The sequence below is a fragment of the Grampus griseus genome, assembly GCF_964374135.1.
Source record: "Grampus griseus genome assembly, chromosome: 8".
Taxonomy (NCBI): Eukaryota; Metazoa; Chordata; class Mammalia; order Artiodactyla; family Delphinidae; genus Grampus; species Grampus griseus.
In genome coordinates, this window is record NC_139002.1 from 46,797,254 (window position 1) to 46,869,342 (window position 72,089).

At 39.8% G+C, this 72,089-nt stretch overlaps 1 protein-coding gene across 1 annotated transcript; it reads right to left on the reverse strand.

Annotated features, from left to right (window-relative positions):
- Positions 1-4,088: 4,088 nt before the first annotated feature.
- Positions 4,089-41,944, reverse strand: CCDC83 (coiled-coil domain containing 83; the record flags this gene model as incomplete). Its single annotated transcript, XM_082660653.1, has 10 exons — positions 4,089-4,247; positions 8,539-8,738; positions 9,454-9,533; positions 12,989-13,110; positions 18,491-18,559; positions 21,251-21,342; positions 29,394-29,561; positions 32,747-32,909; positions 39,304-39,388; positions 41,850-41,944. The coding sequence occupies 10 exons, from the start codon at positions 41,942-41,944 to the stop codon at positions 4,089-4,091; spliced, it is 1,233 nt and encodes a 410-aa protein (XP_082516779.1).
- Positions 41,945-72,089: the final 30,145 nt, after the last annotated feature.

The following is a 72,089-nucleotide window of genomic DNA, read 5'->3' on the forward strand; positions in this document are numbered from 1 at the left end:
ATCCTTGTCAGTATTTACTATTTTCAACTTTTAAGTTTTAGCCATTCTAGTGGGTGTATAGTATATCGTGGTTTTAATTTGCTTTTCCCTCATCACTGATAGTGTTGATCTCCTTTTTAGGCTTCCTAGTCATTTGGATATATTCTTCTGTGAAGTGCCTCCTCAAATCTTTCTTTCTACTGATTTGTACAAGTTCTTTATATATTTTGGATATGATTTTTTGGTTAGATATAGGTATAGTAAATAAATTCTCCCAATATGTGGTTTGCCTTTTGACTCTCTTAATGGTGTCTTTTAATGAAAAGAGATATTAATTTTAATAAAATGCAGTTTATCAGTCTTTTTATGATTGGTTATTTTTATGACTTTTATTTTTCCCAGGGAGGTGGTTGATACAGGGAGCAGTAGGCTTGATGGAGCCATGTGGAACACTACCAAATCCACATTTACCCATGTACCAGATGTAGTTTAAAATTTCAGGCATAGGCTTTGAGGATCTATTGGATGTGCACAGGGGAGCATGAAAATATTCTTACATTTTCTACTAAACGCTTTATTGTTTTACGTTCCATATTTAGGTCTCAGATTCACTTTGAGTTGATTTTTGTGTATGGTATGAGGTAAGAGTCAATGTTCATTTTTTTCCCAGCTACACAATTGCCTCATCATCATTTATTATTAAAAAAGACCATGCCCCCCCCCCCCCCAGTGAATTATAGGGGCATCTTTGCAGAAGTCAAGAGACTGTAAATGTGTGGCTTTGTTTCTGGACTCTCTATTCTGTTCCACCGGACTGATTCTTCATCTTTGGGCCTGTAGTGCACTGTCTTAATTACTGAAATGTTATGTTAAGTCTTGCAGTTTGGTAGTGTTAAGGTCTCCAATTTGTTGTTTTACTTCAAGATTGTTTTGGCTATCCTAGGTCTTCTGCCTAGGTTATAAATTTCCATAATAATGTTACAAAAAACTTGTTAACGTCTACAAGAAAATGCTAGCATTTTGATTTGGATTGCACTGAATCTATAGATCAAGTTGGGAAGAACAGACATCTTAACTCTTTTGAATCTTCCACTTCATGATAATGGTGTACCTCTCTGTTTATTCCATTTATTTAAGTTTTCTTTAATTTCTCTCAACAATGTTTTGAAGTCTTCAGCATAGAAATTTTGCTTATATTTCATTGCATGAATTCCTTGATATTTGACGTTATTGATTCTATTTTATTTTTCCCAATTGTTTGTTGCTAGTATAAAGAAATACATTGGATCTTTATTGACCTTGTACTCTGTGACCTTGCTAAATTCACTTGTAAATTCTAGTAGTTTGTAGATTACTTTGGATTATCTACATACAAAACCTTGACATCTCTAAGACAATTTGCTTCTTTCTTCTAATCTCTATGCTTTTAATTCCTTTTTCTTGCCTGGTTAGAACACTCCAGTTCTAGTCAACACTGTTGAATAGAAGTGTGATGGTGAATATATGTCTTGTTCCTGACCTCAATGGGAAAATGTTTAATATTTCACTATTAAATACAATTTTAGCTACAGGGCTTTTTTTTTTTTTTTTAAAAAAAAGATATTCCTTCTTTGCTGAGAGCTTTATCATATTATTATGAATTTTTATCACACTGTTAAACTTTATCAAATGCTGTATCTAGTGAGATGATCATATGAGTTACCACCTATGTTCTGTTCATTTTACCCTTGATTTTTTTATTTTGAGATAACTTTAGAATCACATGCAGTTGTACAAAAATAATACAGACAGATCACATGTACTCTTTATCCAGTTTCCCTAAAAATAAGCATTTTTTCCAAAATTATAGTACAATGTCACAACCAGGGTATTGATATTGATATAATCCATTGATCTCATTCATGTTTCCACTCTGATTACTGAATATTAAACCAACCTTGCATTCTTTATTCATGAAATATTATATATTATAATATTGCTAGATTCAATAAGCTAATATTTTGTGAATGATTTTGCATCTATCTTCATGAGAAATACTGGCCTTTAATTTTCTTTTCCTGTAATGATGTTGCCAGGTTTGGGTATTAGAATAATATTGACCTCATAGAATAATTTGGAAGTGTTTCTTTTTTCTCTGTTCTCTGAAAGAGTTTGTGTATATTTGGTATTGTATCTTTTTGAAATGTTTGGAAAAATTCACCAGTGAAGCAAGCCAGCTGGCTTCTTAAATTTTTTAAATGCAGATTGGATTTTTAAAAACATATCTAGGCCTAAATCAGAATTTTTGTTTCCTCCTGTTTTGTAGAAATATTTTTCAAGAAATGTGTCCATTTCATCTAAATTGTCCAATTTATGGGGAAAGTTTTTTTCTGCTTACTTTCCTTTTATCCTTTTAATAATGTTTGTAATTCTGTAGTGATGTCTCTTTTTCATTTATTTCCTCTCTTTTTTGATTAGTCTTACTATGGGTTATCAATTTTAATTAACCCTTCAAGGAACCAGCTTTTGACTTTGTTGATTTTCTCTTTTATATGTCAACTTTCTATTTAATTAATTTCTGCTCTTTATTTCCTTTCTTCTACTTTCTTTGGGTTTATTTTTGCTGCTTTTTTTAGATTCCTGAGATGAAAGCTTAGATGATTGAATTTTCAAACTTTCTTCTTTTTAATACATGAAAGGTTATAAATTTCCCTTTAAACATCACTTTAACTGGTCCCCACAAGTTTTGATGTCATATTTTTCATTATAATTCAGAGTATTTTTTCCTTGTGATTTCTCCTTTCACACATAGGCTTTTCCGAAGTATCTTGCTTACCTGAAAATTACAGCTTTGTTTTTGTTGTTTTTAGTTATTTCCTACTGTGGTCAGAGAACCGTTCCATGCATTTCAACTTTTTGAATATTTGTTGTCACTTACTTTATGGCCCAGGATATAGTCTATTTTTGTAAATATTTTATGTACACTTGAAAAGTATGTGTAATCTACAGTTGTTTAACTTTTTATATCCTTAATGATTGGGGTTTTGTTTTGTTTTTTAATCAGTTATTGAGAGAGGTGTGGTAAGACCTTCAAGTCTAATGGTGAATTTGTTTCTGCCTGTTTTCTTTTTTCTTTTTTTATTGTGGTAAAATATACATAAGGTTTACCATATTGCTTTTTAGTTTGGTAAATTTTGTCTTATATATTTTGAGATTATATTATTATTTAGAATTGTTATATCATCCTGATGAATTAATCTGCTTATTATTGTGACATATATTTCTTCATTTTCTTAACACTTCTTACCTTAAAGTCTACTTTGTCGAATAGTTTGGTCACACCAGCTTCCTTCTGGTTATTGTTTGCATGGTGTATTTACTTTCAATCTATCTGTGGCCTTATATTTAAAACGTGTTTCAAAAGAAAGAAAAAAAAGGCATTTCTTGTAAAAAGCTTTATAAGTAGAACTAGCTTTAAAATGGAAAGCTGATGCCAAATTCAGGCACAGTCAGAGTGTCCTTGGCTTGTGGTACCAATAAGAGGGAAGGAGTGATGACCTTGGATAGAGACTCAGCAGTTTAGACTTGATATAGCTGATGGGAGATGGACCTCCCTGTTGATGGAATATTTTTGTAAAAGAAATTACCACCCTCAAATTTGTTTCTAAAATGTTTGATTTTCATTATAGTGTTAGGTTAAAGAAGAGTAGACTTGAATTGTGGACTGGCTATCTATCATTCAGCACCCTCAGAGGGAAAGATGTGTAGTCAGTGCTATGCAGACCTCTAAATTTTCTCAGAAAATTCCTAATTGAACTATTTCATATTGGCATCCTAGATTGATCAGTAAATTTTTAAGTGGTAAGCAACCTCAGAGACCATCTTGGCCCACTGTCATGCTCCTCTGTACTTGAATATGGAAATATAAAGTGTACTTTCATTTTTGTCACTCAGGCCATGCAAGTAAATGAATAGCTGGATACTCAGATCTTTGATTTTAAATGTAATTATGACCTTTAGAAATAACTGCTTTGAAAATGGACCAAAGAGTAAATAAAATGGGTGACTGATATACCTCAGTTCCCAAAGGAACTGTATAAGAAGCTGTTTTTACTTTGCAGATTTCAGTCTTAGAGAAAAGACTTCATCATTTTATATGTGATGTGGCTTTCCGGGCTCCTGACATCGTCATAGAATTTGACTGGAGTCTCCTCTTGGGAATGGATGGGCATTTTCTTGCTCTCCACAGTCATGAGCTTCACTTCCAGGGGGCCCAAGTTTACATAATCCTATGGTGAACAGACACAGAGGAGAATAGGAGAGGTTATTCAGCAAGTTACCAGCCTTCATAGATCAGGTTTTATTTACTATAGTTGGCCTCTATATGACAGATTTCATTGCCCTCCTGATTATCTGAATGCTGTATGACATGTGAAATATGAGAGCTACTGTAAATAAAAACCACTCAGTAAAGTTATATACCCAGTGGGGGCATGGTAGGCAAACCTCCCAAAGAGCAGGCAGCAAGGCTTGCAGGCTTGTCTTCTGGGGGCTTGAGCCGGGGAGGGAACATCAACTACAGCAGGGAGATATATTCTCTGCAAGCTCTTTAATTGGTAAAAGGAAGTAGGAAGTATTGGCTGCATTTATATAGCCCTCTGCTGGCCAGGATATAACCACAGCAGAGTTTTTTATATTAATCAAGAACAAAATGAGTGATCTGCAAACATCTTTGACGATAAATATCTTTTTTTAAAATAAATTTATCTATTTATTTATTTATTTTTATTTTTGGCTGTGTTGGGTCTTCGTTTCTGTGCAAGGGCTTTCTCTAGTTGCGGCGAGCGAGGGCCACTCTTCATTGCGGTGCGCGGGCCTCTCACTGTTGCGGCCTCTCTTGTTGTGGAGCACAGGCTCCAGACGCGCAGGCTCAGTAGTTGTGGCTCACGGGCCCAGTTGCTCCGCGACATGTGGGATCTTCCCAGACCAGGGCTCGAACCCGTGTCCCCTGCATTGGCAGGCAGATTCTCAACCATTGCACCACCAGGGAAGCCCGACGATAAATGTCTTAATATTGAGCAAATCTACATGGGTTTTGCACATTTCACAGGATCTACTGTAGATATAAAACTTACCACATTCTGTCAAACTGAATATAGTTTCAGATATCAACAAACAGAATTAGAAGTCTAATTTATATGAAATCCCACAGCTAACCCCAAACTGACTTGAAACAGCTCCAGCCCTACCCAATGGGCCTTCCTCTTGGAAGCCTCTCCAAGCTGTAACTCCTTCTTTTGGATTCCTTCAACACTTCAACATGAGTGCCCACTATGTGCCAGGCTGTGCACCAAGTGCTGGGGCAAAAGACTGGTCAGGGAGACAGATACAGGTAGGACATTCCTCCTGTACAGTAATCAATGATTTTATCAGTTTTCTACTAGCATGTACACTATTTAGGGTAGGGCCTGCCACATAGGCGTCTTTGAGACTTCATTTCTTCCTGTTCTTTCCCTTAAATTCTCAAGCATCTAACAAGTACCTGGCATGTTGTGAGGGTCTCAATAAACATTTATTAGAATTTAGGAGAGTCAAAGAATGAAAAAGGAAGGCAATGTTTTATTAATATTTCTCAAAAATTCATATAACTGTATGTAGCTTTTAAAATACATAATTGCAGAGCTACAATAAATGCGAGATAGGAGAAAAGTAAATTGATGGAAGTCTACCATATATTTCAGAACCATCTGGAGCAGGATTCTGAAGTAATAGACTCTCTTAGTCTGCTTGAACTGCCATAGCAAATACCACAGGCTGAGTGGCTGAAACGACAGAACTTTATTTCTCACAGTTCTGGAGGCTGGGAAGTCCAACATTAGGATGCCAGCATGGTTGGGTTCTGGTGAGAGCCTCTTCCTGGCTGGCAGATGGCTGCCTTCTCACAGCGTTCTCACAAGGCAAAGCCTCTTCTTATAAGGCCACAGTCCTATCAGGTGAGGGCCCATCTTCATGACCTCATATAACTTTAATTAACTCCTAAAGCCTGTATCTCCAGATACAGTCATATTGTGTGTTAGGGCTTCAACATGTGAATTTGGGGGAGGGGTGGGGACAAAATTCAGTCTGTACCACATACAGTACCATTTCCACCACATCAAAAACTTCCGTGGAAAGTAAGGTCTTAGAAGAGAATGTAGGCGAAACATTCTCTGACATAAATCATACCAGTGTTTCCTTAGGTCAGTCTCCTACAGCAATAGAAATCAAAGTGAAAATAAACAAATGGGACTTAAACTTACAAGCTTCTGCACAGCAAAGGAAACCATAAACAAAAGGAAAGGATAACCTACGGAATGGGAGAAAATATTTGCAAACGACACAACCAACAAGGGCTTAATTTCCAAAATGTACAAACAGCTCATACAAGTCGACAACAAAAAAACAAACAACCCAATCAAAACATGGGCCTAAAGAGACATTTCTTCAAAGAAGAAATACAGATGGCCAATAGGCACGTGAAAAGACGCTCAACATCGCTAATTATTAGAGAAATGCAAGTCAAAACTACAATGGGTTACCACCTCATGCTGGTCAGAATGGCCATCATTAAAATGTCTACAAATAACAAATGCTGGGGAGGGTGCAAACCTCCTGCATGGTTTGTGGGAATGTAAGTTGGTGCAGCCACTATGGAAAACAGTATGGAGGTTCCTCAGAAAACTAAAAATAGAATTACCATATGATCCAGCAATCCCACTCCTGGGCATATATCCAGACGAAACTATAATTCAAAAAGATACATGCATCCCTATGTTCATAGCAGCACTACTCACAATAGCCAAGACATAGAAAAAGCCTAAATGTCCATCAACAGATGAATGGTTAAAGAAGATGTGGTACATATATACAATGGAATACTACTCAGCCATAAAAAAAGAATGAAATAATGCCATTTGCAGCAACATGGATGCAACTACAGATTATCGCACTAAGTAAAGTAAGTCAGACAGAGAAAGACAAATACCATATGATATCACGTGTAGAATCTAAAATATGACACAAATGAACCTATTTATGAAACAGAAAATCAGGGACATAGAGAATAGACTGGTGGTTTGCCAAGGGGGAGAGGGGGTGGGAGAAGGGAGGAGTGGGAGTTTGGGGTTAGCAGATGCACACTGGTATACATAGAATGGATAAACAACAAGGTCCTACTGTATAGCAAAGGGAACTATATTCAATGTCCTGTGGTAAACCATAATGGAAAAGAATATGAAGAAGAAGAATGTATATATACATATACATGTATAACTGAGTCACTTTGCTGTACAGCAGTAATTAACACAACATTGTAAGTCAAATAGAAAAGAAATTTAAATAAATTCAACGGATAAAAACATAAAAAGTAAGAAGGTTTTTCATTCAACCAAATGGTATGCAAGTTTGGAATTTTATAGACAGTTGTCCACTAGCGTGAGGTTATTGTAACATACAAGGCGTCATGATTCCAATATACTCATGGGGGTGTTTGAGTGTTATAGAGACTAGAGCTTTAGTCTTTAAATTATCACTTGATGGTAGCAGGACTGAGTTGTACTTAGTTAAAATGGTTTTTGTTGATTTATTCAGTTTCTTTTGCTTTCTTAATTACTCTTTCTCCTACCAGACTTTAAGTTCTAGGAGAACTTTCAAGGTTATTGGTAGTACCAAGAGGGAAAACAGCAAGGGGTGGATGTGAAAGTGACTGGAATGTACCAAAAGGTTTTAAAATTAAAAGGCTTGATAATCTAGGTTTCACCTACTGGTATATGTGACTGTTTGTACTTTCCAAAGATGGTCATGCTATCATATACATCCTATCCCACGTGCTTTTCTTACAATATGATGCTGACCTTCCTCTTTCAAGATGCAGGACCTGCACTGTTTCTCTTTGGGTGGAACTTTGTAGCTACATCGACAAATAGAATATGATGGAAGTGTTGATGTCCGATTTCCAAGGCTAAGTCATATGAAACATTTGGTCTCTGGGACGGATTGCTTTGGAAGAAGCCAGATACTGTAACAAAGGGACAATAAAGGTGCCCTGTAAGGAGGCCCATGTGAAGAAGAACTGAAGCCCCCAGCTTAGCCAGCATCAACTTGCCAGCCATGTGAGTGAACCACCTTGGAAGTGGATCTTCCTGCCCAAATCAAGGCTTCAGCTAAATATAACTGCACCTTCTAGAGAACCCAAGTGAGGACTGTCCACTGGAGACCTTCCCAAATTTCTAACCAACAGAAGCCCTGAAAGAGAATAAATGAGTTATTGTTATAAGCACTAATTCTTGAGGTAATTTGTTATGTAGCACTAGATAACTTACATGGTATACTAGTAATGGATGTCTATAAATGAATATATGTAGTAAGTTGGGCAAAGGTAGGAGTGAAAATAGTATCTAGTGACAGACGTGAATGGTTGGCAAATTTTACTAATAATTGCAAATAGAATTTTTCAGCATCCATACTTCAGGTTAATTTTCTCCACTAACTAATAAAGCAACATTTTCTCTAGTAGTCAAGATGTTTTCTCATGAATCTTACCTTGAAATCCCGCTCATCCTCATACAGTAAGTATTTCATATCAGAGGCTCCAAACTCTATGCTTGAACTCTCTTCATCTATCTTCAGCTGCTGGCTGTATCTGCTGCTATCCTCATGACTAAGATGTAAAGCACTGCTCCCAAGTGCTAAGCTCAACAAGTCTCTACTTTTTACTTCTGCAGGTTGCAATTGTGACTTTTCTGGGATGAGTGCAAAGAAATTAATTATGTACAATTTTTGAACAGATTAAAAATACAATACATACTTTGTCACTTATTTTTTCAGTTTTAGTTTTTTTTGAATTGAAATATGGTTGCTTTACAATGTTGTGTTAGTTTCTGGTGTAGTGACTCAGATATATATATATATATATATATATATATATATATATATATATATATATATATATATATATATATATATATATATACGCTCCTTTGTCACATTTTAAATTTGAAAGACCTTTGAGAATCTCCTGGAGGAGAAAAATTTGAGAATTAGAAATGTAGAATCTAGGTATTAAAGTGAGAGTGAGTCCTATTATTCGAAACCACATCTAGGTTGTATTTCCTTCTGTTAGCTAATAAGTTATAATAATCACATGGGGACCTGTGAGTGTGTTGGTATTTTGGTTGGTTGGCTAAATTGGAGCACAAACCATGCCAGTGTAGACATCATTCCATCCCTCTCTACTAGTGTCTATTTAATTCATTGTGACACATGGTGACTTTGATTTGAAAAGTCACTAGAGAAGGGAGATGGGTTAGGTAAGCTCTGCAAGCACAGAGAAATATGGAGGAGCTGGCAGGCATTATTCCCTGAATAGCTCTCTGATATAAGGTTCCTGTCCATAACAAGAAGCGCAATTAAGTGTTTGTCAACTTTTTAAAAATCACCATTACAATAAAATAATACCTATATATGTTTCTGGCAACTCCAAAGGCATTTCTTCCTGTGCCACTTCCTGTCCAACAGCTTGAGCAAGATATAGTCGCCTAAAAACAAATAAGAAAAGTAGTCTGTCAGTCAGCAAATATTGTACCACCTGCTCAGTAGTGTCTTATCTCTCTGCTGGGTGCTGGAGACACAGATGAGAAAGGGGCATCAGGCCCAGTGGGGTGGCAGACAGGCTTACAGTGTTTGATGGTGATGGTTTGTACCATGGTGGGTAATTATGTGAGGAGCACAGTGTCAGGAGTGCCACGGGGCAAAGAGAAGCAGCACCGGATTTAGCCTTAGGAGGTAAGGAAAGGTTTCCAGGAGAAGATGAAACCTGCGTTGAGTCTTGAAACACCAGGGGCTGTTTGCCAGGGAAGAGCTTGGGGTGAGGGGAGGGCATCCCATGATTAGGAAATAACAGGCTTAAAGTCCCAGAAATGAGAGTGATCATGACACCAGTTACGTCACTGTTGCAGGGAATCCAGATGAGGAATGGGATGGGATTTGAAATAAAGAGAAAAAGAGACAGCAGTAGGAATCCAAGATGACACCTAGGTTCTGGCTCTCGCTGAGCGGCGTGTTCCAGTTACAAGCCTGGTGAGTTTGCGTCTGCTGTTGCAACTCTCTGCATTGCAGAGGCCAGTGGAATTTTCAGTCAGAAGACATGATACCTTGAAAGCTCCATACAGCATTGCCATGAAGTTTGCCTGAAGCTATAGCATGAAGCAAGTGCCCCTGGCAGATGCACCAGCCATACTTCATGCTTAGCAACCAGAGTGAATCCCCTGGATTACAGGCTGTCAATTACTTAAAGACCACGAAGGAAGTGTTATCTGAGATGCTTAAAGCTTAAAGCAAATAATGTAACTACATACAATATTTATATCTTAAAACCTTCTTAAGAGTTAACTTAGTGAAGCTCTGGTCTGCAGGTGGACAAGTCTGAGGCCACAGAGTTCTCTTCTTTCCTGGTTTTACTCTTTTGAATAACTAAGATCTTAGTAAACGCCGTAACCTTCTGAAGTCTGGCTTCTCTCTTAATCATTAGTTTATTGTCACTTTTGTACCACCACAGGGCGGCAACACTTGTTATAGAAAATATTTTACAGAACGTTATCATATGAAACTAGCGTTAGATTTGAGGTACTGGTCCACCTAGCCTCAGCTCTGCGGCATGGGAGTCCCTGGGCAGTCACCTCTAGCTTATTCAGCTCATCTAATGTATCAGACAAATACTATGATGTTCTATGGGAGTCAGGAAGGAAAGAAGTTTGGGGAGCTCTGGATGGGAAATACAGTAACTCTATTAGGTAGAATACCCCATTCTTCATCCAAATAGGGAAGTTTTTATATGTTTACTGGGTACTGTTCATGTCTATTTCTCACCCTACCAGAATATACAGGACTAAATTCTCAACAAAGAGGTGGAAAGAGCAGTTACCATAAATTACACAGTATGTGTTAACATTTCTTTGACTTGAAAATGGATACAGGAAAAGCTCCTGAACTTTTTCTTCTAGATAAGCATTGTAACAGATAATTGAGGGTTTACACATTTCTGTTTCTTTATTCGGGTCTTTCTAAGATGTCCTAAACACTTGTCTCAAGGACAATCTAGCAAGGAAGCAGATGTTTAAAAAGTAGTCCCTACTGTGATAAATGCTAGTTACAAAGGAAAAGTTCAGTGTGCCATGGAGGCAAATACCGGGCCCCTAACCCAGTTCTTATAAACGTCGCCCATGCTGTTTCTTTTCCCTCGGACAGATTTTGAATTCATCTCTCCCAACTCTGAAGCAAAACTAAGCACTCAGGTCTCTCACTAAAGAAAACCAACCCACAAAGCATTGATGAACAGTGTGGATTTTACTGAAGATTTCTGTGGGGAAGCTAGAGGATAGGTTTAAATTGCATACAATACAGCAAACAACTTAATGAAAATCGCCATTAAAAGTTTCCCATCTCCCTTTCCTGTCCTTGCCAAGCTCTCTCTGGCCGATGAAAGATTTCCCCTTTATTATAATGAGCACTTCACATCCACATCGGCAGCAAATCAGGTGCACTAGACTGAGCTGACCAAAGCAGGAAGTGGGGTTGGCAGTTTACAGGGTAGCTCTTTTCCTAAGGGTTGGCTGGTTCGGAAGAGAGAAAAAGAACACAGCGGACAGCAGGTGGAGCAGTGGTTGGAAGGCACAGCTGGCAGAGATTCAGCGTGATCACAAAGTGGTGGCAGTAGCAGGTGCTTCGGGGTAGAGGCGGGACGGGAGTGTGGAGCTGGAGACCTGATCATAGGGAGGGAGGCTGGCAAAAGAGAGCATTGCCTGCTGGGGTGACAGTGAGGCCCGCCACCCCCTAGGGACCCTCAAGGGCATCAGCTCAAGAGACTGGAAGTACAGGAGTCCAGTAATCAGCCAATTCATTCAGCCTGACTGCCTGCCTCACTTACACTGGTATCCGTGGCTCCAGGGCGGCATACATAGACTGTGAAAGGGAGGCAGGTGGCCTCTTTCTCTGTCCTGCCCCACCCAGTGTTCAGCCTATAAAGTAATTGCACCATCTCCTGTTTCTCCAATCTTGTATCCCGACACCCATCACTTAGCTCAGCAAATAAAAACCCCACAACTTGTATCTACCCTTCTTGAAGCACATGAGGAAGTTTGCCAACAATAAATACTTTATTATGTCTCTAATAGTATTTTTTCCATGCCACACAAGCAAGACCTACTCAGGTGGAAGTGTTTTCCTGACCCTTCCACCATGTTGAACTTCTCTCCCATCTTGCACATGTACACCTTACATTTGTGTGATTTAATTCCTCGATCTTCCTAAGCATGTTACTATTTAGGTTATTTCTTGTTTCTGACTACTTGTCCAAATTATGAATGCCACTTTGGGTTTTAATACCACATTCCAGGGCTCTAATTTTTCATCAAGATTGGTATATTAAGACTTTTTTTTGTCAGGTAAGAAAAAGAGATAACCTAAACTACAAAGCCATATACGTATTTGATTTCTCTCATGCAGGAATAAATGTGACTTGGAATGCCAGGCTATTTTCTCTGCCTAGAAAGTAGTTTGCCTCTTTCATTAACTGTCAAAGGAAACCATTCTATAATCCACAAGGTAACCAGTTGCTCAGAACACTCCAGGAGCTCCCATCAAGTTGATCACTCCCTCCTGTGTGCTGGCTTCGAACCCCGTACCTCTTCCGCTGTACTGTTATGCGTTTATTTTTATGCCCAGTTCCCCTGCTGGCCCAGAGGCTTCTGAAGGACAGCAGTTGTGACATTCATGTTAAGTGTTTACTACTATGACCACAGTGCATTGTTAGAAAAAGCAAGTCAAAGTCTGCACTGGACCAGTGGTCGGTTGTAATGATCTTATACCTTCCCCATGGCCATTTTGTGAGCTCCTTTCTTTTCAACTATTAAAGAATTGTCATCTTAAAAAAAATAACTTTTTACAGATACAAATGTTAAAAAAAAATACTTTCTAGATATGTAATGACTCTCACCTGGGTATTTTGAGATCCACAAGTCTGCAGTTGAACAGCTGATCAATAAGCACCAAATTTTCTCCTTCCAGCTCATGAATAGCATGTTCCAGTTCTTCCACTTCCTTCCTGTGATTTGCGATCTATTCTCAGGAAAAGAGAGTGGGTGTTAGTACTTATGGACTTAGTTCTATCTAGTCCTCTATAAAAAACTCAACTTTTAAAAGTGCATTTGTGGTACTTCCCTGGTGGTGCAGTGGTTAAGAATCCACCTGCCAATGCAGGAGACACGGGTTTGAGCCCTGGTCCAGGAATATCATCCCACATGCCGTGGAGCAACTAAGCCCGTGTGCCACAACTACTGAGCCCGCGTGCCACAACTACTGAAGCCTGCGCGCCTAGAGCCCGTGCTCTGCAACAAGAGAAGCCACCGCAATGAGAAGCCCATGCACCACAACGAAGAGTAGCCCCCACTTGCCGCAACTAGAGAAAGCCCGTGCAACAACGAAGACCCAACAGCAGCCAAAAATGAATAAATTAGTTAATTTTTTTAAAAAAAGTGCATTTGCCTGAGGGGAAGATCTATCCTGTATTATTTATTACTGGGTTTGCTCTAAGAAGGAACAGGTGGGACTTTTTTCCTGGTCATTTGCAGAACTTGGTTGCATGATTAGGCAATTATTACTGAATGGCAGGAGCAGTCCTTTCCTACTCTTCAGAAACATCACTGGATTTATCTGAGCTGGAGGCAGAGATAAATAAGAAAATAAGACTAATTTATCACTCTGGTGTTAGTAGCTAAATGAGGCTCTATCTAAGGTTAATTATAAACAACATAATGAAAACTAATAACACTGGGAAAAAATCTTTATTATGGCATTTAAAAAAGAGAAGTACAGGCCTAGGAGCCCTTTCTATCAGCCTCTATAGGACAATTATATTCTCTCTTGAGTGTGCTGGAGTCATTCCGAGAAACATCAGAGAGATGAAATGTTGTTCATTCACTCATGTAATTGTACTGTATGCCTACTATGCGTCAAAAACTATAGTACACTTTGGGAACAAAGGATCAATAAGATACAATAACCTTCAAGGATCTGTTAGTTTAATGGTCAAGAGTGATAGCAACAGAAAATAGTGTGATAAAATCATAATGGAAGCCATCCAGGGACTGTGGGAGAGAGAGAGGTTCACCCTATGTCCGCCAGGTGTGAGGGGGTAAGGGGGAGTTAATGGAAGAGATGACCTCTCTTCTGGATCTTGAAGGCCAAGTAGAGATTCTCTAGCAGACAAGAGAGGATATATTCTAGGCTGAAGGAGTCACATGGATAAAGGCACATGTGCCTTCTATCCACATTTTGGTGTGGATAGAAATAAAATGGGAATGGGGAGAAGTAGAAGAACTGGACAAGTAGGGGAGCCAAGTAATGCTAAAGAGTCTTATTTCTATCTCGCAGGTGATGGAAGGTCCTTCGTGGACATAGCAGGCTTAACGTTTACCGAAGAAATGTGGCTAACTCAAACAGGAGCAAAATTTGCTGGTTCTGTTGATAGAGTTCCCATCAATCTTTAAGAAATGTATTTTGATAACTTTTGTCTAAAGAAGGCTTGATTGTGGGAAGAATATATAGAAGAATGTGACTAGATAGAATCCCCACCTTCCCTCTCTGCCCCCCAAAACAGCATGAGCTGGATTGAGAGGTGCTCGTGTGGAGAAGTCAGGACAATAGAAGAATTAGAAATAAGACAATAAAATAGAAAGTGATCGGCTGGTGAGAATAAACTGGAAAAAGTAACGTGTCTCCAGGGAATATGATGAAATAAAGGCACAGGGTAGGGGTTTCGATTCAGTATCTCTTGTTAGGAGTTGCCAAGAGCATAACTGAGATGAGTACTTAGAAAAAGATGACTAACATTTTTGATTTGTAGTTGAAATTATTGTATTTTGGAATCTGGAAGCACTCAGTATATTACCAGATGGATATCCCTTTCACATAAGTCATTTATTAAATGCTTGAATTCTTACCATGGGTAAGGCTCTGTCCTAGAGGTAGACGGATACAAAATCCAATAAAGTGTGGCTCCTTCCCTCAAAAGAGGGAACAAGTATACAAACCAGTGAACAAATATACAAATAATTATAATATAAAACAGTACCAGTGTCATAGAAAAGGCTCAAATATTGCTGCTGGCTTAGAGATGGAAAGAAAAGCATATATTATTTACCAGCCTTAAACAATTTCACAAAACCATTTAAGTCCATGATTCTACATTACAGAGCTAGGTGTTGGTGCTTTAGGATCTCATGTTTTTAAGATATGATCAGCTTGATTACAAGCCTGAATGCCTTAAGGAAAAGTTTATAATTTTCAGATGTCAAAGGATGAGAAAAAATCATAGTTAGAGGTTGTAAAAGAAGGAATTAATAGAATGTGTGACTAAGGGTTTGGCATACTTGGGAGGCAGCACACACAATTCTTGGTCTCCTGCCAAAGCTGGGAATGAGGGCCCATTTGGGGAGTTAAGTCCAATCTTTCAAGCTATGGATATCCTGTGACATCACCTATCCCTGTAGAGTGCTAAGTAAGGTTCTCATCAATTGCTGTCTCCCTCCCAGTCTTTTGAAATGTTAGGGAAATGAAAACTAGTTCCTTTTTATAGCCGTATAAATACCTTTAGTTTCTGGGGTAAGAAAGTATAAAGAAGGAAGTAGAAGACCTCTTTTCCTTCCCCGCCCCTGCTTTTCCCCAGATACCCAAGAAATGTACTTAAGAAATTGGGCTAGATAATTTAGTTAAAACTATTATAAGTCAGGGACCTAGGATCCTGAATAAAATGCATGCTCTTGAAATTTTCCCCTGCAAGATCCAAGTTAGCTTTATGCCTCCTCACGTTTGAAACTCTGATTGCTAACCTCTTTGAATCCCTTTGCCTAGTTTTTCCAGCTTTCCATTTGTTGTTAGTCCAGGTTATTTGGAAATTTGAATTTTCTTCATGTTCCTAATAAGCATGCTAAATAAAACCAGATAATAAAAGTCATGCAGTGGGACATCTCATTCTTCCCAGAGATGTCAGGTTTTGATTATTGTTGAAAGACAGTTAAATGGAGAAATATTTGGGGGAGTTCCACTGTTAAATATCCCTTGTTACTCATTCTAAGCCTTCCTCAAAGAAATTAATTGACATACATTGTTCTATCTCCAGGCAATTTTCAATTACTGTGATAGTACTTATAACCAAAACTGGTTTTAATTAATTTTGTGAGTAAATTTAATGACAGCAAAAATGAATATTTATTGAAACAAAGAGAAATTAAATATATTGAATTATATGATTTGTTCTTTATTAGTGAGCTCTTTTTGCTCATGATTCAGTTAAACTTGACATTTTTTCCTGTCTTTTGTTTCCACTGAATTATGAGAATTAAAAAATAAAACAAAATGTAATTTGTGGCTTTAGTAGGAAGGACCAAGGCACAAAATGGCCTTTCTTTTCAGTCAAATATAAACTTTTGTAGTTGTTTTCTCTGAACTTAACATCTATGATATCTTATAAAATTTAAGGTTTGAATTGTTAAATTATTATCACTAGGATCATACTGTTATATTTAATAAAAGTATAAGAACCAAGTTTCTCCCTAATATTCTTTAACTATTGAGCTCACCTTGAGTTTTTAAAATTAATACTTATTTTTTAAAATTGAGGATTCATCTTGATTAGTTTTGGAAATAGTATGGATTCCTACTCACCATGACTTTATAAAGGCAATTTCAAGATAATTGTCAATATCATAGAAAGCATATTGATTTTTAAATTCTTTTGTTTCCTAGACTAACCAACTCTTTTCAGTCAAATGGGAGCAAGGAAAATGGAAAAGAAGCTGATGGTAACATTTTTACCTCGGGTGTCTGAGCAGATGGCAAAAAAAGAAATGAAGGAAAAGAATATCTAAGAAGAAATTTAATAAATTATGCTTCAGGTATGTTGAGTTTGAAGTGCCTTTGCGACATCTATGTGGAAATATTTAGTTATTGAATTGTATGAGCTGTTTGTATATTTTGGAAATTAAGCCCTTATTGGTCACATCTTTTGCAAATATTTTCTCCCAGTCTGTAGGTTGTCTTTTCTTTTTGTTTGTGGTTTCCCTTGCTGTGCGAAAGCTTATACACTTGATTAGATCTCATTTGTTCATTTTGTTTTTATTTCTTGTACCTTGGGAAACTGACATAAGAAAACATTGCTATGATTTATGTCAGAGAATGTTTTGCCTGTGTTCTCTTCTAGTTTTATGGTGTCTTGTCTTAATATTTAAGTCTTTAAGCCATTTCGAGTTTTGTGTGTGTATGGTGTGAGGGTGTGTTCTAACTTCATTGATTTACATGCAGCTGTCCAGCTTTCCCAACACCACTTGCTGAAGAGACTGTCTTTTCCCCATTGTACATTCTTGCCTCCTTTGTTGAAGACTAATTGTCCATAGATGTGTAGGTTTATTTCTGGACTCTCTTTTCTGTTCCATTGATCCACAGGTCTGTTTTTGTGCCAATACCACACTGTTTTGATTACTGTAGATTTGTAGTATTTTCTGAGGTCTGGGAGGGTTATGCCTTCTGCTATGTTCTTTTTCCTCAGGATTGCTTTGGCAATTCTGGGTCTTTTATGTTTCCATATAAACTTTAGGATTATTTGTTCTGGTTCTGTGAAAAATGTCGTGGGTAATTCAATAAGGATTGCATTAAGTCTGTAGATTGCTTTGGGTGGTATGGCCATTTTAACAATATTAATTCTTCCAATCTAAGAGCATGAGGTATCTTTCCATTTCTTTGAATCATCTTCAGTTTCCTGTATTAATGTTTTATAGTTCTCAGCATATGTCTTTCACCTCCTTGATGAGGTTTATTCCTAAGTATTTTATTTCTATTTTTTGGTGCAATTTTAAAAGGGATTGTTTGTTTGCATTCCCTTTCTGATATTTCATTGTTAGTGTAAAGAAATATAACCCGTTTCTGTATGTTGATCTTGTATCCTGCTACCTTGCTGAATTCATTTGTCAGTTCTAGTAGTTTTTGTGTGGAGTCTTTAGGGTTTTCTATATATAGTATCATGTCATCTGCATATAATGACAACTTTACCTCTTCCCTACCAATTTGAATACCTAAAGAGGCAATTTAAAACAGCAGAGAATGAGGTTAAAATGATCCTTAAACCTTGCTCCCATCACCCATGAGGAAGTAGGGTCCAGAGGAAGGCCAGATCAGTTTTAGGACATAAAGAAGCTTTGCACACTTGAGTATGTTGTATGAATTGTAACACCAAAAAATGATTTCTGTTTATTATTGAGATTATTTATGGTGTTCATTGAGTAACAACTTGTAATAAGATTAGGACTCCACTTGAATTTCATTTTACCTCAGTCAGTCATGGTTCCATGCTTTTCCCATGACTTCAGCTCATAAATAAAGGTCATTTCCAGTTCAAAAAAATGAGAAAGAAGAAATTGGCTTTGCTTCTAAAAATTCCACTTACCTCTTTTTTGAGCCAGTCATTCTCCCAGATCTCTCGATAGCTGCCCTTGTCAATGAACCTTATAGCATTCTAAAAAAAAAAAAAAAAACTTTTCTGTATTAAAGAAGAGCTGCCACATAACATTTAAGAGTTTTAGCAATGGGGATACACAATCAACTTATCTGATCATTTAAAATAATGTTTTGCAATTACTTTGGAAATATACCTAAAAACTTTTGGTGCAGTTGTTCTTTCTTTATTATCCTATTGTATTGTTTTTGCTGATTTACGTTGCCTAATACAGGTGATTGAGAGAACTGGACAATGGTTGTCCATTCAATTTGGCCTCTATTGTGACTGAATCTGACTGCTTTGGTGAAATCAGTCATTAATTGATCTGCTCCACAATTAAGATGGTTAAACTGCAGTGATCAAACTTCCTTCAAGTTTATGGTCACAGACATAATTCAATATATAGCAAAGGCATGAATAGATTATATAACTACCTTTTTAATTTGAAAGATTTCTGCATGTCAATAATAACAATATACGTACTTACAAACCTAACAGCCAATAGTTTCAGGATAGCAGGCTGTAGCTAGATAGTCTCCTGGAGAAAGGCATTTTAGACAAAGCAAACAGGAAAATCCTTATTTTATCAGTAGGATCTTAAAATGTAAATTCATATTCAGTTACTAGGATATTTACAGTTTCACCCAAAGGAACTTTATAATGGATGACAGATTCTAGTTATATGTGAGGTACTTTTATATGGATACCGTGCTACAAACGCAGGAACTGAAGGACATAACCACAAGAAGAAAAATTAAGAAAAATATTCTGGTTCATAAACATGGATTGAAATAATTTAAAACTATGTTAAGGGTAAATTTGTGTAAGTCTTTAAAGTAGGAAGATGTGCAATAAATTTCTTTTCTTTAAATCATGGTAATTGACCTAAGAGTGAACCCCCATTTCCTAGGAACCAGGAATTTTTATACTTCAGCTCCAACTGATAAGTCTAAAGTTTATTTGAACATAGAATTTTGTTTGAACAAAAGTAGGAAGTCACTCATTATTGAATTTAGTTGACTAATGGCTTAATTCACTAACAATAGAGTAGTGTTTTCAGCTTTGGCTACACATTAGAATCTCCCAGATATTTTGAAAAATCCAAAAGCCCAGGCAACATCCCAGGCCAATTACATGAGCATCTCTGTGGGTGGGACCCAGGACCCACCTGGGTTAAACAAATTTCTCAGGTGACTCCAATAAGCAGCCAAGGTTGCACAAAAGTAGTAGATTTTAGAAGTTAACACATAAGATGGCCAGAGAAAATGAGGAAAATTCGTTCACGTGTGTGGGTGTTTGGCAGTATGTGGGGAAAAGAAAATGTACAATGTAATGATTAAGAGTAATGATCTGAAGAAGCTGTCTTAACTCTCTATTCTGCCACATGCTCTGGGCAAGTTACAAAGTTTCTCTGTGCCTCTGTCTTTTTATTAGCAAGTCTTCCCCTTAACAGGATTGTTGAGAGACTTTAATGTAGAATGTTAGGAACAGTATTGGGAACAGTCTTCATTATATATTGAATGTACATACTGAGGGCATATTTGATCTACATATGCATTTTTAATCATCTTAACTATGATCAGATTACTTAATTGTTGATTTCACCATTTAATCATATTCAGTAACAAAGGGTCTGAATGGCATGGGCAGACAAAACCGTTGGTCAGTTCTCCACATCCTCTGTATTTGTGTTAATCAGTAAAATCATGCAGTAGAATAGTAACACTGAAAGAACAATTGAACCAACAGAGAAGCAACAAACAAGAGCAACTGAAATTCAGTGAAGAAAAGACCAGATGTTTACCACTCTGAAGAAAGGATGTTCCAGATAAAGAGACAATCCCAGCAGGGACCTCACTGATTTAGGAGATAGTCTGGAGACAGGGGAAGGGCAGTGAAAAGGAAAGAAAGTCAGGCATTTGGGGCAAAACAAAGATTAGAAAACATGAATTGGAAATTACATCTCAAACATTTTTTTTTTTATATCCCCAATTTTTAAAGCTCCAGCAATGTAAAGTGTACTCTCTTAGGTTTGCATATGTAAGAAAGTACTTTTTAGACAAATTATATTTCATCCTATAATTCATCCAAAATCTAATTTAATAATTTGTTGTAGCCATTATTATTATACTTAAAAATAACTGAATATTAATTTACTGAGCTCTTGCTCTTATGAGGCGCTGTCAATCCTCATACTATTCGTTAAAGTTAAATATTATTATTGTCCCCTTTTTATAGATTAGGAAACCGAAGCCCAGAAAAGTCAAGTATAAATTCAGTTGATACACCCCGTAAGTGGTAGAACTGTGATTTAAACTAAACTGCCTAATTTCAAAACACAAGTTTCTGACCGTTATAATACACCATGAGAAAGAAATGGGTGGGGGGAGCTTTGTTTTCTAAGGAAATTGAAATACAGACAGGAGAGGGTGAAATAGGTGAAGGGGATTAAGAGGTACAAACCTCCAATTATAAAATAAATAAGCCATGGGATGTAATGTACAGCATAAGGAATATGGTCAATAATAACTTTGTATGGAGACAGTTGGTTACGAGACTTATCATGGTGATCATTTCATAACGTATGCAAATGTCAAATCCCTCGGTAGTACACCTGAAACTAACATTTCAGTTAAAATTTTGAAATTCTGTGTGAGAAGAATAAAAATCTACTATCAGAAAAAAGAAAGAAAGAAAATGGAGATATACCTCTGTGGCCCATTCCTTCTTTTGGTTCAGTTGCAACAAAGTTTCTCTGATTATTCTCTTTTTGTCATCTTCCAGGGTGATTTTATACTGTTCTTTAAAAAGAAAATTAGAAACCTTAAGATCCTAGGTAAAACTATGAAGTTATAAATTTTATTTTCCATGATCCCCACCTCTCCTTTCTATGTACTTTTTCTTTTCTGAATTTTCAAGGTACGTTCTTACTGAAGCATCTAGTACCTCCAATTAGAAGAAATGCTCCAATAATTTACTAACACCTTAATGTGAATTCGTTTACGATGATATCTGTCTCATGAATAGTCATAGTTTTAAAGGATTGTCTCTCCAAAGGGAGAATTTCTAACACTTTAGTACCTATGCAGCCGTCTACTTTTCATATCACACAACTTCTGATTCTACCACATAAATATGAAGAGATTTGATTACACACTTGAGTGGCATCCTGTACATCTAACTCCTTCTAACTAATTTTCCAATATTCTTGGCATGCATTTCCTGGGGCAGGAAACACAGAATAAGGAGAGAGAGTAGGAGAGGGGCTGTGAAAGTCAGTAGACCCGTTCTGAGTTGGGTTCAGAGCAAGAAGGGAGAACAGAGATGAAGAAGTGCAGGATTCTCTATCCTCTCCAGATTTTCTTACATCATAAATGTCAGAATTGAGAGAGCAAAGGATCGTAAAATTGGGGGCCTTGAAAGATGCTGAGAGGTCATATAATCAACACTTCTGTTTAAGGAAAGCAAGATGTAGTGACATGAAGGCTGCTTTAGAGAGTGGAGAGAAATAAAGCTGGATAAATGAGACCAGTTTGTTCATTCTTTTATTCAACGAATCATCATCAAGTTCTTTTGATGTGCATGACACTATTTAAGGCACTGGGAATATTGCCAAATAAGAGACAAAACTCCTGCCCTTATGACATGTACATCCTAATGGGGAAGCGAATGAATAATATTTCAGGTGGTGAGGTGTGTGATGAAGAAAAACTAAAATTCTCTGTTTTAGATAGGGTGATCAGAGAAAGCTCTTTTGAGGAGGTAACATCCGAGCAAAGACTGAATACAGTGAGGTAGTCAGTCGTGTGCAACAGGAGGGCAGTGTACCCTCCAAATCTAAGAATCGCCAAAGTTAGTTGTGCTTTATGATAACATCTATGTTATGTGTCCCCATTAGATGAGTTTTATTTATAACATTTGAAGCATAATTACTTGGAAGTCAGAAAGTATCTTCCCATACAAATGATGTTGACAATTACGGTTGCTAGATTTCCGGACTGGTCCCCAGAGACCCATTTAACTTATTCTATAATGAAACAATAGTATTGTACTGAGAGTGTTGTGGAACATAGCTGCCATTTAGGACATTGTTTCAAAGGGAAAAATTTCTTCACAGACCAAGTCAACCAAAGCCAACTCTAAGAACTCTTGAGGATCTTAGGCTACAGGGAAGGAGATCTGCTGGTCTGATCTTTCCACAGTTTAGAGCCAATCTAAGGCTCTGGAAAGCGGGGCAGGGAGCTAGGCAGGAGTTATTCAGCCCTCCTTGTATTTTGTACTGGCATAACTGCTTCCCCTATTCAAGGAAAACTCTAAGCAGAGTGTAAAAACTTCTCTTCCATATCTTTCTATTACCGCAGTCCCTGGAACACAACAGATACTGAAAAATATTTTGAAGAAAATGAACTTTGGCCAGCTGCACGTCTTTGGTGGGCAGTGATCTGAGCCTTCAGTGCCAGGATAGAAGCAGCAAACAATGGCAACTTTGGTGAGGGAAAGGGAGAGTCGAAGGAGGGAAGGGGCGAGCTCTCCCAGGCTGTGGAGTGGCCAGAAAGGAGGCTGGGAACCATCAGTTTCTACCTCTAACAGAGCTGGAACAAGAGTGGCTGAGGTTTATAAACAAGAGTTCATTGGGTTTTGGGTCTAGTCTAACTTGACATCTGGAGAATAAGAAAATGGACATCTTCATTATTCCAACCTACACATATATATGGATATATATATGGATATGTATATATATGGATATGTGTAGGTATGTATGTGTGTGTATATCAATCTATCTGTATAAAACCTGTATTTTTCTTAATCCCATTCAAAGTAATTGCTTGAATGTTTTAATCATTCCAATCTCATTTCTGATGGATTGTTTTTTTCAGTTCAATATCTAGTCCACTAGACTAATGCTAGACATTTATTTAAAATTTCTACCACACAAAATACAACAATCAATCTAAAAGTTGCAGTGCATCAGGAGTTGAGCTATAATGGATTTTACATTCTTAGCATCTGAAAGAAAACATAAAAACTGGAGCTTGATAACATTATATATTAATTATTTGCTATAAATCATAAAAAATAGATTACCAAATATGCTCTGGGTAAAGTTGTAGCTCTCCCTCATGTTAATACTGAAAAAGCAATAATAACATCCAACTCTGTTCCAAATTCCATATACAACTCTATGGACTGTTTTTCTTCTCAAAAGCAGAGCAGCTAGCACAAGGGAGGATGTGAAAATCTCCCTGTTATCCTTTGAAGTTCAGAGGATACTTCAGGTAGCAACTATTAACCACACATTTGTGAATACGGCCATAGAAACTGGGAGTATGTAAAAGTCTCCTTCCCAGAAAAGTTTGGAACACTGCAAATGGGAGCTTGGGAGATCATGACTTTGTGCCTTTAGACTCCTGGCTGCTCAGATGCCCGGTCTAATATGGTCACTTCTCAGAAGCTGACCACACTTCTCAGAGGCTGAAGCTTGCTTTGCGTTGTTCTCTTTTCCTTGTTGTGTGTGGCTCTGCTTTGGCTCTGCTCCACGGCTTTTTAGGAGTCTGTTCACTCTTCACACACTTCTGGGTGTCACCCAGCTTCACTGTGCCAGTGACTTCCTTTGAGCCCCCTCTGGAGAAAACCAAGCAAGGGCAGGTGGCAACACTGGCCATGTAGCGGTTTCTTCAGGCAGAGTGCATGTTAGAGAGCCCTCCCTACCTCGCTGCATCACAGAGCTGGGAGGACTTATTTGAAGCATAAGGGTTTGGGTCTGACACACACCTGTGTTCAAATCCCATTTCCACTGCTTACTAAATCTGTGAGTTTAGTTAAGGCAATTAACTTCTCCGGGCCTCTGTTTCCTCATCTTTAAACTGGGCACAATGGTATCCAACTCAAAGGAACTTGTACGAGTTGGATGAGATAAGGTATAGAAAAGCAGGTGCTGGGACTGTGAGTTCTATTGGAGATCTCTGAGGTACTCTCACTTTACAGGCGAGGAAACTAGCATTCAAAGAGGTGGACATGAACCCAAGTGTTTTAACTCACTGTTAGTGTACAAAGAAACTTTTCAGGATCCCTGTCCCATGCACCTGGTCAAGGACAAAAGTAAAAACTCTCTGTGACTCTAATATCTGATGATTTGTAATAACCCATACTTTCTCTGTTCCTGAGCCTAATCTAAGGTTCCCTTTCCTTTTATTGAGAGAAAGAGCCTTGTCCTGGTTTTATCAGTGACTGTGTTTTCTACACCCTATATCCCGACATCTCCTTCTAGCTGAAGTTCAGGGAAGCAGCTCCAGGTTCTTCCTCCCCATGCCCCTAGGGCTCAGGGTGGCTACTGAATAAGATAGGTTGGACAGCTGACCAAAGAATGGTTTGTGCTGGGGCCAACCGATGACCCATGAGGAGGCATGGACGAAGGTCTTTGGTCACCTTTGACTAGATAGGTGATCACACTGGCTCTTTTCAGAATCTGGGTTGTAGAATACTGCAAGAATTGGTCTGTGGGAAGCAAGAAGAGAATGGGGACAGGCACAAAGAGCAAAGCAGAGGTGCCACAAGAGGGACAGTCACAGACCATGAGTGACAAATGTAGGGAGGAGCATCCCTAGAGCCACCACTGATCTGATGGCCTTCTGTTTCCATCTTCAGTCCTCCCATTCTTCAGTACACGTGTTACATCCAACAAACATGATCATGGGACATCAAGAAACCTTATTTTTCTCTCTTGCCTTTAAAATTCATACTGTGAGGCTAGAAGCTCTCTCTCAGTAAGATACATGGCAATCCTATGACTTTTCTGGTTCCTTTGTGATAACAAAATATCTTCCAATCAGAAATTAATATGTCTAGTCTTTATAATAATTGAAATTTTAAGCTTCATTTAAAGTTATGGCTGTTCCCTTCCTAGCTTAAACCTACTACCATTTCCTCTGACTTGAACTTCTATGCCTTCTTCCTCAGGGCTGAAGGGGAGCCTGGAAAGGGACAGGAAAGCACTCACTTGACTGATACTATCTCAAGCTGATGTCCCATTTTCTGGGTCTAGTTAGCATTTAAGATTGATTCTCCTCTCTTGGGGGTGGTTTTTGTAGGTTCTCTGGAGGACCGCCTCCCCCATTGCTAGTTATATTTTACCTGCATGCCCTTGATACAGGGGAAATACTGCCCTTGGAGGTTGGCTAATGACTCTTCCTTTGGCCTCTGGGTCTCAGTTTCCTCCTCCCTCCCACATAGACAGGCTCCTGTTTCTCTTTGGGGGCACCATGGCCCCTCTCATCAGCCCTCAGGCAAGATTTAACAGGACTGCATACCAGCTCTCTTTCACAACCGGTCCACAGGAAACACTCCTTCTCGCTTTGCCACAACAAACTCTGGAAGTGCAGGCTGCTACAGGCTGAAAGTCTCTGACCCCCCACCCGCGCCCGCCCCAGATTCTTAGGTTGAAACCTAATCCCCAATGTACTGGTATTTGGGTGGTCGTTAGGTCAGGAGGGTGGAACCCTTATGCATGGAATTAGTGCCCTTATGATAGAGACCCCAGAGAGTTGCCTCGCCCTTTCACTACGTGAGGTTACAGCAAATAGAAGGCATCGATGAACCAGGAAGCAAGCTCTCACTGGGCACCGAATCTGTCAGTGACTTGATCTTGACTTCCCAGCCTCCAGAACTGTGGGAAACAAACTTCTGTCATTTGTAAGACACCCAGTCTATGGTACTTTGTTATAGAGGCCTGAATGGACTAAGACACAGGCCCAGCCCAGGGCAGCAGCTGCCAACCTCTTCTTTGCTCTGATGTTAGAACAGTTACCTAGTCAGCCACTTATCCCATAGATTTTTTTCAGGGATGAGTCATAAACTAGATCTCAATGTCCCCCCACCTCCGCCCCAAACTGCAGGGAACACATGTTGAAGAATCTGAAGAATTTCCTTTAAAGACCTTCCGACTTGATTTGAGATGAAGGAGGAATTACCCTTCGCCTGCCCCTTTGGGGGACTGTGTACAACTTACAGCACACCAAGAGCTCTTTCCAAAACCTGTCTCCTTATTTCCAACAGTCTTTTCATGGCTTCCTCAACCTCTTTTATAGACTGGAATTCAGTGGTTGAAGGTGTGAAACCAGTTTTCTGCCTCATCATATTGGCAGTCTGCCTGGCGATATCTCACTTTACTTTGAAATGTGGTATCCATTATATAGACAACCAGGTTTAAACCGAGACTAAAAAAGTTTCATTTTAATATCATGTTTCACTTACAATAAAGCCCCTTTCGACTAAAGTACTTGTTCCTTGCAATTAAAGCAGTCTAGCTAACACAAACTCCATGATCATGGGTGTGGGAGGAGAATTCTAGAAAAGTCATGGAAGAAGGAGAGAGGTGAGAGGAAAAGAAGAGATGGTGGTAGTAAGACTTCAGATAAATTTAATTTAGGAGTTCTACTCATATTCATTGTGCCCAGTTAGTGGCCCCCAAGGTGCTTTAATCATCCCCAGGCAGAATTGCTGCTGTATGGTTAGGAGAAGTGCCTAAAACTAATGGCAAATAAGATAAGCCCATAACAGCCATTATCCCATGACACTTAAAACAGGCTATACGCCAAGGCTCAACCAGCAGCATATAAATGTTATTACCCCCACCACAAAGTTGGATACAATAGCATGAAATTTTCAGCTCAAAGAAATCATCCAAATTTCTAATCAGGATAACGGGTTAAGTTTATAAGAGAAGATCACTCTTCCTACTTAAAAACCATAAAATAAAGGAATGCTGGAAAAATTATTTAAAAAATTTTAAGCATACTAGAACAGTAACAATTTTTAAAGTGTGGTATTGTTGCACAAATACATAGATCCATGGAACAGAATAGAAAAGACAGAAAGAGATCCAAATAACACATGGGAAATGAAAGTATGATAAAGTTAGCATTTTGGATCATAGGGTAAAAATGGCTTATTTAATAGGTGATGTTGGGACAATTGGAAAGCCATCTGGCAAAAAATAAGGTTGGTTTCCTATCTCACACAAACAAGTCAGAGATTAAATATAAAAATGAAGCCATAAAAATTCTAGAAGAAAAATATTAGAGAATATATTTGTAATATCAGAAATCATAAAATCAAAGTGATAGGCACGATAAAACTATAAAATTTCCTCATACAAACACTGCATAAACAAAAAACTAATGACAAATGGGAAAAATATTTGCATCTTATATCACAGTTAAAGAGCTAATTTCCTTGAAATGTAAAGAGCTCCACAGCACGATAGAAAAATGGGCAAAGATGTGAACAGAAAGGAAATTCATATGGTTCTTGAGCTTATAAAAAGATATTCACTGTTGCTTATAGTAAGAGAAATGGAAATTAAAGCTACAATGAGATACCATTTTCTACCTATAAGACTGGCAAAGAACAAAGAGGTGGATCACAACCCCTGTTGTTGAAGAAGTGGGAAAACAGACATCTTCACCACCACCAGCCGGAGTACATTTGGTACAACCTCTACGCAGGGCCATGCCTATCAGTGTAAAAATGAATAGGCTGTTTGGGCCAGCCATTTCCCTTTAGAGATGCACATAACTGAAATTACATACATACGAGGGTATTCATCGTAGTAAAATGAGATTGTGTAAGGATAGTCACTGCAGTATTATTTGTAATAGTAAAAGATGGGAAACAACCTAAATGCTTATGAGTAGGGGACTTTAAAAAATTATGGTACAACAAAACAAAGTAGCCATTGGGAGGATGAGGAAGTATTAATATGTACTCATCTATAAGGATGTCCATATTGTTACCTGAAAGAGCAAGTGAAAAATTGCATCTGTGGCATGCTGCTTGTGACATATATGTACATACTGAAACATGCATGGACTCTTTCTGAAAGGTTACATAAGGAACTGGTAATAGTGTTTTTATCTAGAGGAAGGATCTCAGAGGCTGGGGGATTGACAGGGGTAGGAGGGTGTCACTCTTACTTTCTTCTTTTGGGGAGGAGAAGCTTTTGAAAAATTGTAACTGATTTGGGGCCAAATTTACACTACCACTGTGGTACAGAGGCGCTGAGCTGAGAAACTTACATAAAAATTGGTCTAGAAGCAGACTGACTGTACAGAGCCTCAGAGGGGATAGTGGGAACGACCCCGAATGAACGCTTCTTCCACAAAACAGGGTACCATTACCAGCTGGGCTCAGAACTGCCATCCAACCACAGTGTTCTTTCAGGCCAGATTTCTCCTGAGTGTCTGGTGTTCTTTTAAGCCACTATGCCTCAGTGACAGACAGCTGGCCTGCCTCATGGTTCCCAGCTCTGATCCTGGTAAGATTCATTATGCCCGAGGCCGCCCTGCTCTATACCCTCTTCACTTCCTGTCTTACGTTTGTTCTCCAGTTTTTTTCCCCCCCCCGACTGCAACTTAGCATTTACTTGGCCATTTTTCTATAACGATTCTGGTTGTCCAGCCTGGGTGGCTTGCCTCAGCTTGCCTCAGGTGAATTCCTTCTCTAATATAACCCCTTCCCAGGACTCCCCAACCTTGGTGGAATTGGCCCAGACCCATGTGTGAGAGCAGGCAGACACCCACTCACTGAATGAAGCTTCTTTCTCAAAGTCGGTTGCAGTGTTTCTATACACACAGAGGCACACACTCCCATCCCTTTACTTCCCCTTCTCAGTTCCATAGGTGGTCCTGGGATAGTTTCTTTACTTCCTCCCTTCACCTAATCCTTAGGCGCATAGTGCTTGTGCTGACAGCTGAGAGTAACGGATGATTCGGGGGTACCCGTTTCTTTCTTCCACCAAATGTCTGCCCCTGAAAGATTTTTTTATTGAATCTGAACCAGCTTTCTTGCAACTGACCTGACATTTTCTCAGCATTCTCTTTAACTCTGTTGATGTCATTCTGTAAGGAGGTAATGAGTTTAGCATGTTGTTCACTCCCTACATTCTTGTACTCCTCCCAATATTCTTTCTCACTGAGTTTCTCAAGAAACAGTTTCTCAGCATTATTTATTTGGATGCGCATATCTGTTGAAAGAAAATCGAGACTTTCTGTCATTTCTATTGTCCTTGCAACCATTATATGTTGCAATCTGTTTTTGTGAAGTTAAGGTCTGATGTGAAAATATCAACTCTTAAATACTATTTTATATCTATAATTTAGGGAAATCTAAACTATTCAAACTATTGTTTATCCCTCATGATTCAAAATCTAAGTAAAATTAGACTTCCAATTATAAAGTAGTTGTGTGGTTTGGGGCTGTGATTGAGAGCTGTAACATGCAATCAACCTATACGCCTAGGGACCCACAAGCTTAAATTATGCCTGTGATAGCTTGATAAGTGTCCTGTTTTGTACAATATATTATGTCGCATATACTTTTTATTAGTAAATTGTCGTTTTTCTGGTCATTATGTGTCTGGGCAAAGTGATTTCAACTTAACATCCTTCCACAGTACTTGGCGACCATTTTTGTAGGTAAGTTGTTTGATTCCATCATTTAAATTTCAATTGTTTGAGCTTCCCTTGTGTGAAGTGATAGCATATGATAGTCATAATAACCTGCCTTCCCCTAAGCCCACACAGTGAGACTTCAGAGTGAAAGGTAAGTTCCCCAGTTACGTGTGTACAAATATGGAGCCTTCTCAATCGTATAAACTTCCAGCTTGCCCTGGTGTACTTCCTACACATGGTATTCTACTCAGTCTTTAGGCTGAGTATCATGCTGCTGAATATTCTGGAAAAGGCAGCATTACAAAAAGCCAGGTCCGATGAACTGAATGGCTATTTGGCGCACTACCACGCACCATCTTGTTTGAGAGCCCCTGAGGGCAAGACCACGTCTTATTCATCTCTGTCCACCCAGCACTTGGCACAGAGTCTGGCATTTAGTTGGTGCTCAATCGATGTTTATGACTGAAGCATCCCATTCAGGCCAGAGAGGTGTTCTTCAGTCCAAAGGTCCAGGAGTTCTCCAGACATGTCTTTTTCCAAGACGTGATAATATATTTTTAATATATATATTTTAATATATACTTAATATATTAAGAATATAAGATAATATATTTTAAACTCCCTTAGCAAATGGTACTAGTTATTATCATTAAACAATTAAGAACACTGCACCCCAGTGATCAGCTGTCCTCCGATGTGGGCAGACTGTTGCTGTCTCAGCCCTGCACCATGTTCAGTCTTTGTGGGGAGGGTTGATTGATGTCACTGAAGCTTTTGAAAGAGAAGGGGGTGTAGTGACTGTTGCTCTACTTTCTCAGAACCCCTCTCTCTCTTCCCTTCTAGTAACACATGTCTCCTGTCCCTTGTCATATAAGTAGACCGATTACAGTCGCCCCTTCTCCCGGCTTTAGGGATTGGTCCAGGGCTGAGCAGGTGCCCCAAGGTGGGCAAATGCTCGGAGTCCTCCCCTAGAAATATTTTCACTGGTGGAAAACATGTCTCTTTTGTCTCCACTTTGAGGTTATAAGGATGTAAGTTCAGAGGTGTCTCTGGTCAGAATTCCAGCCTCACGGGGAGAACATTCTCAGAAAAAGGAGCCAACTTTCAGGGGGAAGGCAGAGAGAGAAGGTGTGTAAGAGGAGCAGCGGGTGGAGGGAGAGGAGGTGGGAAAAAGAGGGAGGGTGATGCAGGGGGAGAGAGGAGGACAAGACACGGAAATTAACAAAAAGACGCTGAGATCTGACAGCATGTGAGGCTCTGGGTCCAGGTCAGTAGCACCCTGCCTTTTCTGTCTGGTTACAAGAAAAAATTAACATCTTCTTTATGCTTGGACTAGTTTGGATTGGATTTTTATCCTTGCAACTGAAAGAGTCCTAACTAAACATTGGAAGAAGGGAGTTTTGTCAGCACTTCTCAAACTTTACTGTGTGCAGGACTCCCCTAGGATCCCGTCCAAATGCAGATTCTGATTCAGCAGGTCCGGATGGGGGTCTGAGGTTCTGTACTATCACAAGCTGCCAGGTGAAGCTCCAGCTGCTGTTCCACGGACCAAACTGAGTTGAAAGTGACTGACTACCTGGTACAACATGTCACTGCCTCAGGGATCCTTTGTAGACACATCTGTTCTCTCTTTCCTTCTCTTCCTCAGCATCTGTGGGCTTCTTTCTTCCTTGGACCGCTGCACATGCCCAGCCCTCCTGTTCTTAGTCACCCAGCACGTCCCCAGTCTTGTATGACACACATACCCCAGCACTCAGCCCAAACCACAGACAGGCACACCTTAACTAACCGGGCCCATTCCCTTTGAAGGCAGTTTAGGGAGCACATCTAAGTATCTGCTTTGGTCTCACACCCATCTCAAGGGTGTGACTTCTTAAAGCATTCCTTCCGAACATAAGCAGAACTCTCCTAGACAGGAGCCCGACCAGGAAATGTGTCTACCACCTCATGACATCACTGTTGTTCACACAGGGACTTGGCAGGAGGAGGCTTATGGGAAAGTTTTAGAGACCCCCCCCCCCCAAAAAATGAAATTTGCTGATTGACCTTTGGCGTTGGTAACTATTTCTTTCAAAATAACAAATATCTACAAAGGGAATGCCTGCTCTGCGCCAAGCGCTTGGGTAAGGAGGCTCTCTAAAATGCTTGGGGAAACTCAAGAAAATCTAGTCCATTTTTTCACCTCTCAGATTCTAATACTGCTTCCTGAGAGCACTCAAGTCTCTCCCTTGTTTTCCAGCTTCCTAGCTGAGATGGTATTTATAGAGGTTCTGGCAAAAGTTTTAGAAATCTGAACAGCAAGTTTATGATGAAGGGATAGGATTTTTTTTTTTTTTTTTGCGGTACGCGGGCCTCTCACTGCCGTGGCCTCTCCCGTTGTGGTGCACAGGCTCCGGACACGCAGGCTCAGTGGCCATGGCTCACAGGCCCAGCCGTGGCATGTGGGATCTTCCCGGACTGGGGCACGAACCCGTGTCCCCTGAATTGGTAGGTGGACTCTCAACCACTGCGCCACCAGGGAAGCCCTGTCTTTGTTTTTCATCACTGCCCTTACTCCTCCTCCTCGCTTGGCTTCAGTATCTCCGCCCACTTTATTTCCCTCTCTCGTCCACTTACTTATATGTGTTTGTGGTTGTGGTGATGATGTCATTTGAAATGTGTTCACAGCCTTTTGAACATATTAGGAGATAAAAGCATTAATACATTCAAGAAATAACTCGATACAGCTTTATGATAATTTTCTAAGTTTCTAAATCACCTTTCAAGTTTTGTTCCTGGTCTCTTTCAAACTTCCATTTTTCCTTCATTGCTTCTTCAACTTCCTCTCTTATTACAACTGCTAATCCCTTTGACTTCTCCTCACTCAGTTCCTTTAGTAGGTTCCTTATATGCCAAATCTGTTCATCCTTTAAGCGTTTATTCTGTCATGAATATCAACAGTTGTTAATTACATCTGCTGAAGTACTTGCATTGATTTCCCTCAAATAGAGTTACACATTGAGGTTTGCAAAATGACAGATATTTAATGAAATAAGTTATTCAATAACATGTCTAAAGAACATATGGAATATGGAAGACTCAAAATTAAACCCATCAATACAGTAATCACTGAAGAGAAAGTTACATATTAAAACCTGTGTTATTAATCTGCCAGTCTATCACCCTATCATAGGATTGGTGAACATTAAAATTAGATTTCAGAGGTCAGTTTCTTCAACTCCCACAAACACCTTGCTTTTCTAGGAAACATCATTCATTTAGTCAATATTTATGGGGCATCTACCATATGCCAGGTAGTCTTCTAGACACTAGGAATATATCAGTGAACAAAACAGACAAAAGTACTGCTCTTGTGGAATTTACATTATTCTTTGTTTTTCTCACAAATGACCCTAATTCTCTTGTTCTGGGGTGATGGTTACTATTTCAATACTCCACACCTGAAGTATGGACTGTGTTCCTTTTGTGAATATCCCACCTATGTTTCCAAGTTTCTTACTTAATCAACTTAGAGTTTATTCTTGCCCTTCCTAACTTATTATGTATATGTAGAGATATTTTACTGTGTGTGAACTTAATACCTTTTCCTCGTAATTTTCTTAGCCTCCCTTTAAGTTTTAATTCTCACTTTCCTGGTGCCTCTCCTTCAATTTCTTAAACCTAATAAAATGCACAAACTTAAAATATTCTAATACTTCTTTTAAAAATTATTTTTCCTATAATTTAACATTCTCTTTACTATAGCTTTTTCAACATTATATTTTATTTCTGATATTCACATCTTTTATCCTCTTAACCTACATGGATACTCTACTGTAAGAGTATTTTCTTTCCCAAAATTTATTCTCTGGGCCAGTGCTTTGCAGACTTCAATGTGTATACCCAACACTTGGGGACCTTTTTAAAATGCAGATTCTGGTTCAGTAAGTTTGGTATGAAGCCTGCAATTCTGCACTTCTGATAAGCTCCAGGTGATGCCAAGCCTGCTGGCCCGCAACCCACAGTTTGGGCAGCAAACTTCTTTCAGGTAATCCAAATATCTGTGATTTATTGATAGTGCTACGGCCTACTAAAACTCAATTCTTTAACACTTAATCCAACAAACTTTAAAGTTGAGGGCTGAAAAATTTGATTTCTAGTTTAATAAACTCCCTGGACAGGATTATGTAACCTTAGTGCTCTTTAAGTTATTCCACAGGCTGTGTGACATTATTGCCATTTCAGTGCATTAGAATTTTAATTTAAAACTTTGATAACCTGAAAGAAAGCAACAGACAATTAACTTTATGATGATGCTCAGTATTGAGAAATACAGGCCAAAAAAAAAAAAAAAAAGACTGGGACTGGACAGGCTTTGAGTGATTTAAAAAAAATGGAAATAAAGATTAAAAAGATATGGTCTTCCCAGGTGGCGTGGTGGTTGAGAGTCCGCCTGCCGATGCAGGGGACATGGGCTTGTGCCCCGGTCCGGGAGGATCCCACGTGCCGCGGGGCGGCTGGGCCCGTGAGCCATGGCCGCTGAGCCTGCGCGTCCAGAGCCTGTGCTCCGCAACGGAAGAGGCCACAACAGTGAGAGGCCCGCGTACCGCAAAAAAAAAAAAAAAAAAAAAAAGATTAAAAAATATGATATTCAAAATTTGGTCGTTTAACTTCTCTGATCTTTTGTTTGTAATATTCTAAAGTATCATAATTCTGTCTCTGAAGAATTTTTAGTACCGAAGCGTTCATAATATATCTGAAAACTGAATCTCTTTCCTTCTGTGTAAAATCTTATTGGGCATGATGTAAGCAGGAATGGTGGAATAAGACTTCTGAAAATCCTCTCCTTCATAAAAGCAATGAGAAAAAGTTGGCAAAAATTGTCAAAATCAACTTTTCAGAACTCTTGAAATTAAAGGCTTTGCAGTAACTTCCAGGGAGTGTTTATTCAAGAAAAATGGTTGAATCTTGGTAAGGACAAGTGAGCTTTGTGGCATTTTAACGTGCTCTAAAAACCAAAAGCCCAAGGTTACGGTAAAAACCAGCAACTTAGCAGCCTGGGGTTGAGGGTCATGGAGAGAAGTGAGGGGAACAGAACTCTTCCAAAGCTCAATTCCCAAATAACAGTCATTATTTGACCTACCTGGTAATTCCCTGGAAAAATCCCACTGGGAAACCTTGTCTTTATTTGACCTGAGTCAGAGCTTACCCAATGTGTGACCAGCCTTTTCCCAGATTGATGTTGGTCAAAAACAATCAGAGGCAGATGTTTGTCAAAAACAATCAACAATTGTTGAACATTACAGCTCCCTGAGGCGGTAATAAAAGTTGAGGTAAACAACAAGCTGACCAAAAAACTTTAAAAGAAAGCTGCAGATGAGATGTCCATAGAGAGCTTTGAAAGCTCTGACATATTCCTGGGAATCTAAAAGGCCACATGCATGTATAGGGCATATATATAAATTTAATAACATCTATATTAAACTTCCCAAATCCTGTATGAATTTCAGATAGAAAGGAAATGTGTCTGACAATGTTATAAAATTCGCTATGTCTGAAAAATTATTTTGAGCTACATACCAAAATAAAATTTATTTAAATATATCCACCAATATGCTAAAAAATATTTATCTTATGAAGTGAAGTACATTTATTATTTGAGGTAAGAATAATTATCACATTATAAAATAGAAGAAAGGAAATTTAGTAATTAAGCTACAAAGAAAGGATTAATTTTGTTTTGTTATAAGGCCATCTCATGGTCTTTTTTTTTAACTTTTTAAGACTCACAAGAACAAGAATAGAAGTTGCCAAAATAGGACACACAGTTCCCATCTACTATTCACCCAGCTTTCCCCAATGATAACATCTTATCTAATGATAGTACAGTATCAAAACCAGGAAATTGACATTGGTACAATGTTATTAACTGAACTAGAGACTTTATTTGGATTTCACCAGTTTTTACATTTTTTTTAGTGTATAGTTGTGATATTGTAATCTATAAAAATATATTTATTTGGTCATTCAGATGACTAAAACATATTTCTTATCTATATTTGGTTTTCACCCATAGTTCCTGGTCCACAGTGCCCAAAACCCTTGGAATTTCTGCCATCACAATTGGGTTTATGATAATGAAAGTGACTTTTGAATCCCACAGGTGGGGAGAGAGGGAAGGGGCCTGGTTGCCAGGAGAACCAACCAAATTATTAGAGGGTTGGAACTTTCATTCCCTCCCCCTGATTTCCAGGGAAGGGAGAGGGACTTGAGGTTGAATCAGCCGCTATTGGCCAATGATTTAGTCAATCATGATTATGTAATGAAGCCTCCATTAAAACCGGAACAAGGAGCGTCTTTTGGTCCTTTTTGAGAGAGCTTCCATGTGACACTGTGTTAGGCCCCAAGCTTCATAAGGACAGAAGCTCCTTTGTTCAGGACTTTGCTCTATGTATCTCTTCATCTGGCTGTTGATTTTGATTCATATCCTTTAATATCCTTTTTATGATAAATCAGTAATCTAGTGAGTAAATGGGTTTTCCTGAGTTCTGGGAGCCATTCTAGCAAATTAATTGAACCTGAGGAAGGGGTTGTGCGAGCCTCTGATTTATAGCCAGTCGGTCAGAAGCACAAATAACAACCTGGGCTTGCAGCTGGCGTCTGAAGTGGAGGGTGGTCTTGTGGGACTGAGCCCTTTACCTGTGGAATCTGATTCTGTCTCCTGGTAGGTAGTGTCAGAGTTGAGCTGAACTCTCAGACACCCCGTTTGTGTCTGAGATTCTCTTGCTGGTGAGAGGAAGCCTCCACACATACAAGTTGAAACTGGGTCGGGAACCCTTTCAATAGGATTATGAATTCTGTCACATATACATATGAGAAGTATCACCATGAAGATGGCATTTGAAGCCATGATGTTAAATAAGATGATCCAGAGAGAGTTTAGAGTGAAAGAGAAGGATGGAGATCAGAACCTTGATAAATACCCTAATTAAAGGGTGGTTCTAGGAAAAAAACAATGAAAACCAAGAAGAAATGATCAGAGAAGTAGAAGGAAATTTAAGAGTGATATCCTGGAACCCAAAGGAAAAAGAGTTTCAAGATGACAGGAGTGACTGCTGAAGGAGTAAGGAGTAAAGAAAGGACTACAAAGAGTCCATTGAACCTGGCTAACTGGTCATTAACAACTTTTGCTAGAGCGGCTGTAGGGGAATAGCAGGAGTGAAAGTATGTGTCGGGAAGTAAGGATGTGGACACACTGAACTATGAAATATCTAATGATGTAGTGGAGCAATGAATGCAAACAGAGAAAGAAAGATAATAAACATCTAAACAGAACTAGGAAGAACTAGATAATAAACATCTAAACACATAGGAAGAGATGATGGGTAGGAAGGGAGAGGGGCATTTCCGATTTCCACATAACTGAAGAGAAAAATATATCTTGCTAATGAGTCATGTTTAACTTAGCAATTTAAATATCTGTGACCTCAAATTTTTTTCCTCCCACTGGTGTTTGTGTGAATCAACTCAACATATATTTATTGAACATCTACTCATGCTGGGCCTTTCTGGAGAAACAAAGGTAAGATTTGATTGCTGCTGCCTAAAGGGCTTTCAAGTGAATAATGGAGAAATATTTTTACATGACATCCTAGCTCAGATGGGGGGAATGAACAGGGGCTAGCCAAGAGAAGAGCATTTCAGGAAGAGGAAACAGCCTTTTTGTTGTAAAGGTACCATAGTAAGAAAAAGATTGGGTTTTCTAATATTTAAAAGAAGCAGGGGTAAGCAAAGGGTGGGGCGGCTGGAGACAAGATTGGAGAGGTGAGCAGAGGTCAGCTTTTGCAGGGCCTTGAAGACTTTAGGAAGGACTATGGATTTTACTTTCTGTGCAGTAGGAAGCCACTGCAGGGTTTTAAGCACTGAAAAGTTTACCGTATTCCAAGGATAATTCTGGTTGCACTGTGGAAAATGTACTGGTTAGAGGAAGGATGGGTAAGAGAAGATGGTGGCTTAAACTGTGGCAATAGCAGCATAAATGGAAAGAAATAGATACATACGGTTGAGCTAGAGTCTGCATTACCATGCTCCTCACTGCTGGGTCCACTAATGACTCCAAGACCTATCGCATTTTGAGCTAATCCTCATGGAAACAAGAACTTTGTTTCTGGCTCCAATTGATGGGTTATGGGAAAGTGATTCCTCAGTCCTGATCTGTTGTCCTTTCCACAACCAAATGGAAATCCCAAAGCTGGCCTGGAAGTTCCCATGCTGACCACTAGGGGATGTGCATTGGCCCCTTGATGGCAGCTCACACTCATGTGCTCTGGAATCACATCATGCGGAACCTGCCTCCAAGTGCCTAAGCCAGACTTCCCCTTTCCACTCTCATCTACAGACTTCAGTTTCTTAGATCCTATTGCAAGTATTTGATTCTTCAGAATCATGACAATGTCAGGGTCACAGTTATATCACCACCAGGGCTTGTCTTGCCCAATACATACTTGCTGAACAAATGAACAAATTCACCCTATAAGGAAGACAGGAATCCTCATTTTACAAGGGGGAAATTGAGGCTTACACCAGTTTGGCCAAAATGACATCAGCAGGAAGTTGTACAGTCAGGATGTCTCTGACCCAAATTCTGTTAAAATTTGTAGTCTTTTTAGACAAAAGCCAAATAAAACAGGTGTGGAAATTTCAGGGTACATATAAAATAAATGTTTTAATAGCAGACACCCTCAGTATTTCCTCACTCATGAGACCCCTTAAGGGCTAAGTTGTATGCGCCATCATTTACTGCTTCCTAACTTTATTTCTGTTGGTCCTGAGAGTCATATACAGCACCCCTTTGATAGTCATTTTATTCTAATTTCATAAAAATAAATCACTTAAACAATAAATTAGTCATTTTAACAACTGAGATTGTACTTTTCAGATAATATTTACATATGCACACACTCTGAAAATCTAAAGGAAAACAGATACAGAAATTTAAAATAGAGAACCAATGTTTTATAGTGTGGTTAAATAAGAATTTAAAAGATAAATGTGGTTGCAGAGCTTTAAAATTTTCAACATAAGATTCAGTGTCCGCATGATCTAAATAACACAATTCAAGCTGACTTCCTTTGACATTATAATTAATATAATAAGAACAGCAGTATCCTCTTGTCTCCCATGTACAAAAATGTATTTAAATATAGTGTAAATTTATCAACTCGAAGAGCTAAAGAAGATAATTTCCTAGAGTTCATTTCATCATAACTCACAATTTTTTAAAGCATTTGTGTAAATGTTTAATGACTAGATATTGGCTTTAAATTTTATACTTACTCTTTCTTGATACTTTTGGTTCTTTTCTCTCATTTTCTTTATTTGAGCCATGTATCGTTCTACTGCATTTTCCTTTATTTGACAGCTGATAACAAAGACAAGATGTATTTTACAATTGTTTGCCTTAGGAAAAACTAATGAGATAAAATTTAAAAATTAATCTAAATTAATTTGAATTGAAATAAAGTATTAAACCTATTATAAAGACCCATTTAAGGATAAGAATCTTAAGTGATTTTGTGTTTCTGAGTATATTTTACTCACTAAAATATGTATTAGAGAGATAACTTCAAGTTTTTAAAACTTGTCGTTGTGGATGTGGTTTCATATACATTCCTGCATCACTGACAACCTGAATTTTCTGAACTGTATCAAACTCAAAGACACCACCAGACGTTTTCAAAATAATATCTGCCAGCAGCTGCCAGCCGCAACCTTATGGTCTCAAGGTCTCCCCTTATAACTGTGTGATGATTTTGGACCCCAACCAATCCTTGCTTAACAAGCACCCTTACTTCTTGCCAGCTCCAATCCTAATTCTTGACAAACAACGTGTAACTGTGGTTTTTTGCCTATATAAGCCCCCCCATTTCATAGTCAGTGGAACACAATTCAAGTGCTTCTTGAATCTGTGTCTCCTGGGCTATAGTCCTCAGTTTGGCTTGTATAAAACTCTTTTCTATTTTTATTACAGGTTGTTTGTTGAGTATTTGCCTCAACATAGTAATGTGTCAACTTCCTTCTTCCATGCAATTTCATTGAAAATTCTGAGAAAGAAAACAAAGTTGGATTCCAAAAAAGAATCTACAATTTTATCTTTTTAAACCCACAACTATATCCATACCTATTTCTATCTCTATATACATACTCATTATAGAAAAGTGGGTTTGGGGGAATAAGTATAAAGGAAAAAATAAAAACCACCATTACCTAGAGATGATCACTTTATAGATTTAGCATTATGTAATAAGATATTTTGAGAGAGGGAGAGAAAGACCACATTCACATAACTTTTAATACAGTATATTGTTATAATTGTTCTATTGTATTATTACTTATTATTGTTAATCTCTTACTGTGCCTAATTAATAAATTAAACTTTATCATAGGTATACATGTATAGGAAAAAACATAGTATATAAAGGGTTCGGTACTATCTGTGATTTCAGGCATCCACTGGGAGTCTAGGAGCGTAATCCCTGAGGATACAGGGTGGGGGAGAGACTAAGAGATGATCACTTTATAGGTTCAACACTGGCACTTTCAGCTTTTCACAAACAACCATATAGGTTCATGACTTTATTTTCTTGAGATAGATTTTGTTTTAAGTTAACTGTTTGGAATTGACTACCTACTGTGTGCCCTCGGCTCTTTGTCAGGAGCTGAGATTGTATAAGAGAAATATAAGATGCTGCCAGGGGACCCTTGGATAATCCTTCCTCAGATGGTGGAGGGAGGTGTCCTGGCTATTTGTCATGTGACAAAAGTCCTGTTACCTCGGAACACATGGAATGAGTAAAGCGTCACCGGAAGAGCACAGTGAGGCCTAGGCTGTTCAGTCCATGAGATTATTTATTTAGTTTTAACAAAGGAAAGAGAACAAAAGCATGGGAATGTTCAACTTGCGTCTCTCACTAGATCATGAGAACTTTTAAACGTGTGCCTCTTTGTAAACCTCTGTTAAAGAGGAGAAAGACTGCCCTCTGGTTGACCCAGAAGAGAGAGAAGGAGCTGTAAGTGGATGTCATCACTGTGAGCCGTGGAAGCAGATTAGAGACCAGAGTGTAATCACAGAGCTGGACTTTTTGTCCACCTCTGCTAAGACAAGATGAGCGAAGTTTTCAGTTATGCTGAGAAATGAGTGCAGGTACAATCTGGTCATCACTTAATTGTTATCTAGAAAATAAAGGGAACTTCGTTAAAAGTCCCTTCCCATGGATGTTTCTCTCTCAGTGTTCTGACCCTTTTACTCACTATCTTCTAAAAAGAATATATGAATAGATCTGGAGTCTTGCAGGGAGATGGATTTTCCCTGAATGTTGTTAAAAACAATTCTCTTAAACAAAGGCCTAGTCACCAGCAGTGTGGACTCCTGACTTTCAACCTTGTTGCCCTCCAATAAATGGCTTCCCATTTCCAAAGCCCAAGTGTTCCACAGGGGTCTGCTTATCTGACCCTTGCCTAAACCCCTAGAGTCTGCTCTGCCCTCTCTCCCTCAATCTGCCATTTCTCACTTCCTAGACTGTGATAAGCTCTTCCTCACCCCAGCCTTTTTTCCATAAGCCTTCTGTCCATCACTCTCTGTCTCCTTAACACCTGTTCCTCTTTCAGAGGTTAGCTCAGCATCGCTTCCTCAAACAAGCTTTTCCTGATCTATTTCAAGTCCTTCAGTTACAACTAAGCCCGTGAGCCACAACTACTGAGCCCGCGAGCCACAACTACTGAAGTGCTTTAGAGCACTTCATTTTCCATTGGAGTCATATGAGTCTTAGCAGCAATGATTGCCACTTATGTATGGGAACTTTGGGATTTCATAAACAGCTTACTGATAGTCGAGAAGTGCTTCACTGATAGGCAATTTGACCTCTTTTGGCGGTTCATCTTGAATATCCTTTTTATTTGTTTTTGACGTGTTTTCCATTGTGTTGCTTAGCTAGAAAGAAGAATACCTGTTTTAAAAAGAGACATAGGAAGAATAAATAAATTCTCTGTCCCTCTACTTGTATTTACGAGATAAAGCACTGCTGGGACTTAATTTAAAACTGGCTCTTCCATCCAGATTGCTTCCACGTCCCGAGAGCTAACATCCACCACAATGCTGGGACCTCATGAATCAACTGGATTCTTGAGTCTGGTGAGTTCCATGCTTAGCCCAGGTGCAGCATTCCCCCACCCAAAACTGTCTGAGACTCACTCTCTTACATTATCCATCAACAACTGTTGCCCCTGTCAAGCTTCTTTAAGAGCAAGGGCTAAACTTTTTCAATCATTTAATGTCTCCACAGTGTTTGGCAGAGTGCACCACATGTAACAGCAGCTCGATATATGTCTTTTAGTTTTTAAAAAGTAAGACAAAACAAAAGCACAACTTTCTATGAGCACCAAGAGACTAGGCTCCAAAAGAATTAGAACTGGGATCCAAAAGAATTAGGTTTGGCCAGGATTGTTATAAAGAACAAATAAAAGGACACATTAAAGTGTTTTTTAAATGGTTAAGAGGTTTACAAATGCAAAATAATAAGAAGAATGATAATAATAATGTGTTATCATTAACAGTAACTGTTCGTCAGCTATTAATTGCTTTTGTAACTAATAATAAAAACTATCAAAACTAATATTTTTTAAACGAGAAAATCAGGCCCAAGTTTCTTAGATTTTTATGGGAAGCAGAAATACCTTGTGGATTTGGTATGGATACTAATGCACATCTTTTAAGATCATAGTCTTCCTTGACAGATTTTTATCTTTTGATTTTTATTAATCTCAAGAAAATAAGTGCCTAACCTTCAATCAGTGTGTTAGTAGTTGGGTGTGGTAGAAAGAACATAACCTTTGTAATTATTTGTTAAAATGGCTGGAAACTCCATGAGAGTGGGGATGATGTAATTCTTGTGCATTACTGTATTTCCCCACCTAGCACAGTAGATGCAGTCCTTGTCAAATGAATGAATGGACAGGTGGATGAATCAGGCAGACATATTTCAATCCTAGATCCACCATCTTTTACCTGTGTGACCTTGAGTAGGTTACTGAATCTTTTTGAGCTTCAGTTCCATCATTTCCTAAAGTGAGAACAAAAATCTTATTCTAGGGCTTCCCTGGTGGCGCAGTGGTTGAGAGTCCGCCTGCCAATGCAGAGGACACGGGTTCATGCCCCGGTCCGGGAAGATCCCACATGCCGCGGAGCGGCTGGGCCTGTGAGCCATGGCCGCTGAGCCTGCGCGTCCAGAGCCTGTGCTCCGCAACGGGAGAGGCCACAACAGTGAGAGGCCCGCGTACCACAAAAAAACAAAAACAAAAAATCTTATTCTAAACGCTGTAGTAAGGATTAAATAAGTTAATATTTAAAGCACCTAGCATAGTGTCTGACATATAGAAAGAGCTTAATAAGCATTCTGCCCCTTTAGTTATGGCTCCAGATTATGCTTCTTTAAATTTCAGGTAACTAAAGCAGAGGATGTCTGCCTGCTGCCAAGTATGATGAGAGGTGTAAAGACTAATCCAAGTGGTTTGCTGCTGTCAGCCTTCATCGCTGATTTGGATCACTGAATAGGCAATCTACACAGGTCATTCAGATCCAAAGTGGAGAAACTCTGAAATGAAAACATACTTTTCCCCCGCAGACATGCTGCTTACATAACCAGACCTCCAGCAAGGCTCAGTCTTTGTGGCTGAGACTTTTCTTTTCTAGCCAAGCATGTTCATCTCTGCATCCTAATAGATTCTAGTATTCATGCATGCAAATATACTACAATACTTTTTAACTGAAAATCACAAAGGTGACACATCAAAAAGATTTAATATATTAAGACACGGTAATATATTAAGGGATATCTTCTCAGATATGAAAGTATTGAGAATAATTCTATAAGCTACACACCAAAATGTTTCATTATACCATCACAGGTCACAGAAACTTATCAGCTAGGAAAAAAATTTGCTTTCTTTTGTTTCAGATGTAGAATTGAATTTTTATATTATTTTCTATTTTAGAATTTGAATGTTTAAATTGACTGTTGCACAAAAACATAGCATGTTGTCAAATATTTCATTTTATAATAACAGTATTTAACAAAAACTTTTACTATAAAATATTTTATTTAAAAGGTAAAACAACATTAATTTCTAATTTCTTTTCTGAGTCATATAGAAGAGATCAAGAGTTATGGTTCCCACCTATGGTACCCATCTGGTGCTGGAGGAAAAATGACCTCATCTTGCCAAATTACTTCAGTTACCTGGCTCTAATGTTTTCAACTCTCTGACCAATGTACAATTAGTTACCTAACTAACTGCAGCTCACGGCAAAGGATTTTAATAAAATATGAGTGAAAATGTAGATCCATTAAGCACAAATGATTTGTGCATAAACTATATTAAGATTCATTGTTTCACACACTTTACAGAAAATTAGTGAGCCAATTGGATTGCCTGCTTAATAGCTGCCTTTTTGCAATGAGCTAACGACATTGCCTCAAAATGTACTTTTGCATTAATGTACTACAAACAACGGGGATTTTAATAAACATTTACAAGGATTTACAGTTCCTGACCACCTAGAGGATTTCTATCTCAGCATATCTTTTTTTTTTTTTTGATGTGGACCATTTTTTTAAAGTCTTTATTGAATTTGTTACAATATTGCTTCTGTTTTATGTTTTGGTTTTCTGGCCCTGAGGCATGTGGGATCTTAGCTCCCCAACCAGGGATTGAATCCTCACCCTCTGCACTGGAAGGTGAAGTCTTAACCACTGGATTTCCAGGGAAGTCCCAGACTTCTATCTCAGTAACAGGTGAGAATTTTAGAAAAATTGTCACAAAGTAACGTAATTATCTTCCAGGAAGATTTCACTTAAAATAATTCCTGACAGACACCTAATCGGCTTTGTCAGTAATTTCAAACATCTATTTAGTGCCTGTTCTCTGTGTGGCAATTTTCCTGGCCCTTGGTTATAAAATGTAGAAGAGGTGAGAACTCTACTCAGACTGATAGGAAGAAAGTAGCATACTCCAGCAGAACCTAAAAAAAAAAAAAAGAGCAACTTTAAAAGGCTTGAGAAAACCATACAAGTAATGAATGCTAGAGAGATCTTCACCCAGGGCATGACCTCTTGTGCGTGTCTGTTTTTCCTCTCCCAACTCTGTTTGGGCATCAATAACACACACTATATATAGTGAGGGCATGTGAGGAGGGTGGGTTTGAAGGACTCAGGTATCCAGCCTTTTCAGAGACTATTTCATAATCATTTTCTGTCAGGAAATGTTTCAAAAAATATTCCCCAAATGCTTCTCAGTGAAAAGTAAGAAGTCTATTTAGTAAAAAGGGACATATAGTAGCCAACTTCTTCAAATGAGCTGTTATCCCATAATGCTTTACTTAACTGCAAAAGTACCCAAAAAACAAGGAGTGCGTCCCTTCCTGCACAGTCTCAGGATCCTGGCTCAATACCTAGAAAGCTCCTAATGACTTTTCTCATGACTTTGTGGAGCCGTGAATATCCAGAAGCCTCCTAACGACTCCTTTCAAATCTTGTGGAGGCTGGGAGGGGTGGCAATTCTGCCTTAATACCTTCCCAGACGTTTGAAATGGATCCTGTTTTTTAGCTAATGTTTTATATAAATGTAGATTAAAATGGAAGATGTTTACTTAATAGCATTAGTAATGACAAAAGTTCTGAAAAAGATTCCATCAGGGGTTGACAGCACAATTTAGTTAAAAGGTCTCTATATGGGTGCCGGAAGTCTTAAAGTTCATTCATGGCTTTACCATTAACAAGCTATAACATTATGTAAATCTAACAACAACAACAATAATAATGAAGTACTTCCAAGAGCCTTTGTTAAAGAGCAAACTTAAAAGGCACACGTCTAACTATCAAGGCACTCATCTTCAGCAAAACATAACTCCTTAAATACTGAATAGTAACTACTTCAGCAACTCATATCTTTGGGAATTCAAACACAGATGTTGGCACATAGGTCAGCATCTCCCATGGGCACAAACTAGATGTTCAATAAATGTCTGATGTAAATGACTGACTGGCAAATAAATAATGCATGCTCACTTTCTTTCCTAGTGGCCCTATTTATTTGCTCATAACGTTGTATATACCCTGAATTTGGAAAGTAAAATAACTTTTAAACTCAAATTCTCAATTTGGCTAGAACACATTTTCAATACAATTGAAAACATTTTAGAAATGCTCTCCAGCACGTGTTAAAAAAAAAACAAAAACAAAAAACAAAAAACCTGAATGCATTTAAAGCCTCTTAGTAGTGATATCACCTAACAGTTAGTTTTACAAAATTTCAGACCCATCTCTTTTTGTATAGATTATGTATATATAGCCCCAAACAGCTTTAAAATGTAAGATAGAGCCAGTTTTGAGATATGATAAATAACTATACATTCAAATCAAGGTATTTAAAAATATCTAGATGGATGACATTTTCAACTTTCACTTGCACGACTGACAATGTGCATTACGTTAGCATGTATTTTCTTTACCAATACAAATCCTTTGGTTAGTGGCACATTTTTGAACTACAGATCTCAAATTATATTGGATTCTTAGCTTAAAAATTGGTGTCTTTTGATCCGGAATTGCTAATAACAAATAGTTGGAAACGCTGTATATTATACTAACTTTTCTAGCAACCGGAACTACATTTTTTTCAACTCCTACTGTCCTTCAATTTTAGAAGTGTCAAAAAACAAAAGAAACATAACTCTGAAGAGAATATTGTAAGGATAATGGAAATACATGCAGTACCTTTACACTCTGATGGTGGAGGAGAACAAAAAGCCTTCTCTCCTTCAAAGAGCAGCGGTGAATAAAGATGACCAACTGGGGCTGGGTCTTGGGGCTGGTGGAAAGGAAATCCATGAGCAATTATTACACACACTGATAAACACCCAGTCTTATTATTTTCCTTCTCTGCCTTCACAGAAACCTTTTCTTCCCTCTCAGATGGGACATCTCCTCCCACCTCCCAACGGTTTCCTCAAGTCTCTCCGCCCAGCAGAGCATTATGGGGTAAGAAGGGGAATGAGGAAACAAATAGGCCGCTATACAAATCTAACAAGTTAATAAAAGAAAGAAACCAAGTGTTCTGTTTAGAAGGATGCTGCCAGCAGCCAGGGCAAAAAGCCGAAACCAGCCTATGGATTGGGTGGGTGAGGGTGAAACGCCATCAAGCCCACACGGAGCACTTATAAGGTACCTGCAGTGGGAGGGGTTCTGTGCTGGTACGGAGAAGGGTTCCAGGGTTTGCGGGGTACTCATTCTAAAGGCATTCACCAGACTGGGAATTCAGTGAGAAGAGACTAAGAAGATGAGTCTAGACCTAGCTCCTCCACCAGGGAGTTTTATAACCTCGGACAGGTCTCTAACCCGCTCTGACCCTCAGTTTCTCTTCCATCTTTCCTACTTCCTGTCGGAGTTATTAATGAGGCTCTAATGCTTTGGAAAATTGTCAAGTGATAAAGCCCCATACAAATGGAAGGCATTAGTTTACTGAGCACCTACTGTGTGCTAGAGACTGTGAGGGCAAACCTGAATCAAATTCAGATCTGAAAATCCAGAAAGGCAAATAAGCAATGTATCCAGGGGTTCTATTGCAAGGCGGAAAAAGAGATGGGTTAATATTCCGATCAGATCAAAAGTTCTTCCTCCCTCTGTGTCTCCTGGGTGAAAAGGAGGGGTCGGCCTATGAGAATCCTTCTCAGCGGCTCCTAACCGCCCAGAATTTCGCCCGGCGCGGGACCCCAGAAGGTTGGGACCCCAGGACCATTTTGCGGCAGAGTAAGCAGCAGGGCCGTTGGGGTGGGGCGGAGATGCTCGTAAAGTCTTAAGTGTCAGACTGGAAGGACTCGGGGCCGAGCGAGGAGGCTAGGCAGCCTTCTGACCTCCTCCCCTCGACGGCTTCCAGGTGCGGATACAGTAACGGGTCCGGAAGTAGTACTCGCGTCAGGCCGGCGGACCAGGCCCACTCACTCCACAGCCGTCGCCGCGGCGCCCTCCGTTTCCAAGGCGACCGGCGAGCTAGGGCCTCCCCCGCCCACCACTAAACAGCCGCGAGCTGCGGGCCAGGCGCGCCACCTGGTGGCAGCAAGGGGAACAATCAGGCCGAGGTCTCGCGCTGCCTCCCTGAGGGTACCGCGCCCTCCCACCTTCTTCCCGCGGGGTTGTCACCGCCGCAAGCCACCCAGCTTACTCCATAAGACGCGCTCGCCCACCTTGCCTCCCTCTAGTGGCAAACCGGGAAGTGGTGAGAAGTGTAGAGACTTGACGTCCGGGCTCTGTGTTGTGACCGTAAGCCGCTCACTTGTTTCTTCCCCTGTAAAATGAGACGTCAGGACTGGTCTGTGGTTTTCAAGCAGCGCGTAGCATCCTACGATGTTGGGATGTGTGCGCGTGACGGGGATTCAGCGCGCCCCCGCCACCCCTACCAGCCCCTTCCACCTGGGCAGCTTTTCTCCTGTCTACTTTTGTTTTGTGTAAGAGTTCTTTTAACTCCAAACAGAAGTGCAAACCCCTGGACTAAATGCTTATAAGGTAACTTACAGCTTTAAAAGTCCTTGATCCGGCTTGTTTTCTTTCTCGTTTTACTTTTTTGCTTCTAAACCTTAAGAAAACCAGTATAGATTTTGTCTTTCCCTCTCTTTCCACTTTTGGCAGCTCTTTCCTAATTCAGGGGGAAAAAATATCACACACCTACAACCGCTAACGTTCCTCTTTTCCTCATCTGCGTTCGTTCTCATTCTCTGCCTCAAGACAATTTCTTACATCCTGAGAGCACTTAGTTAGAGTCAATTATTCATCCTTTTGTCCCCAGAAGACAAAAATGAGGCGCTCTCTTGGGCCTCCACTCTCTGCATAAGTCTCCTGTTTGGCATTCTTGAATTTGATTTAAAAAATACATTTTCATGTTTTATGATTAATGCTGTTACATTAATACATATTAAGAACTTAAGGAAGGGAACTGAAGCAGTGAATAAAAATATTAATTACCTTTGGTTAAGGTAGTTTTTCTCATCAGTAAAAAGTCATCCAAAACCTAGCCAGTTTGAGATCATTTATGTCTCCTATCTCATTCGAACCGCCCTTTATTCTATTAGTGTTATATATTTCTTTAGGGCCAATTATAATAATAACAACAGGTGGGGATATGGGGTAAAATTACTGAATAGAGTTCGATGCAAGAGGGACAAAAAAAGCTACCACACAAATTTTTTAAAGCATGGGGATTTTTTTGTTGCTGTTCAATGGAAAAACAATTTTGTGATTCTTCAGTCCTTTGAATTCATTCCTAAATCACTTTCTATAAATCTTAGGCCAGTTTCTTTTGCTAGAGCCTGGGCCCATGGTCAAAAATGTACTTTTACCCTATCATTTATCTCCTGTGCAGTTTTTCTTATGGTGTTTGCCAGTTTGTGGTCAAACAGTGAAGCCAGATAAAAACCATTTACAGAGTTTCCTCATTTGACCTTGATTTTCTGTTAGCCTTGCCATGTGGAATGAGGCAGAAATAGAGGCAGGAGAGTTTCTGTGGTAGAAAAAGCCAAATATGTTGTCTGATTTTGGCAAAAACACAAAGAACTTGTTTGGTATGTTCTGTTGCTAAGCATTTTATACTTTAAAATCTATTTTCATTACCTCTGCAAATAGACCGTAAGACAATCAACTAAATGTATTAATATTAAATCTCACAATAATTTTTAGGAACACAAGCTAGTGATTAACCCATTAACCAGTTCAAACTTCTAGTAAATCAGAGCTTTTACTGACAACAAGTTACTTTTTTTTTTTTTTTTTTTGCGGTAGGCGGACCTTTCACTGTTGTGGCCTCTCCCGCTGCGGAGCACAGGCTCCGGACAAGGAGGCTCAGCGGCCATGCCTCACGGGCCCAGCCGCTCCGCGGCATGTGGAATCTTCCCGGACCGGGGCACAAACCTGCGTCCCCTGCATCGGCAGGAGGACTCTCAACCACTGCGCCACCAGGGAAGCCCCAAAGTTATTTTTGAGAAATATCAAATTCCTGCTATAACTTCTTATCCAAAACCTTTGTTCCTGACAAATTTGAAACAGTTAAATTGGTGTTTTGCCAAAAAAAAAAAAAAGTCATCAAGTAAAATATTCTCTTGAGGGGAAAAGTTTACATCACCTTTAAGCAGGCATGGTGACAAACTCATAGAGGAGATTATGTTTTGACCCATCATCAACAGCATGATGAGTCTCAAAAGAACTTAGCTAAGTGAAAAAGCCGAGTGTGAGAAATTATATACTACATCACATGAACTTCTAGAAAATCCTGAAAGCAGATCACTGGTTGCCTAGTGCTGATGGGGGGAATGAGGGGATTGACTACAAGGGGGCAGGAGGGAACTTTTTAGGATGAAGGAAATGTTCTATGACTTGATTGCAGTGGTGGTTACAGGGTATATGTATTTGTTAAAACTCATCAAATTATCTTTAAATGGGTGTGTTGTATATAAATTATATGTTTAAAAGTTAATTTAAAAAATAGCTAAAGTTATTTGACAACTCCTCTCATCAAGAGATGGGGTCTCTGTTTCCTCTTCTTGAATCTGGTGGTCTTTATGACTGCTTCAACCAAGAGAATATGGCAGAAATGACTGTACGTCACTTCCAAGGCTAGGTCATAAAAACTCATGCAGCTTCTTCCAGGTTCTTTTTGGATTCTTGCTCTGAGGGAGGCCAGCTGCCACGTAAAAAGTCTACTTTGAGACGACCATGCTAGAGAGAGCACGTGTAGGCTCTGTGGTTAACCAACTGAGTCCTGCCTTCCAGCCCACAAAGTGCCAGGCCTGTGAGTGAAACCACCTTGGATCCTCCCAACCAGCCCATGCATCAGCTGAGTATTGCTGAGTTGATCTCATTGATGCCACAAGGAGCAAGAGATCACCAATTACTAACCTACAGAATCTGAGATTCGGTTGTTTTAAGCCACTGAGCTTTGATAGTGCATTAGTTGTCCATCGCTATATGACAAAGTACCCCAACGTTTAGTGATTCAAGACAACAATAATCACTTATTATCTCACGGTTTCTATGCATCAGGAATTTAGGAGCAAGTTGACTGGGCAGTTCTAACTTGGAGTATCTCATGAGGGCAGATGTTGGACAGATTCTGTCTCTGCCTAAAGGAGCTTTCAGTCTAGGAAGAGGGAGGGGCAGACAAATTAATAGGCAACTGCAACAGGGCTAGATAACCCCTGGAACAGGGGTAGAAGCAGAGTGCTAAGGGAAAACCGAGCCCAGCCTTGAGGGTCAAGGAAAAATTCCTAGAGGAAGTGAGGTCTAAACTGAGTCTTGACAGTGGGCAAGAATGAGTCAGTTTGGAGGGTGTGAGAGGGGCTGGGACAGAGGCCTGGGCATGTACAAAGGCCTAGAGGTGAAAATGAACATGACGAGTTTCTCATGGAGCTGAAAGAAATTTACTAATGGTTAGATCATAGGGTCCCAGAGAGAAGAAAGGAGCAAGAGGGGAGGCTGGAGAAGCAAGCAGGGGCAGATCCTGATGGGTCCTCTGAACCACGCTCTTTTATAATAACAAATGTTCACTCTGGCCCCAGTGTGGAGGAGGATGGGAGAAGTCAGGATGGGGACAGTTTCCAGGATGAACTCCACTGACCACAGTTCCAATCTTTTTCTGCCTAAGAGCCTCTCCCTTAGGTCTAGTTTCTGGTCCAAGAAACATGTCTCAGGATCTGCCTTTTGCCAGATTGCAGCGACTGGCAAAAAGAATGACCTCATCTTCCTGGCTCAAGTTATCAGCTTGCCTAATCTCTGGAGCCTTCTATGACTCAGGTGAGATGCCTACCTCCACACCAGGAAGTAGTCTATGAAGCTCCACCTCCAGCAAACATATGAAAGGAATTATTATTTTTTTAACATCTTTATTGGAGTATAATTGCTTTACAATGTTGTGTTAGTTTCTGCTGTATAACAAAGTGAACAGCTATACGTATACATATATCCCCATATCTCCTCCCTCTTGCGTCTGCCTCCCACCCTCCCTATCCCACCCCTCCCTCTTACATCTCCCTCCCACACTCCCTATCCCACCCCTCTAGGGGGAGCTGATCTCCCTGTGCTATGCGGCTACTTCCCACTCGCGATCTATTTTACACTTGGTAGTGTATAGATGTCCGTGCCACTCTCTCATGGAGTAACACTACCTCATATCTGGAGAATAGGGCAGTATAGATAATAATTTCCACCTTTTAAGGACTGTATTCATATAATTTTTCCCCCTTGATTTTTTTATTATTGTGGTAAGAACATATGAGATCTGCCCTCTTAACAAAATCTTAAGTGTATAATACAATATTGTTAGCTATAGGCACTATATTTAATAGCAGATCTCTAAAATTTATGCAACTGGCATAAATGAAACTTTGTTGAATAGCAGCTCCCCCTTTCCCCCTCCTATGAGCTTGATTATTTTAGATATTCCGTATAAGTGGAATCATGTAGTATTTGTCCTTCTGTGACTGGCTTTATCCATGTTTATCCATGTTGTTGCAAATGGTAGTATTTTCTTCTTCCCTTAGAGATACATAATATTCCATTATATGAATGTACCATGTTTTGTTTATCCATTCATTTTTCAATGGACATTGACGTTGTTTCCATATTTTGGTTATTGTGACTAATACTGCAGTGAACACAGGAGTGCAGATATCTCTTTGAGATCCTGATTTCAATTCTTTTGGATAAATACCCAGAAATAGGATTGCTGGATCCTATGGTAGTTCTATTTTAAGTTTTTTGAAGAACCTCCATACGTTTTTTCCCATATTTTAAATTCACAATTCAGTAGCTTTCCTGTCTATCAGAAACACTGATTTAGAATAGACTATGGGAAAATGTGTCATTTAAAAATATCACAAAAAGAACAAAGTGTTTAACTACATACTGCTAGCATATGTTCAAAACCTAAATAATAATTTTTTTAAAGTTCTCAAAACTTTTGACTTAGCATATTGCATTGGAAAGGAAATGCGTGCCTGAAGAGAAAATATATAACATTGAAGAATGTCAATTCTTTCCAAAGAAATGTATAAGTTTAATGCAGATCTACAAAAAAGTATTTGTTTGCAGAAGGGAAAATAATTGGGACATTTTCAGGACTATAAATCAATATTAGCACATCCAAGGTAGTGTGCTGTATTTTTAAATGAAAAGAAATAATGAGGTTTTGGGTTACTCCCTACATTTCATATGGTGTTGAAAAATACTAAATATTTTACCTTTTATACAGCACACTAGCTAAGAAAACCACTGCAAAAGACCACATTATGTGATTCCTTTTAGAAGATATTTCCAGAAAAAGAAAAGATTTCCAGAGACAAAAATTGAGAGAGGGGGCTTCCCTGGTGGCGCAGTGGTTGAGAGTCCGCCTGCCGATGCAGGGGACACGGGTTCGTGCCCCGGTCGGGGAAGATCCCACATGCCGCGGAGCGGCTGGGCCCGTGAGCCATGTCTGCTGAGCCTGCGCGTCCGGAGCCTGTGCTCCGCAACGGGAGAGGCCACAACAGTGAGAGGCCCACGTACTGCAAAAAAAAAAGAATTGAGAGACTTCAGTTAGGGCTGTACACAGTAGGGTCACCAGCAGGGGGACCACTTGGAGAGAGAACTGTCCAAATGAGGGATGTGTAGCTCAACAGGGCGCTGCGGAGAGAAGTCTTTGGGTGCTGAAATTGAAAGATCCTTCTAGTGAATGCACTTGACTTTGCGAATTGCTCATTGTGGTGTCTAGAGAGACTGAGAGACATAGGATACAGAACCACACTTTGTTGATCTTATTTTCTTTAAGAACATGAAATTTGGACTAAGTCCAGAGTTTTTCTGAAGCTGCTTGCCAGCTGTGTGACCTTGGATAAGTTACTTCTCTTTTCTGCACCACAATTCCTCATCTGTAAATAGAGATAATATTGCATACCTCTCTGGGCTGTTTGGAAGATTAAATAAATGCCTGGTACAATTCCTGGCACGTAGTAGGTTCCCAATAAATATTAATTCTCCATCATACTCCTTCTAAAATATTATTTTAGAGGGAATGCCAGAAAGTAGGAAAAGTGGAGCTCTTCTGGGTCATATTTCCCATGTGGCTGGTCTGGTGGGACCCAAATATGCATCTCTGACCCAGCTGCAAACCTGTACACCCAGCTGCCTACTCAACATCAGTTAGATGTATCACAGGCACATCATGCCCCAAACTCATTATCTCCTACCCCCTCTAACCTGCCCCTTCTCCTCGAGGCTGTGTCCATATTCAGTCAATAGCACCAGCATCTACTTAGCTGTTCAAGCCTGAAGATGGGAGTTATTCTCAACTCTTTCCTTTCCCCAGACCCTAGACCTAATCAACCTTCGAGTTCTGTCAGTCTACCTAGAAATTCGGTAGATTGAACCCATTCATTAATTTTAATCAAAAATATTTGTTGAGCAGCTCGCTTTGAACTAAGCACCATGTCAGGTTCTGTCTTCACTGCCTTCTCCCTAATCCGGGTCACAGTTTTCTCCTATTGACTGAAGAAATAGGTTCCCAACTAGTTGCCCTGAATCTACTTTTTATTTCCTCTAATCCTTTCTCCACGTTCTTCCAGAGATTCATTCCTTTGCTTAAGACCTTAAGTGGCTTCCCACAGAGCCCTCAGGAAAGAATTACTGACACAACTGGTAAGGCTTTCTAAAATCCAGGCCCCCCAGGTCTAGGGCAGGTTCCCTGCTATGTGCTCCAGTCACTGGTTGGGTTCCCCCAGAAACACACCCTGAGACTGAGATTTGAGTGCAAGTTGTTAATTTAGGAGGTAGTCTCAGGGAGCTCTGGTAGGAGGATGGGGAAATGAGGAGGGAAGGAAAAGAAGCCAATTCAGCATGCATTGATGAACAAGTTACTGGGAGATGGGTAACTGGGGCTCAGCCTCAGTGGAGAACTCTGGGAGACAGTGTATGCTATGGACTGAACTGTGTCCCCCCAGAACGTGTATGTTGAAGCTCTAACCCCAAATGTGACTGTGTCTGGAGATAGGGCCTATAGGGAGGTAATTAAACATCAAGGAGACCCTACAGTGAGATGGTCAGGGTGGGGCCTTGATGCAATAGGATTAGTGTCTTCAAAAAGAGGCACTGGAGAGTTCTCTCTCTATCTCTCTGTCTCTCTGTCTCTTCTCTCTGTCTCTCTCTGTCTCTGTCTCTCTGTCTCTCTGTCTCTGTCTCTCTGTCTCTGTCTCTCTGTCTCTCTGTCTGTCTCTCTGTCTCTGTCTCTCTCTCTGTCTCTGTCTCTCTCTGTCTCTCTCTCTGTCTCTCTCTGTCTCTCTGTCTCTCTCTCTCTCTCTCTCTCTCTCTCTCTCTCTCTCTCTCTCTCGCCACACAAGAGGTCACGTGAGCCCACAAACCAGGAAGAGATGCTTCACCGGAAACCAAGCATGCTGGCACCTTAATCTCAGCCGTCCAGCCTCTAAGAACTGTGAGAAAAAAATTTCCTGTTGTTTAAGCCACTCAGTCTATGGCATTTTGTTAACGGCAGCTCAAGCTAAGACAGCATGGAACAACCTCAGAGTTGCCAGGGTGCTCTGGGTGGAAGCTGGGTAGTTAACTCTCAATCCTCATTTGCCATTGGTTTAGGGCTGCACCTGAAGGCACTGATTCCCCAGCAATCACGGCCTGCACCATGCAAGGGCTGAGCTCCTGTTTCCCTGAGCCAGAAAAGTTCTCACTCAGCCTGAGAGTCCCTGGTGGGAAGAAGCCTCTGGCTTGCCTGGTGAGCGCTAAGGGATATGGTCAGGGCAATAGTGTCTACCATAGCTCCCAGAAAGCATTTTATCTCTGCTTTGTGGTTCTCTTTACCCTGTAGTGACCCATCAGCTAATCTGTTAGTTCTATAAGGGTGCAGATGATACCTCTCTGCTTCACCAATATACCACCAGGGCTAAGCACAGAGCCTGATATGTAATAGGTGCTCAAGAGATATTTAGTGAATGTGTGGATAAATGAAATATGGTGATCCTTTCAGAAAGTAACCCAGTCACGGCATGCTTTGTATTTGACAGAGAAATTACACATGCAGCAAAAAACCCTCTAAGTTATTGTTACATCTGAATCCCTATATTCACATAAATCACTGAAATTTCTTAACAATGCCAATTAAGGGCCTTACTAGGCTTTCTAAATAAAGCTTAGGATGTTCATTTTTATCCCTTTGCAGCAAATACAGTCCCGATATCTTTTTTCTAGACCCAGATCCCCTCCACACGTTGTGCTGGGTCCAGGGAAGATGCAAACACTCCACACGTTTTGCTGGGGCCGGGCAGCAGCTTGGCTCAGCCCCGGGAGCTGGCTCCCAGCTGCTCATCAGCATGAGTGCAAACAGGTGGAGCGTACAAAGGTGGCCTTATAGAGCTTGGACTTAATCCTGTGAGCACTGTAGAGCCTCGGAATGTTTCCCAGCATGCCAAAAGCAAGACTTTAGAAAAATGAATGGAACAGTGATATTTAGGCAGGGATGGAATGGGAAGAGACTGGAGGCTGGGGAACAAAAAGAGAGGAAAGAAGCCTGAGACAGCGTGGCTGACAGAAACTTTTGAGCTGTGTGAAACTTTCCACTGTGGGTCACTAGGCTGATTGGGGACAGAGAAATCACTGTGGTGAATGAATCAAAGTATACCCCTTCCTGTTATGTGCTCTTTGAAGTTATTTCCTAAAGCGCCAAAGGGGTGTTTGTAAGAAGAGCAATAGGCAATCATAAAAGTTCCCTGTAAACAATCAAGAATGCAAGTTCCCATAGCTGTGTAGGTTTAAAAAGGAGGCAAAATGGCATTGATTTTGGTGTGTTCCTGGGATAATGCACGAATGTTCCATGTGTACCGCACTTGACTTTCTCTGAAACTAATAAACTCTGTGCTTTTAAGGGTAAAACTTTGTCTAAACTTAAAATATTCCTCGTCAAATGCTCTGTATCTTGATTGTAGTGGTGATTACTTGCTGATATTCATGTGTCAAAACTCATCAAATTCTACATTTAAAATTGGTGAGTTTGTAAGTTATGCCTCAGTAAAGCTGATTTTTAAAAATTGAATACAGTTCAAATATACCCAGAGATTAATCCAGGCAAATAATATATATGTATGATTCCATCTACGTTAAACCCCAGAAAATGCAAGCTAATGTATAGGGTGAGAAAGCAGATCAATGGTTGCTTTGTCGTGGGCAGGGTAGGGTCAGGAGGCAGGAATTACACAGGATCATAAGACTCTTATGGTAGTAATGGGTATGTTCATAATCTTCAGTGTGCTGTCAGTTTCGAAGGTGTATACATATGTCAGAACATATTTCAATGAAGTGGCATATCTCTTTACCCCTGCCTGTAAAGTTTATGATGTTGGGAACCATGACCTTCACTACTATATCTCCAACATCTAACCTAGAGCCTGGCGTATACTTGTTGAATAAATTAACAGTTTGGGAAATATTAGCATAGTGGGATGAATCTAGTTCCTAGTTCCGTCATGTTCTAACTATGTAAATGTCTCTAAATCACTGAATGTCTCTAATCTCAATTTGCTCACTGGTGAAATAGAGTTAATAATATTGATCTCATAGGATTGTTGTGAGGGTTACAAATGATGTATGTAAAAAGTTACAAAATAGACCTTGGCAACGATAGATGCTAAATAAGTGGTAGCTTTTATTACTATTTGTAAGACATGCCTCATAATTTCTGGGGATTAGAATGTATTTATTATTTTACACGTATGCACTTTGGAATATACTCATATAGCCATTTCAAATAGGGAGTAATGTAAAGAGCTTTAGCCCATAATGGATCACTGCATAAGTGTGATAATTAATGGATTATTCCAGAAAGTGGACTTTAAAATGATATAGACTTAAAACTAGGTAGAATTGCTTTCAAAAATAAGCCAGCACAGTGGTTTCATGGGTGCATACATATGTCAAAATTTGTGCAGTTTATTATATGTCAGTTATATTGCAATCAGGCTGTTTTCTTTAAAAAATTAAGCCACCAACGAGTGGAATTAAATACATGAAATAGCTCTATTATTTAGGATGAAGTTTGATTAATATAATTATTTTTTTAACCAAAGGGATCTGTCTCCATTATTTGGCTTCTATTTGAGGACAATTTAATTGTTTCTCAGACAGTTCTTTTTTTAATTGAGATTTGAACTGCAGTTTGACAAATGTCAATGACATCACTGCTGAAACTGCACTCCTTAAATGTAAATATTTGCTGAAAGTTCATCTTGCTTTGACAGTACAAAAGGAAACTTATCCCCATTTCAGAATTGATGGTTGCTTTTTATAGTGATGCCTGGAAAATATGCATAATGCCAGTTTTTTTTTTTTTTTGCAGTACGTGGGCCTCTCACTGTTGTGGCCTCTCCCGTTGCGGAGCACAGGCTCCGGACGCTCAGGTTCAATGGCCATGGCTCACGGGCCCAGCCTCTCTGCGGCATGTGGGATCTTCCCGGACCAGGGCACGAACCCGTGTCCCCTGCATCGGCAGGCGGACTCTCAACCCCTGCGCCACCAGGGAAGCCCTGTGTATCTTTTTGAATTAAGAGTTTTTTCTGGGTGTATGTTCAGGATTGGGATTTCTGGATCATATGGTAACTCCATTTTTAGTTTTTTAAGGAACCTCCATACTGTTCTCCATAGGGGCTTCACCAATTTCCATTACCATCAACAGTGTAGGAGGGTTCCCTTTTCTCTAAACCCTCTCCAGCATTTATTATTTGTAGACTTTTTGATGATATGGCCATTCTGACTGATGTGAAGTGATTCCTCAATCGTAGTTTTGATTTGCATTTCTCTAATAATTAGCGATATTGAGCATCTTTTCATGTGTCTACTGGACATCTGTAGGTCTTCTTTGGAGAATGTCTATTTAGGTCTTCTGCCCATTTTTTGATTTGGTTGTTTGTTATTGAGTTGTATAAGCTGTTTATATATTTTGGAAATTAAGCCCTTGTTGGTCACATCATTTGCAAATATTTTCTCCCAGTGTATAGGTAGTCTTTTCATTTTGTTTATGGTTTCCCTTGCTGTACAAAAGCTTATAAGTTTGATTAGGTCCCATTTGTTTATTTTGCTTTTATTTCTATTGCCTTGGGAGACTGACATAAGAAAACATTGCTATGATTTATGTCAGAGAATGTTTTGCCTGTGGTCTCTTCTAGGAGTTTTATGGTGTCTTGCTTATATTTAAGTCTTTAAGCCATTTTGAGTTTATTTTTGGGTATGGTATGAGGGAGTGTTCTAACTTCATTGATTTACATGTGACTGTCCAGTTTTCCCAACACCATTTCCTGAAGAGACTGGCTTTTTTTCCATTGTATATTCTTGCCTCCTTTGTCAAAGATTAATTGACCATAGGAGTGTGGGTTTATTTCTGGGCTCTCTATTCTGTTCCATTGATCCATATGTCTCTTTTGGTGCCAATACCACACTCTTTTGATTACTATAGCTTTGTAGTATTATCTGAAGTCTGGGAGGGTTATGCCTCTAGCTTTGTTCTTTTTCCTCAGGATTGCTTTTGCAATTCTGGGTCTTTTATGGTTCCATATAAATTTGGATTATTTGCTCTAGTTCTGTTAAAAATGTCATGGATAATATGATAGGGATCCCATTAAATCTGTAGATTGCTTTGGGTAATATGGCCATTTTAACAATATTAATTCTTCCAATCCAAGAGCATAGGGAATCTTTCCATTTCTTTGAATCATCTTCAGTTTCCTTTATCATATAAACCTCATCAAGGAGGTGAAAGACATATGCTAAGAACTACAAACATTAATACAGGAAACTGTATGAGGTTTATTCTGATAAACTGATGAGGTTTATTCCTAAGTATTTTATTTCTATTTTTTGGTGCAATTTTAAAAGGGATTGTTTGTTTGCAATGAAATATCAGAAAGGGAAAGTAAAAGAACAATCCCTTTTAAAATCACATCAAAAAAATAAAATACTTAGGAATAAACCTGACCAAGGAGGTGAAAGACTTATATGCTAAGAGTTTGAGAAGGATCCATATAAGCTCTTTTTTGTATGTTTGGTAGAATTCCCCAGTGAAGCCATCTGGTCCTGGACTTTGTTTGCCTGGAGGTTTGTTGCTGTTGTTGTTGTTGTTGCTGTTTTAATTACAGATTCTATTTCACTTCTAGTAATTGGTCTGTTCAAATTATCTATTTCTTCTCGATTCAGTTTTGGTGGGCTGTATGTTTCTAGAAACTTGTCCATTTCCTCTCAGTTGTCCAATTTGTTGGCATATGATTGTTCATAGTATTCTATTATGGTTTTTTATTTCTGTGGTAACAGTTATTATTTCTCCTCTTTCACTTCTTAGTTTGTTTATTTGGGTCCTCTCTCTTTTCTTCTTGGTGAGCCTGGCCAGAGGTTTGTTGATTTTGTTTATCCTTTCAAAAAACCAGCTCTTGGTTTTATTGGTTTTTTTTCTATTTTTTTAAATCTCTATTTTATTTATTTCCTCTGTGATCTTTATTTTTTCCTTCCTTCTGTTGACTTCAGGTTTTGTCAGGGAGCTTTTAATCTAATAGAAAAGAAGTGTTTATTTTTAGCCTATATCCTTTATATAGCTTAGTTCTCACAATATACCTATGAGATTATTATTATCCCCATTTTACACATAAGGAAACAGGCTTAGAGAAGTTGAGTTGACATTTGTCAAGGGTTACACTCATGGGGAATGACAGCCTGGATTTCAGTTCTCAGCTCTCTGACTCTGAGCATCATTTCCTTAATCTTCTTGTGTTGCCAAGATCTGTACAGTTGGGCTTCTGCCTCAGTTTCCTTGCCTAATATTTCAGTTTCTGGCTTAGGCTGAGCCCTGCTCCAAACCCCAGACAACTTGGCTAGAAATCATGCGCCCAACTCTTTCCTCCCCTTCCACACATCCCCCAGTTAGGGTTCTGCTATAGATAGTCCACTTGCCTGGAAATAAAAAGCATTGCTCCATGTTGCAAAATAGCTTCTAGGAACTAGCCAGAGGAATGTTCCCTTTCATCTATAATTCACCCTCATGGTTCTTTTGAGTTTCACACTCAGCATCAGACACTTCAAAAAGTAAATAAGCTATGTAATAGGAATAGTAAACAAAGAAGGAAGTGGCACTGATTTATGCAAACTTCATTCTTTGACCTCTTAGCCACGGCAGTATACCTAATGGTCCCAGCATCCTTTCCCTATGAATGGATGTAGCAGACAGTAGCGCTCATGATGTGACTCATCTCAGATCGCATCTCAGCTCTGCCCATCTCTGTCAAGTCTCTGGGGAGAGCAGAAAGAGTGGAATAGACTCTGAGGGGGTCATCTGCACAGGACAGACATTACATAGACCACGGGAGCCCTGGTCTGTGGTCACGGCTTTGAATTCTTGTAGTCCTCCCCCTGCCCCCCTTAGCCTGCTTCCTTGGTGAGCAAGGAGCTTACTTCCTATTGGCTCATTTATTTCCATTGAATTACCCAGTGCAGGGGGAGGGGTAATATTTGCTGCTGCCTCAATCACTTTATCTTACTTAGAATGGCAGAATTTAGCATTTAGGTTGAAATTAAATTGAAATTGAAATGTAGGTATTGAAATTGAAGTTAAATTTCAATTTAGGTATTGAAATGTATCATTGCAAGTCCTCACTGATGGTTGTAACATTTTCTCTGTATGTTACTCAACGCAATCCATTCGACCCCAAGACATTCAGTATGACTCTTTAACAAAATTTAGTGAGAACTCTTTAACAAAATTCTGTCAACCATTCCCCATATTCAGACTGATACTTTTGATGATCATAAACCATTCCCCATATTCAGACTGATACTTTTGATGATCATAAACCAGACTTTCAGCAATCTTCTATAGACCCTATGTCACTCTGATTGACACCTGTTATTTACTTAAGCGTCCCTTCCCTCCACTCACATACCCAACAGACAGTCATACCTGCCCAACCCAAGCTCAAGTTTGCCTTGGACCTTCTGAGCCTCTAACTGTGTGTAACTGGATCCTTTTATTGCATATCCCCCAGTCCTCTTTCCCTTGGCCACACCACGGGCAACAGCTCTGTAAGTCACTCAAACTCTTTTGCACTCATCCCCCATCAGATAAAATGTAAACATGTTCATGGTCAGCAGTTTGGTGGCTCTTGGTTTCCTTTAATTCGAAGTTAAAGCCCTGCTCAGGGTTTGCCATTGTTTCTGTACAAGTCCAAGGATCTTTATTTGTTTACTCTGAACATGAAGGTGACCCATAGAGCTCCAACCTGACTGACAACAGCATCCTGAAGTCAGTACGTAGATGATTTGGGGCTTATGTGGAGTTTACCTGCATCTTGAAAACTTTTGAGTCTTATCTGATCTAGTGCCCTAAGAAGTAATACAAAGTAAAATTTCAAAGCTTTGCATCAATATTTTCCTCTTGGGACTCCATTCAAGTCTAGAAAATTTTGTGGTCAAACTCCATAATTTTTTTGCCTACAATGTTGACTGTATAATTTTTGGCAAATTGCAGGCATTCTTTGTTGCAAATTCTTTTGAAATCATTGGCAAATGTTTAGTAGCATTGATAATATTGACCACAAATTAGTTCTAAACTTAAAAGACAAAAATTATTTTGTCTTAGATGTTCTAAAACCTGACTAATTAAAGTGTATTTTTCCCTTTTCTCAAGTCCATGTGCTATTTGTCTCTTAGAAATTTTTAAATGATCTCAGTGTATTAAGTGTCTGACGGAAGACTCCACACGCTGATGGCTGCTAGCCTATTCAAATCTCTCATTTTATTGTTGGTGAATATCAGTAGGCAACATGTGCTTGGCACTCTAAGTAAGGTTACTGTCACAACTCGGAAAATACTCTAGAATTCAATACATTTTCCAAACATTCATTTATTATTCATTCGTTCAACTAATTGATAGCTAGTGCTTACTACGTGCCAGACATTGTTCTGGGTTTTAGGCCTTAAAATGATGAAAAAAGATAGTGTTTCTGCCTGCATGGAGCTTATATTCTAGTGGAGGGTCAGATGTTTAACTGAATGAGTGAATGAATGAATGAAAGTGGAGAGACGGAAGAGGCTGGGATTGGGCTGGATTGCGGTCACAGCAACCAACAATCCTTGATAGTGCCTGAGGGCTTAAACAGATCCAGAAGGAGGTCAGTTCTGGGTGTCTGAACCAGTTTGCGACCTTATACACTGGTAGCCCCTATCAGAAGCCCTGTCTCCACATTTAAATGCTTGGGAAGTTGTTGCTGCCTTCACCTCTGTCCTTCCTTATGCACCCTTTTCCTCTGTAATGTTGGTTCTGGTTACAGTCTTCCCCCCTCTTGGCTGGTTCCCCCTCTGCCAGCCTCCTTGCAATTGATACTTCTTTGGCCTGGCTCTTGCTTCCCCTCTTTGCCTCCATCCTTAGATACTCTCCTTGGATCCCTTCTTACCTCTGTGTTCCACAGCTATTGGCCAGCTCTATCTCAGTCTGAGCCCAGCTCTAGTTTCTAGGTTGGAGCCTTAGACATGACCTGACCTAACTGGGGGAAATCAGATGTCAGGGATTGGGGCCCAGCAGCAGTTTCCAGACAGTGGTGGTGCTCAGATCCAGGCAAGAAACAAGACTGGGGTTGCAGGGGGTTATCTAATTTGGAGCAGGATCATGACTGGGAGGACAAGACTGGCAGGAGAGGGTCAAGGGGTCAGGGATTCAGGCTAGGGTCCCCGCCCGGCAGGGTAACGAAAGTGCAAAGCAGAAAGTTACGGTAAGATCCAGTCTTATAGACAGGCAAGCATAACAGGGGCTAGGGACAAGGCTGCAATTTGGTGAGCACAGGGGGCACACCAAACCCAGGCTGTATTAGTACTAATTCCAGCTTCCATACCTGGGGGTCTGAAACTATTGATCTGACAGGCTGGTTAGGGCTGAGACTCACAGAGAGTACTTGTTCAAAGCACAGACTTTGAGAGGAGACAGAAGAGGGTGTGAATCCCAACTCTGCTATTTACTAGCTCTGTGACCTTGGGCAAATTGCTTTACCTCTCTGATCCTCAGTCGCCTTACCCGTAAAATGGAGATGGTAACATCTGCCTTACATGGATGTGGTGAGGATTAAATGAATGAATTGGGGAAGACTATGAGGCCTCCTCAAAAAGGAAGGCCAATAAACAAGTCTCTGAGCATCTGGGGCAAGTGGGGAGGGGACAACAGTCAGCAGCACAACGCTGGCACGGCCGGCTCTGGTTTCAACAGTCGTCTAGCGTGGTCCTTCAGGTCTGGCTGCTGGAGAGACTAACACCCAGTGGGGTGCCCTCCCACTGGGTCTGGGGGAGTGGTTGAGTGTTGGCCCATTTATCTCTACCACATGCTCATGTGTACAGTACTCTTGTATTTGCCATGGCTCTGCCGTCAGCTCATAACCTCCCTGAGCCCTGAGCCAGTGTGTCTCCTTCTTTTAAACTCAAACAACGTTGACCCAACATTGAAAATGGGCATATACATATGGCTTCTATTGCTGAGTCTGTTCCGTATACCAGTGTTGGACTTAACCTTTTGTTCTGCTCAGAAATCTTCGGTTGCTCCTTATTTTTAATTTTTTTTGTGGTACGCGGGCCTCTCACTGCTGTGGCCTCTCATGTTGCGGAGCACAGGCTCCAGACGCGCAGACTCAGCGGCCATGGCTCATGGGCCCAGCCGCTCTGCGGCATGTGGGATCTTCCCAGACCAGGGCACGAACCCGTGTCCCCTGCATCAGCAAGCGGACTCTCAACCACTGCGCTACCAGGGAAGCCCGGTTACTCCTTATTTTTAACTGCATCTGTTCAATTTTCTAGGCCTTTTAGAATCTGACTTCAGTTTCTTAGCCACTGAGCTCCCTCTGCTTCCTAACGCTCCCCCTTTCTGTCTCACCCAGAGCTGTCGCTCATCACAGCTTCTCCTTCCCCCTTGGGTGCTTCACCTCCAGCTGCCCCTGCTGTTCCTCCTCTCTCTAAAATCCTACTCTTCCTTCAACCAGGCTCAAGTCTCCTTGCCCTTGAAGCCCTTTTTCTAGTTCTTGTTGTTTTCTTCCAGTTTTATTGAGATATAATTGACATACCACACTGTATTATAAGTTTAAGGTGTACAGCATAATGATTTGCTTTACATACATTGTGAAACAATTACCACAATTAGTTTAGTGAACATCCAACAGCTCATAGACATACAAAAGAAGAGAAAGAAAATGTTATTTCCTTGTGAAAACTCTTAGGATTTACTCTCTTAACATCATTTACATGTAACATTCAGCAGTGTTAATTATACTAATCATGTTGTACATTACATCCCTAGTACTTGTTTATCTTATAACCGGAAGTTTGTACCTTTTGACCTCCTTCATCCAATTCCCCTCACTCCACCTCCTACCTCTGGGAACGACAAATCTGATTTCTTTCTTGAAACCCTTTTTGAATCCTGGAATGCTTATAGATCTACATATCCTTGAGCACCTGTGATACTTAATAGTTTAGAATTTATCAAATTACACAAAATCTAAGATGCCATCAACTAAAGATGCACCATTATTTTATGTGCCATTAGGAAAACCCTTCTAATTAAACTGGCAACTAGAGAATGTAAGACACCTTTTGATTTCAGAAATGTTAAGCTATAAAAAAAGGACATGTTAGAATCAATGAAATATGGTAATTATTTAGTGGTACTTATTATAATTATAATGGACTGTAATTATCACTGTTTCATAATTGCTGTTTATTTTCTGACTCGCCTACTAGAATGAGGACTTCATGAGGACAGATTTCATGCCTGACCATTCACTTACTATCCAGCTCACCTCTGGTACTCAACAGATGTTTGCATCAGTAGATTTCTAAAGTGAACAGAAAGTTCCTCGAAGACAAGAATTATGTATTACACTCTTATGTATACTTATTTTTAAAATTGACATGTAACACCCATAAAGTGCACTAGTCTTAAGGGTAGAGCCTGAAGTCTTTTTATATATGTATACATCTGCATTATAATCACTCAAATTAAGATATAGAACATTTTCCTACAGTACTTTTCCCAGTGCTGAGGAAATAGGAGGTATCTGTCTATACTTATTGATTGATTAAATGGTCTTCAGCTACCCTTGTATTGCTCAGTTTCAACTCACTACTGTTTTCCCTAGTTCAGTGGTTCTCAAACTTGCAAGAATTTGGAGAATCACCTGGAAGGCTTGTAGAAACACAGATTGCTGGGCCCCAACCCCAGGTTTCTGATTTAGAAGGTCTGTGGTAAGCCTGAGCATTTGCTTTTCTAACAAGGTAGTGCTGACGTGGCTCTAGTGGGCTGGAGGGGGGGGGTGTCTTTCCAAAGGTATTAAATTCTCCCTAGTCACATGCTCATTCTAATCAGGGGTTCTTCACCTTTTCTGAAAGCCCTGGCAGTGTGGTGAAGCTCAGGTACTCCCTAGAATAATATTTCTAAATGGAATAAAGTAAAATATTTGGGACTACAAAGAAAACCAATTATATTAAAATGGATTGTTCAAATTATTTAAAAAATTGTAATATGTACAATATTTGTGACAAGTCAGCTGCGATGTGATATTAAAAAAATTGAGGTTTCTTTTGGTGAAAAACTCCCACACCTACCGTTAGTACTACTGTGGTTTGTTGCATACATTTCCAGTTGAAAGAAATGGTAAATTTCAGATAGAGTTTAGTGAAAATAAAGAACCTAGGTTAGGAATACTCGCCCTTGTGCAATCTGAAATGGGGTGCTCTACTCTTTTTTTTTTTTTTTTTTTTTTTAGCGGTACGCGGGCCTCTCACTGCTGTGGCCTCTCCCGTTGCGGAGCACAGGCCCCGGACGCGCAGGCTCAGCGGCCATGGCTCACGGGCCCAGCCGCTCCGCGGCATGTGGGATCTTCCCGGACCGGGGCACGAACCCATGTCCCCTGCATCGGCAGGCGGACTCTCAACCACTGCGCCACCAGGGAAGCCCAAGGGGCACTCTACTCTTGACATTTGGTGAAGTTCCAAACAATTCAGTTTGGTGGTTCAATATTATTAATTAAGTATCTCCTATGTGGAGACACTTTGATAGATGATCGACATTCAGAGAGGAATAAGACACTGTCTCTTCTCTGTACAAGTACCTCCCATTTTGGTGGGAAATATAAAAATATAAACTGATGATTAAAGTGGAGTGTGACATATGCAGAAATAGAAGTATGAACAAGGCACAGAAGTAAAGAATGGAATGATTTATGCAGAAGTGTGAGAGATGGGGATAAGATCTAGAACTCGGTCAAATGGAAGTTGTAGTGGTAGACTATTACCTCGGTGGTCCTTGATGAAACATGCCTCCACATATTCAGATCCCCTGTATTGACTCTGAACTTGGCCACAAAACTTGCTTTGGCCAGAGGATATTACCAAGCATGACACAAATAGTTGCACATGGGGGCTTGTCTCTTGTAATGTTTGGGCTTCAGCTGCCATTTCAGAAGCTTGGACTTAGAAGACTGGATGAGGAAAGGCCATGTGGAGAGTGGCCCCAGAGGATGAGAGGCCATCTTGGATGTTCCAGCCTCAGTTGAGCTCTCAGCTGAATGCAGTCATTTCAGACATCCCAGGTAGTAGTGAGGGAACAGCAGCAGTACCGCCCAGCCTACAGAGTAATGAGAAGTAGTAAATCATTGTTTTAACCACTATGTTTTGGAGTGGTTTGCTACACACCAATTGGTGATTGAAACAGTTGTTTTTATTTTTTAATTAATTTATTTATTTACTTTTGGCTGCGTTGGGTCTTCGTTGCTGCGCGCGGGCTTTCTCTAGTTGCGGCTAGCAGGGGCTACTCTTCCTTGCGGTGCGCCGGCTTCTCATTGCATGGCTTCTCTTGTTGCGGAGCATGGGCTCTAGGCACACAGGCTTCAGTAGCTGCGGCTCAGGTCGCGGGCTCTAGAGTGCAGGCTCAGTAGTTGTGGTGCCTGGGCTTAATTGCTCTGCGGCATGTGGGATCTTCCCGGATCAGGGCTCGAACCCATGTCCCCTGTATTGGCAGGAGGATTCTTAACCACTGCGCCACTAGGGAAGCCCCAAACAGTTGTTTTTAATTTCTTTACTTTCTGTTCTCTTCCATTTGGCTTTTAAAAAATGCAGAGGACGTGCTTCCCTGGTGGCGCAGTGGTTGAGAGTCCGCCTGCCAATGCAGGGGACGCGGGTTTGTGCCCCAGTCCGGGAAGATCCCATGTGCCACGGAGCGGCTGGGCCCGTGAGCCATGGCCACTGAGCCTGCACATCTGGAGCCTGTGCTCCACAACGGGAGAGGCCACAACGGTGAGAGGTCCGTGTACCGCAAAAAAAAAAATAAAATAAAATAAAAATGCAGAGGACAAAACACTGTTACAAAAAAAAAAAAAGCTGATGCAGAGATTTTTCTACAAACAAATAGGCACAGTTTCCAGGGAAGTGTCTAGTGCTTCATACTTTTAAATCCTATAAGATCTATGGCTAGAGAATTGATATGAAAATTATGACTCTGGTAAACTTAAATGCTGATCTTCAGAGAATGACTACTTTAAATCATAAACTCTTAAAACCTGGGATTTTGAGCAGGAAGACATCTTGGAATCTATGCAGTCTAACCTCTTAATTTAAGGACACTGAGGCTTGAGAGGTTAAAACCACACTGTGTGTTGTTAGTAGGATCCAGAAAGGAAGCCAAGTCTCCTGGCTTCTAATGCAGTGTCTTTTAATAAGTAAGAAATGGTCATTTGTAGATTACCACTTTCATGATCTTATTTTCACAATAGGCAGCGTTGGTATATTTATACTTCCCTATTTTATAAATGAAAAAACCTGAGATTTGGATTTGAAGAGACCTGCTCATTTCACATAACTCATAAAACCAGGACTAGATTCTGGGCCTTATGACCCCTGGTCCAGGGCTTTTTTATTATATCAGGCTGCCTGTGATGTCCAGTGTAATAAGCAAAGAAATAAACAAATATATTTTTGAAAGAGAATCAGCAGCAGACACTAATCTTGTTCATCTTTGAATTCCTCATAGCAATATACCATGTACATAATGTTCACTCAGTAAATAGTTGTAATATGAAATGAATATATGAATGAATGAATGAACAACTGAATAAACAAAGGATAGACCAGGATTATGTTTCATTTTAACCAGACATTCCGTTCTTGAAATGTATGATTACTCAAGATCCCTCTGTACTTGAAAAGGAATAGGGGATAAAACCCCCAGTCAGTAGTAATGACATTTTGTAATTATTGTGCTTTGAATTCAAAAGCAGAGTAGTAGACACAAAGGTAAGCTCTTTCAATATGTCTCTCCTATTTTGTACATAATAACTCAAAAGGCCCTCTCTGGACATGGCACAATGGTGGGAAGGAGGTGAAGGGAGAACTTTCTACTGAGCCATCGGGAAATGAAGGTTACTCCCCTTCTCCCAGTGAAGAACTAAGGTAGCAGAAGTGACCCAGGCAACCTTGAGCAGCCTTGTCCAGTAGAAGGAGAATGAGAGCAACATATTATTTATTTATTTAGTAAATAAATAAATAAATAAAATTATTTATTTATTTATTGGCTGCGTTGGGTCTCTGCTGCTGCGTGCGGGCTTTCTCTAGTTGCAGCAAGCGGGGGCTACTCTTCGTTGCTGTGTGCGGGTTTCTCATTGTAGTGGCTTCTCTTTGCTGTGGAGCACGGGCTCTAAGTGCGCGGGCTCAGTAGTTGTGGCACACGGCGTTAGTTGCTTTGCGGCATGTGGGATCTTCCCGGACCAGGGACTGAACCCATGTTCCGTACATTGGCAGACGGATTCTTAACTACTGTGCCACCAGGGAAGTCCAACGTATTTAATTTAAAATTTTCTAGTAGCTACAGTAAAATAAAAGAAAACAGATGAAATTAATTTTGATAACATGTTTTATTTAATTCAATATGTCCAAAATATTATCTTTTCAACATCGAATCAACACAACAAGTATTGATGGGATATTTTACTTTTTTTTTGTTTTTCTGAGATGTACTTGGGGTACATCTCACTCCAGACTAGCCACATTTCTAGTGCTTAGTAGCCATATGTGGCTAGTGGCTACCATTTTGGACAGCACAGGCCTAGCCACACAGGACATGGTGATTCTGTAAAAGGAAGGTGACAGTAATCACAACACAGAGGAAGTAGTCTCCTAAGGAGCACTTGAGGAAGTTACCCTGCTTTGGTCCAATCACGTAACCCAAACCACTGCTGTTGAAGGGAGAGTCTACTACCTCGTGTTTGGCTCTTCAGCCCTGGGCAAGTACCTTAACCTTCATATAACTCAGTTTCTCATCTGTTGTCACTTGGAGCTGCTCAGATGATTATATAGGTAAAAGCATTTAGTCAATACCTGGCAGGTAGCAAGTACTTGATTAGTAGTAGCTATAAAAATCTACTAGGATCCCACCTTATCACACAAACCTTAACCTCATTTTAGAGTTTTATTAAAAGGTTAGTAGGGCTCCCTACGGATTGCTATCGTCTCTTCCGCAGCAAGTGGAAAGGGGCTCTTAGGTAAGGTGAATTGGAAAAAAAAAAAAATGTAAAGAAACAAAAATGGTCATGAGTTGCATTATAACTAGATTTCTTCTATTAGAGGGAATCATATTAATAAAATAAGATGGTGTTCTACTTTTTTGAAGTTGTGGTAAAATGTACATAACATAAAATCTGTAACGGAGCAGGACCCTATGGGGCCTTCCCAGGACAGACCCCTCCCCTATATCCTCTGCTGTAGTTCCTCTCTGACTACCCAGATAATAGTATCTCATGCATATTTCCTGCGTTTTTCATTTGCTAAAAACCACCACCATGTGGAAGAAATTAACTCCTTGACGATCATGAGCACGCAGCCCCCAGACCTGCTGGTGACTAAGGATTGACCACCATCAACCAGAGAACTGTGCAGGAGTGGATCACATACCCTTTGGGATGACTCTCTCTCACCTGGCCTTTAAAAATGCTTTGCTGAAATGCTTCAGGGAGTTCGGGGGGGTGGTTTGGGCACGAGCCCTGCAATAATCCCTTCTCTGCTCCAACTCCAACTTTTCGGTTTGTTTGGCCTTACTGTGTGTTGGGCACACAAACTTGTGTTCGGTAACAAATCTACCATTTTAACCATTTGTAACTGTACAGTTCTATGGCATTAAGTGCATTCACACTGTTCTATAACCATCACCATCATTCATTTCCAGAACTTTTTCAACATCCCACAATGAAACTCTGTATCCAATAACTTCCTATTACCCCCTTCCCCAGTCCCTGGTAAACACTAGCCTACTTTCTGTCTTTTTGTGTTTGACTATTCTAGGTATTTCATATAAATGGAGATCTTTATTATTTTATTTTTAAAATAAATTTATTTATTTATTTTTGGCTGTGTTAGGTCTTCGTTGCTGCACATGGGCTTTCTCTAGTTGCGGCGAGTGGGGGCTACTCTTCGTTGTGGTGCGTGGGCTTCTCATTGGGTGGCTTCTCTTATCGTGGAGCACAGACTCTAGGCGCACAGGCTTCAGTAGTTGTGGCACACGGGCTCAGTAGTTGTGGCTTGCAAGCTCTAGAGTGCAGGCTTAGTAGTTGTGGCGCGTGGGCTTAGTTGCTCCACAGCATGTGGGATCTTCCTGGACCAGGGATCAAACTTCTGTCCCCTGCCTTGGTAGGTGGATTCTTAACCACTGTGCCACCAGTGAAGTCCCTGGAGGTCTTTATTTTTTGAAGTAACATGTTATTTCTTTAAACATTAAAGTAAGAAAATATGTTCTTACAGATAGAGTAAACCAAGAAATGTTTTTAAAGAATAATTAATGTTGGAATGCATGTTGATATGTGCAGATGAAAGGCACTGAAGTAACAAATTATGACTATTACACATACATATCTGATCACCATGAAGGTTTTTCTTTACTTTTTTAAAAGGAACTCTATGAAAATATATGCACATGAATATAAATTAGGACGTCTGCAT